At 42.2% G+C, this 51,734-nt stretch overlaps 2 protein-coding genes across 2 annotated transcripts in view; both read left to right on the plus strand.

Annotated features, from left to right (window-relative positions):
• Positions 1–1,700, plus strand: part of LOC114245604 (protein takeout) — a 10,107-nt gene extending 8,407 nt beyond the window's left edge. The window contains exon 5 of the mRNA XM_028177836.2: positions 54–1,700. Coding sequence (XP_028033637.2) covers positions 54–220 — 167 coding nt within the window. The 3' untranslated portion in view covers positions 221–1,700. The remainder of the gene's footprint in view (positions 1–53) is intronic.
• Positions 1,701–25,775: 24,075 nt separating this feature from the next.
• LOC114245599 (circadian clock-controlled protein daywake) lies at positions 25,776–45,032 on the plus strand. Its single transcript, XM_028177828.2, has 5 exons — positions 25,776–25,960; positions 33,548–33,767; positions 39,372–39,502; positions 40,594–40,749; positions 44,828–45,032. Exons 1-5 carry the CDS (start codon positions 25,879–25,881, stop codon positions 44,989–44,991), a joined length of 753 nt encoding a protein of 250 aa, XP_028033629.2. The 5' UTR covers positions 25,776–25,878; the 3' UTR covers positions 44,992–45,032.
• The last annotated feature ends 6,702 nt before the right edge of the window (positions 45,033–51,734 follow it).

Here is a 51,734-nt window from a genome sequence, read left to right on the forward strand (position 1 = left end):
GAAGAAGGACATGTCATAGCGCTACGCTAAATAAAATATATATGTTTTCACAGGTAATACGGTACTCCAATTCCTGAACGAAAACTGGCGGGTGGTCACGGAAGAATTCGGCCAGCCGGTCGTGGATTACGCCCTGAACGTAACAGTAAATACGGCAAAGAAATTCTTCGATGCCGTTCCATACGACGAGCTATTGAACGTGCCTATCCCAAAATATTAATTGTGATATTCATAAATAGAAGGCTGAATATTTTGTAACGATTTTGCATTATTTTTGGGGCTTACTTAATCATAATAATTTTAGTATACTTTTAAGTGTAAGCTTTAAGCGGGCGTGAAGTGAAGCATAGGCCAGGAGAATGCGACGGCAACTAGACGCGATCACCATGAACGTTTTCCATCCCACCTATTAAATAATAATGATACAGATGAATTTCTTAAGTCTAAATTAGTGTCGTGCTTAGTATTGTCATTAGCGGGGACTTCTTATGAGTCCGCAAGGGTAGGTACCACCACGCTGCCTATTTCTGCCGTGAAGCAGAAATGCGTTTCGGCTTGAAGGGTGGGCCAGCCGTTGTAACTATATTAAGACCTTAGAACTCATATCTCAAGGTGGGTGGCGGCATTTACGTTTTAGATGTCTATGGGCTTCGGTAATCACTTAACATTAGGTGGTCTGTGAGCTCGTCCACCTATGTATGAAATTAAAAAAAAAAGTGTGCAATTCACACGTGGTAGAAGTGAAACCTTCCAAAATTAAAATACAATTATCCTAAACGTCTTAAGTATATGTAAAATTTTGTCATTAGTAAATAATTGTAAGGTAGCGCCCTCTGTGAATTGATATTTTAATTTCACGTATAATCCTAAATTAAAATTCACTACAAGAGCTTTCATACACACGTTAGTATTAAAAAATCTCACAGATGGCGCTGTATTAAATAGTATGTATATTTCTGTCTCATTCTTTGCTGGCTTTATCCTACACATTTTTGTATTTGTGTCTCTTACCTGTCGTTTTTTCCGTTGCATCCGGTTTGAAATCACAACGATTCTAAAGAAGTTTTCACTTCAAAACCATTCTAAAGTATATGTTTTATCAGAAAATTTATACCAGCTCGTGGGATTCGAAGACCGGCACAGTCGCATCGCTCAATGCAACGGGCGTCTTATCCTTTAGGCCATGACGACTTGATCTCACGAATCTGTCATGACCCACACCACATTTGGTTTGATGTAGACTACGCCATTTATTGAAAAAGGAAAATCATATTATAGTTCTATTGGTGAAAGAGTAAAAAATATCATTTAAAAAATAATCGAAACTAGCTCGAACAGAAAAGTAATTATTGTTGCTGAGAACGCAATCACGTTGTTATGCCCATTAAATCCTGTAACTAAGAAGAATGTATGTATATATATTTCCTTACCAAATCGAAAGAAGTAAGCTCAACACTCAGAACTCGAGAAGACATTAAGAGTAAACCATAACGTGATAATTACCAATCCATCTATGGCTATGTGACTGAAAATCCGGTTTCAAACATCAAAATGTATTTTCATAATATTATACTAGTGTTACAAATAAAATTTAATAAATTAGCAAGTCAAATCGATCCCATTTCAAAAATAAAAAACAACTTAATTTAATTACTCTTCACATAATTAGAGACTAACAATAAAATATTTTATAATTACCACTCGGTTTGTATTATTCTATACATCTTGACTTATAATAATTGTCGTTCGAAGTTTATTCTATTGTTTTAATTTTAATTATTATTTGAAACTATAAACAATAGCCATCAAATGTGTTTGTAATAAAATTAAGGTCTTCCGTTATATTATTAATTATAAGGTTCTAGATGCAAAAAAATTACCTTAATCTTTTTAATTTAAAGGTAGGAAGCCTACATACACGTTTACTAACAATTAAAAATATTGTTAAAGCAGTGTGAGGTGCGGCTCTTAACAGATATATAATGTAACCCCCTTAGCCCACCACTATGGGGAATATCTTTCCGACCTCGGTATAGAGGAGATAAGGACTGTTTTGGAACAGCATAAAAATAAAGCAAGCGAGGATGACGGAATTAGTACTGAATTGCTGAAGTCAAGTGGTACATCAGGTGTCAACCATTCCTGCACAATGTTCAACTGCGTCATCCAAAGTACGACTAAACCGGAAGCTTGGAATAAGGGTACTGTCATTTGGGTACTTTTCTTTATGAAGGGAGACCGTGCTCTTCTTAAGAACTACAGGCCTATTTCAATTTTTAGCCATAATTATAAGCTGTTCTCGAGGGTCCTTACTAATCGTTTAGCTTCTAGTTTTGAGGAGTTCCAGCCTCCATAACAGGCTGGCTTTCGCATTCTGAGATACGTTATTCAAAAGACTAAAGAATACAATGGTCTTCTGTGTCGCGCGTTTATGGATTGCAAAAAACCCAACGACTCCTCGAAACTTCGGCTGCTTTGGAATCCTTACAGTGATTCCTAGTCGATTATCGGTACGTATAAGTGTAAATGAGTTTATAATAATATGAAGGCGCTATAATGACAGTTCAGAACCAAGACCGGTAGACAAACCCAATTGAACTTCACAAAGGAATACGAAAGGGTGACGCTATATCGCTGAAACTGTTCACTGATGCTTTTGAGACTGATGATGAAAAACATCGAACAAAGACGTCGTCTTAAGCTTTGTCTGCAACTGAAGTTAGCATTGCAAATGTGAAGGAAATAATTACTAAAAATCCTCATTCAAGCTTGAGAGAGATAATTGCTGACCTTTCTGTATCTCACCAGTCGGTCCGTATCATCTTAAATTATCACTTGAGATTTATTCATTAGCGTAACATTTTTTTTAAACTCAATAAATACAATCAAGTGACCACCTTATTTATCAGATATGGCACCAAACGGCTTCTTTCTTTTTCTAAAACTCTAACTACTACTTTGTGGCAACCGTTTTCATTCGGCATAAGGCATAAAGGAGAATTTGAAGCGAGAACTGAGCTCATAAATGGGTAAATTATAACTGAAGACGTAATTCTTTCGGTTACCATAACTAATAATGTAATCATAATAGGTGTGATTATTAGAAACGAAATGACACGCTGTAGTTATTCAGGATGTATTATATATTTCATTAGTTGACCTCTTGAGGTCGAGTTGTTTCTAGCAATTATCATTTAAGCTCCGCTTAAAATAATCATTGTTTCCACTGTCAATACATAGGTATAATAAAACATTATAGTCCAGTGTCTATACATTGAAAAACACTGCTAAGAAACTATATCTACGTTTTCTAGAAGAATTTACGTAATTACTGTTGGTAGACCGTTTTGTGAGCCACCGACTACACCGATACTATCATCCTACGTATTTCTGTCATGAAGCAGTAATGCGATTAGTTGGGAGAGTGGGACAGCTATTGATGGCTTATACCTCATGTCTCAAGGTGGGTGGTAGAAAGTCGTCGTGGCCTAAAGGAAAGGAGAGAAGACGTTCGATGCATTCATATCTAGCGATGCAACGGTGTTCGAATTCCGCATGCGAGTACCAACTTTTCTAATGAAATACGTACCCATCAAATGTTCAAGATTGACTTCCACGGTGAAGAAATAACATCGTGTTATGAAAATCAAACCCGCAAAATTACATATTATTTGCGTAATTAATGGTGGTAGGACCTCTGGTGAGTCCGCGCGGGTGGGTACCACCACCCTGCCTATTTCTGCTGTGAAGCAGTAATGCGTTTCGGTTTGAAGGGTGGGGCAGCCGTTGTAACTATACTTGAGACCTTAGAACTTGTATCTCAAGGTGGGTGGCGTATTTACGTTGTGGATGTCTATGGGCTCCAGTAACCACTTAACACCAGGTGGGCTGTGAGCTCGTCCACCCATCTAAGCAATAAAAAATAAAAAATAAAAATGGCTTAAAGTAAACAATACGAACTTTTCTCCACTGACAGTATACTGTTGTCGGAGAATGCAAACGACGGCCTTTCTTCTTTAGTAAATTGAAGCACTTCCCGTCGATGATAGCCATTAGAATTCAAAACTCCTTCGAATTTACCTTATTATTTATGCATCGATTTAAAATTGATGTAACTAACGCACGAATGAACGAAACGGCAATTATATTCAGAGTCATCGCGTAGAATTGAGTGCAATCAATTCTCTGAAAGTACTAGTATTGCCCTTTAGACTTTTCGATTTTTACATATCGGTTTTTTTTCGCAAATAGAACGTAGCGATTCAATATTTCTAGGTTTTTTTTTTGGTCAAGAGGAAATCGCCGGACTTTCGCCCTCCCCTGGGGATGGAGGACGGGGCATGTCGGAGTCGAGCTAACTAAAACCTCCTGTCGCTTAATAACCCGCGTCCCAACCTCTCATGAGACAGAACTCATGAAAAGGCAAAGGGGGGAAAGCGAAGCGCTTAGTGAGGAGCACATCTCTCCCATCACCCTCATCGGGACGCTGGACCGGACTCTCGGTCGGCAAGCTATCCGAAGCCCGCGTAGATGGCGCCGGATAGAATGGGTTATTCTACGGAATACCCCGCTGGGTCAGAACCAGCGCGGGCCTAAGATAGCGGACCTTCCATCACCCGCATGCTCTTGCATAAAACGCGTGCAGAACAGCTTACACATTGTCTTCTTAGGTTCCCTTCGCCGGTCCCCAGACAGACATGTGAGGGGGGCCCGAAACAATTAGAGGGCCAGGGCTTAAGTGAGATCCGCCTCCCTTGGCCCCCGCTCGACGGCGACGGGCTTGTGCGTCTCTCTTGCGCCCCGCTTCCTCCTTCTGCGAGATGGGGCACTCGCAGAAGTCGAGCATCGCCTTCCACAACTCGTCACCGCTGAGCATCGATGCCACGACACTCGGCAACGACAAGTCGTTTTGCGACGTGGTCACGGCGCCACCCCTTCCATGCGGGGCAGACGACGAGCGTGTGCTCCACTCTGTCGAAGTTGCAACCACAATGGTGGCACTCTGTCATCGGCTCGGCTCCGATCCGGTGCAGGAACTCACCGAAGCAACCATGCCCAGTGAGCATCTGCGTGAGCCGGAAAATGAGGCGTCCTCTGTCACGATTCACCCAGTCCACAACGGCTGGGCAAATCGCCTCGACGGTCCTACGACCAGCCGTAGGATCGGCTAGCCGCCTGGACCATGACTCCAGCACGGACCGCAGAGATTGCGGCCTCAGTCAGCCTGTCACTGATAGTCAGCGTCGAGCGCCTTCGCCTCCAGGACCCAAGGCGGCTTCCCAGCCAGTACACACGCCGCCTCGAAAGAGCGATAGCCACGGATGATCCTGACCTCAATGGTGCATTGTGGCCGTTGCAGCAACTTCGCTCGGGCACCCCTCAGCACCCAGTCATACCCGATATTCCACAAAAGAGGGTCGAGCACCAACCCCTGTGGAACACCGCGCACGACTGGGAACCGGTGCACTATCCCACCATGTCCGGTACATAGGAACTAGAGCAAGGTGTTAAACGCATTGGCGATATCGAGTGACACTGCCAAGGCCACCCCGCCCCTGGAGACGGCCTCCTCCGTGCGGGCCCGCACGCGAAAGATTGCGTCTACGGTTGAGCGGCACTCTCGATAGCCATACTGCTCCGCCGACAGATCGGGTCCCACCCCGACCAGAAGCTGGATGATGTGAGCCGCCAGAATACGTTCCAGCAGCTTGCCCACCGCATCCAGCAACACGATGGGACGGAACCCGGCGGCGGGATCCGCCGGGCGATAAAATGTTTCTAGGTTAGCAATAAATTTAAACGGTGTTTCAAGTTTTCTTTTCGTTTTTCATTAATTAACTATACACTTTAGTGCAATAATAAGCTACATCGAACTGATTATTAATAAATACAAAAATAACATAAAAATAAACAACGCCGCGGTGGCGTTCCCAAGCTTCTCTACACGGGAGCTCTCTTCCTCGATGTCGCAAAATCGTTCGACAAAGTCTGGCACAACAGTTTGATTTTCAAACTATTCAATATGGGCGTGCCGGATAGTCTCGTGCTCATCACACGGGACTTCTTGTCGAACCGCTCTTTTCGATATCGAGTTGAAGAAGCCCTCTTCTCCCCGCCACCTGTCACGCCTGGAGTCCCGCAAGGCTCTGTCCTCTCGCCCCTCCTATTTAGTTTATTCGTCAATGATATTCCCCGGTGTCCGCCGACCCAGTTAGCTTTATTCACCGACGACACGACTGTTTACTGTTCGAGTAAAAACAAGTCCCTAATCGCAAGGAAACTTCAGAGCGCAGTCGTAGCCCTTGGACAGTGATTCCAAAAATGGCGCATAAACATCAACCCTGCGAAAAGTACTGCGTTGTTATTTCAAAGGGGAAACTCCGCACGGACTTCCTCCCGGATTAGGAGGAGTGATCTCACAGCCCCGGGTGATCGGGCCAACTCATACCCTGGGTCAGGAAGGTCATGTACCTGGGTGTCACCCTACATGCATCGATGACATTCCAACCACACATTAAATCAGTCCGCATTTATTCTCGGCCAACTTTATCCTTTGATCTATAAGCGGAGTAAAATGTCCCTTCGGAACAAGGTGACACTTTACAAAACTTGCATAAGGCCCGTCATTCCGTACGAGTGTGGTGTTCGGTCACGTGGTTCGAACATACATAGACATCATCCAAACTCTACAATCCCGCTTTTGCAGGTTAGTCGTCGGAGCTCCGTGGTTCGTGAGGAACGTTGACTTACACGTTGACCTGGACTTCGAATCGATCTGGAAATACATTAAGTCAGAGTCGGAACGGTACTTCGATAAGGCTATGCGTTATGATAACCGCCTTATCGTTGCCTCCGCTGACTACTCTTCGAGCTCTGATCACGCAGGAGCCATTCAGCGTCGACGTCCTAGACATGTTCTTACAAATCCATCAGATCCAATAACCTTTGCATTAGACGCCTTCCACTCTAACACTAGGAGCAGGCTTAGGGAACCCGGTAACCGTATTCGTCGAATTCGATAAAGAGTTCGACGTGTAACCTAACCCATACATCATGTTATGTACGCCTGACGGCACGTACAAAAGAAAATCAAACTACAAAGATACAATTGTATATTACAAAAAAAAATGAATAAATTTTCTCAAAAAAAAACTTATTAATTTAATTAGAAAAAAAAAACACTATTGATGACTACTCGCGGGGAGTGGATTCACGGCATAGGGTAGTTTTCTGGTCTTTAAAAAAACCTGTGTGCTCAGGGAACTTGACCGTTCGATCCGTGACGCGTGGGGGTCTTCACAGAGGAAGGTTCCACTGCCTGATGGGGAACTCGGAGACGGTGCGTGATGGTTCACGATCCGTACTTAGACGTGCAGCCCTTACTTTGTTATCCGTACGGTGGACCCCCAGTTTCCAAGGGGGTTGAAAAATAATGCAATTTGCTTTTAATTTTCCTGTTTATATTTGTGTAGGACTGATTGTACTACTTTTAAAATGAGAACAAATAATCGCAAATATGGATCACTTATAATCGTCGTGCGAACTCTCCGGCGTCGAAATTACCTCCTTTTCCTCCTGCACAAATTCGTTTTTATGTTTGTATCGGAACGCCCTACTTTTTCCCTGTGGCGACAATGCGCACTGACCGGACTTCTAGATCTTTCGTATGAGACGAGTTAGAAATATGGAAAGAACGGCTCAACCGAAGCAAGTCACGCCCCAAACTATTGTCCATATTCCAGAACACACCTGTGGTACTGAGATAGCAATAGTCAAATCGAACTAAATGGAATCATTCACAAGCAGTCGACCCGTTGTTCGCTATTGTATTTTGTTTTCGAAATTACTAGTCACCTACGTTGTGGGCGTTTGTTATGGGATGTTCCAGAAAGAATTATGGTTATTATGAAGTTATAGTCATGATAGTAAGAATGAAAACCGCGCTCTTTAATTAGTGAGTTAAAGAGCGCGGTTTTCATTCATTGTAACAACTAGGTATTTTGTTTGTTTGTGTGTTATTACTTTTTGTATTAATTTTATATTTTAGAATTTTGTTAAGATGTAACAATCAGTCCGCTGAGTTTCTCACCGGATCTTCTTAGCAAGTCGCGATTCCGATCCAGTAGTAGTTGCGTTCGCAAAGCGGCTGCTCTTGAATTGATAGGTCTCCTTCGGAGGCGCTCGGGCAGCTGTTAGCATACTCCTCCCCTCTCGGCTGACCCTTTGCTCCCCCATCTGTCCTATTGAAACTGGAAATTTCTTCAGGGCCAGCACTAATCCTTCAATCATAAAAAAAGGTTCTATCCCGTGTGGACTGCGTTGACGAAATCTTTTGTTTTGCTGTCGTACGACAAATTAGTTTTATTATTGCATGTTTACAAAATTCCCGAATATATCAGTTTGGTGTTTTATCTTTGCGAGCTAGATACTTGTTGATACAGTACACATATTTTGTTGTTATTAATGTTTTAAAATAAAAATGCAAGTATATGTTTTCAAATATTTTTAACTACATATTCATTAATATTCATTTTTGACGAGGACATTTCCGCCATCGTAAAGGAAAATCATTTAGGCCGTTTCGACAGAACTCTAGGGATTTGAACTTCACTAGTATTAAGTACATGAAGACATGTTATGTGTTTTGTAATGAAACAAAGAACCAAGTTGTTGCTCGCCAAAGAGTTTATTATTATTATTTTATTAACTTATTTCTACACTTACAATTATTATAATTATTTTCGAACCTGCAAAGAGAAACAACATTGAAAGCTATTGCTTCAATATGTAGACTTTTTTTAAATCTGCAGGTTTTTTTAATCTATTAAGAAAGCACGTTATATTTTTGAATGTCCAACGCCAGAGAGCAAATCCAATTATAGAATGAACATAGCTTCCACCATAGATAATACTATTATGATGCCGAAGCTAATGCGCGGGAAATTTAAATGTAATTAATGAAGGGCCAAGAGAGCTTCATTTACAGACATTTAACACGAACTTTGAGTTTTGCAGTGACTTCTTCTTGTCCCTAACGCACATGTGAGTTCGGCGCGACACGTCCTCTTTTTTCCATCTCTATCAATATCAAGCTGCTTAGGGAATTAGAATGCGTTTTACGACCAACACCAACCTGACGTCAACCCTCCTTGGAAATGTTGTCCTTGGCAGATGATAGATAATAGAAGAAGTTTTTTGGTCGCCTTTTGTGACACCCACGGAACACTATGGATCAGTCCATTCTAAGCCCTGAATTGCATGCTTTCTTGCGATATCATAAAACAATAATGGCGGAGATTAACGAGTTAGAGTTGTTGTTCATTCTGAGTTTCGTCATCGGTGTCTTTTCTATGAATGAGGTTCGTCTAACGACGCTTTTCTAGAATACGATCTAAGCTTAGTCGCTGTATAATATTTGTATAGAATCCTGTATCTATTTACAAAAAGGGCAAAGTTCATCTTCATAAAACAAAGAAAATATTAAGTACGTTCTCTGCATTTCAGTTAGTTTATTTTCTTTCCATTCTTTTATTTTCGTCAAAGACAGTGTACGCTTTACGTTTAGTTGTTCACTCATCTTTTTTTTTTTTTTTTTATTGCTTAGATGGTTGGACGAGCTCACAGCCCACCTGGTGTTAAGTGGTTACTGGAGCCCATAGACGTCCACAACGTAAATGCGCCACCCACATTGAGATATAAGTTCTAAGGTCACAAGTATAGTTACAACGGCTGCCCCACCCTTCAATGCCAAAAGAGGAAATTCAAGTCTCAACTAAACTAACTTAAACAAAGCTATTTCTACAATAAAATAATTAAAGTCCGATTCTGCGGTGTCATCTACCATTTTTTACGAAGCCAGATAGAAAATAAATATATTTGGTGGGTTTTTTTTTCCAGAGCTTACCTTGAGAAGAACGTTTTCAAAATAGAAGTTCGCTGCAACATTACCATCAAGGGGAAATATACAGCAGTAGGAAGACTATTGTTATTCCCTATTAACGGCGAGGGTGACTCTAAGATTAAAATAGGTAGATAAAGTTTTTATTTAATTAATTTTTATATCAATAAACAAATCCATTGCTAATGTGTATTTTTTGTTCTAGAACGTTAATTTTTTATCAGAACCATGGAGGTAGCTGTCCAACGTACAATGTAAATGTCGCATGCATCCTACTTATAACACATTGTAAATTATGTTCTTTTTTAAATTTACAAATTTTAGTAATTTAACAAATAAAGAACTGAACCTTCTACATTCAACGCATTAGAATTTTCGATCTAGACATTTCTCACGTGCAGACCAGAGAGAACAAAAAAAGCAAATATACTTCAATTTGGAATACTATTATAAATATATGTCATGAAGTTACTGACCCCGACGAGAATCGAGCCCGAAGCCTGTGGCACAATACTCTTTGTTACTAACCAACGAAGCCGTCAATTTACATGATAACTAGACGCGACCTGCGGTTTCGTCCGCATTAAATTTGTAATTCGGAGATAATGAATCACGTTGCATTTCCCAAGGACAAAGTCACTTGCGTCAATCTGTGCTCCAAAAAGTACCAGTCAATCTGTGGGTCCGTTAGTATGTCAAATAACGAAGCAGAAAAACACTGTCGTATTTAATAAAGCAGATATACCCGGAATTATCCGGATCATATCTTTCTTACAATTCTACTATGATTCATAGCAGTAGTTCTATTTATTTTAATGTTTTAATTTATAACCTTTTTGTAAATATTAAATCAATAATTTCAGTTATTTTTGTTCACTCACTCATGCGTTGTATTAAGGGTGGAAGCTTGTTTGATTTTTGTTTACCTATCCTTATACCTTCAATATCCTATGTGGATATATTGAATTATTCATTTCCCAAATAAATAAACAAAAAGTAGAGTAGAGAGAGTAAAGACTGTAAATTAAATATGCGTAAGCCTGCTTTGTCATTTTTGCGTGAGTGATTTTTTTTTTTTAAATGAGGGATGCCTTTTGGCCTTTCGGCCACTCCAGTTTCACCAGGACAGGTCGGCGAATAAAGACTCAGCCAGAAGGGGTGGGATTTGTTGACAGCTGCCCGAGTGCCTCCAAAAGTGACCTAAAACTCAAGGGCAGCTAGCTGCTTTGCGAATGAATCTACTAGCGGATCGGAATCGCGACCCGCTGAGAAGATCAGAGGAACCCAAGATTTGAAGAAACTCAGCGGGCTGATGCATGTGTTGTGTGTGAATAACAGGCATATTTTCATATTTATAATTTTGGTTTTATAACGATTTTATTCGTTTGTTTTATTTTATCCCCGTCTAAATTGTCTAATATGATGATGAGTTCGATGCGCGAACTAGCCCATAGACACAACCCATTGAGTTTCTCGCTGGATCTTTTCAGTGGGTCACGATTCCGATCCGGTGGGAGATTCCTCGAAGCATTGCTCTTGCTTGGGCCAGTCATAGCAAACTCTCTCAGGCTGAGCTCCGTGAGCTCGTTTACTAACAAGAGCGTAGCCGGAATAGATTGGAAAATAAAATGTTGCTTAATATACTCCGTCCCACATACCTACGATAAACAATATTATCTTCCCCGCTATTAATTTCCTATTCTTTTCCTCTACTAATTGTACAAATATGATATTATTTTATATAATTATTATATTTTTAATAGAATAGATAATAATCAGAATATTAATCAAAAGAATACAATTTTTTTTTTTAATATTATTTTCGTATTAAATTTTTTTCAAAAATTTTATAATTAGTATGAAAATACAAAATTCAAAATTTACATAATATTTATTTGAAATAGGTAATAATAATAAATTCAAGACCGAAAAAGTTGTTAATAAAATATCTGTGGCGTAATCAGTATCTAAGTTACTCGTAAAACGATTTGCAATAGTAAAACGGAATCCTGCAAAGGAACGAATTTTAAACTCAAACGCGCTTAGTCTCATTGTTTCGTATTTCGTAGAGCGGGGTGCCCAGGGCTATTTTAAATAGCGTTACGTCATTTAGTACCGAGCCTAGCATGATCGTTAACATGCTGAAGAGAAAATTTTAAATGATGAGTTTACTTCAACTAAACTTTTTTCATTGCAAAAACTGAAGCTAAATATACTATATACTTTTGCGTCAGAACCATTATTTTCTGTATGTTTTAATTTTCCATAGAAAGCCTTTTAATAGTTCACGTACAACACGTTAGACAGATTTGTCTCTGAACCACACATAATGAAGCCATAAACTAATAAGTCACAGTTTTAAGTGTCCGAAATTAAACTTTTATTGCTGCGTGACAAAATCATTAGGTATATATTTTTAATTCACCATGATGGAGTAAATTCTGAGTTTTAGAACAACGTTTACATAAAAGAGACTAAAAATACAAGGAGCTCAGATATAATTTAAATATCAACAGACATGCGACTGGGATGTTCAAAATATTTTCTTTGTTCAACGAAACAAAACAATTGTTTCCATTTCCAACTCGTCACCGTATCTCTTACGTGCTACGCTAAATAAAATATTTATGTTACCACGGGTAATACGGTACTCCAATTCCTGAACGAAAACTGGCGGGTAGTCACGGAAGAATTCGGTCAGCCGGTTGTGGATTACGCCCTGAACGTAACAGTAAATACGGTAAAGAAATTCTTCGATACCGTTCCTTTACCAAGAGCTATTTATTGAACGTGCCTATCTCAAAATATTAGTTGTGATATTCATAAATAGAAGGCTGAATATTTTGTAAAAAATTTGCATTAATTTTGAGACTTACTTAATCATAATTATTTTAGTATACTTTTTACTGGTGGTAGGACCTCTTACGAGTCCGCGCGGGTGGGTACCACCGCCCTGCCTGTTTCTGCCGTGAGGCAGTAATGCGTTTCGGTTGGAAGGGTGGGGCAGCCGTTGTAACTATACCGAGATCTTAGAACTTATATCTCAAGGTGGGTGGCGCATTTACGCTGTAGATGTCTATGGGCTCCAGTAACCACTTAACACCAGGTGGACTGTGAGCTCGTCCACCCATCTTAGCATAAAAAATTTAAAAAAAAACTTTTAAGTGTAAGCTCTAAGTTGGCGTGAGGTGATGCATAGGAAGAAGAAGAAGAAGAAGGGTCGTCGTACCCCCTTTCGGGGGCACGGAACGGGCCTCGGGGCAAACCCCACTGCCCGGAACGAAGCTCCCTGCCACACAGGGCAGGGGTGAAGTGTTGCAAGACGGGATTAGGGGGGCTGTTCGTATGCGCGTTCGGCGCACTCCACATCGACAAAAATATATACATAAACATAATACGATGGGCTTGAACTTAAGCGACGGCTTGATGCCCGCGGAGGAGTCACCCCGGCGCCGGCTGCTGTCCTTTGCTTGATTTTTTTTTTTTTTTTTTTTTTTTTTCTCTATGACTAACTAACTAACTAAAACTAAACTACTATACTAACTATTAACTAAACTATTTACATTATGTACAAAGCGGGACAACAGTCAGCACCGTGGGGCCCGCCACCGGCCCCATGCCGCGGCCCCACCTCTACAAGTCAGAGGGGGAGCCGCGACACTAGTTTGGCGCTCACCCGCTAAGGGCTCCCCAGAAGGGGAAGACCGTCGCGGGGAGGGACCGACGTAAATCACTCCCCTTAAGGGGGAGTGGTCCACCCAAACGGGCGGTAGAAATGGGTCCCCATAAGGGGGCACCCCAACAGTGTGGGGGGAGATGAAGTGTGTGGACAGCTCAGTCCCATGGGGGCACTCATTATGAGCACTCCCATATCACTCCGGTTAAGCCGACTATCTTACCATAGCCGGGGGTTCCAGTAGCTCCCTTGGTAGCGCCTGACCATCAGGTGGTCTGGCGTGCAAGGGAGCTATATTGTGGAGATGCTCGTGGGGTCCACCGTCAGCCCGCTCGTACATATTACGAGCTAGCCTCCGGATGAACTCCTCGAGCGACTCCACATCTAGATCCCGGGCGATTACGTCATTTCTGACGTAACGCCCTGCTCCGACTATCGTGCGAAGAGCCAGATTCTGCTGGGCCTGTAACTTCACCCGCATGATCTGCGGGATGAGGTGATACCAGGCCGCAGCTGCGTACGTGATACGGGAACGAACATACGTCTTGTAAATGCCGAGTCTAGTCCTGGTCGGCAACCTGGAGGCCAACACCGGCCGGAGGAGAAACCTCGCATAGCGGGCGGCCGCCAACGCCGACTTGGCGTGGGCGGTCATCCTCAAACTCCGGTCGATATTGACTCCCAGGTATCGGACACTGGGCCTAAACTCGACATTGACTCCACGGAGACTGAGCTGTCCTGGGACGGCTCTTGTGCGGACCGGACCGAAGAGGATAGCCGCGGTCTTCCCCACGTTGACCGCGACCCTCCATCGGTCCAGCCACTGGGGCAGTAGGTCCAACAGCCTCTGCATCCTCGAGATGGCCGCAGAGGGGAAATTAGAGGACGAGAAGTAGGCGCTGTCGTCGGCAAACAGCGCCAACTTCACGTCGGCTTCCCACGCTTGGAGGTTGCCCTCAAGCGTGGGAATGTCGTTGGTGTAGAGAGCGTAGAGGACTGGTGCCAGGACGCTTCCCTGGGGAACTCCGGCCGTGACTGGGCGCACCGACGACTTTGCGCCCTCGACCGCGACAAGGAAGGATCTTCCCTCCAGGTACGACCCCAGCAGTCGCACATAGGCGTGCTGGAGGTCCGTGTTCTGCAACAGCTTGTAGATCAGTCCCGCATGCCAGACACGGTCGAAGGCCTTCTCGATATCGAGAAAGACTGCGGCCGTGTACTGGCGCGCGTTGGACCGATCCGCCAAGTGGTGCATAACGCGGACCAATTGCAGCGTTGTCGAGTGACCGCTGCGAAACCCGAATTGCTCGGGTCTGAGAAGGATGTGCGGCGACACCCTTCTCAGCAGCAGCCGCTCGAACAACTTGCCCATATGCGACAGCAGAGTGATCGGACGATAACTGGAGGGATTTCTCCTATCCTTGCCGGGTTTGGGCAGGGCAATAACCTTGCCCAATTTCCAAGTTCCCGGGAAGTGTCCTGTGGACAGAATGGAATTGAACAGTCGTGTCATGAATGACACGACCGTTTCGGGGAAGTGGAAAAATGCGAGGGAGGGAATACCGTCCTCGCCCGGCGCCTTGCGCCTCTTCATCCGCTTGATGGAGAGGCGCAATTCACTGGGAGTGATGAAATCACCATCTCCCAACGGTGGCACCGGGGAGGAGAGTAGGCTTGCTACGCTCTCTTCCACCGATTGGTGGAATGCGGCCTCTGAGGGTGCAGAGTTATTTGGAGCGAACTGCCGCTCCAGCATTACGGCCAGGACATCGGCGCGGGCCTGAGCCGAGAAGCATCGGTTGCCCCTCTCGTCCACGAGTGGACAAGTCGGGGCAGGCCGATTTGAGAGCTGGCGGCAAAGTCGGTGGAGGGACACGGACGAGGGGTCCTCACGGGCCTCCTCGATCCGATCCTCCCACGCATAGCCCCGATAGGAGCTAATCTTCGCCGCCAACTCCGCTTCCAGCTCATTAAGCTCGCGCTTGATCCTGGGACAACGAGTTGTCGCCCAGAGCCTCCTCAGGCCCCTCTTCCGGCGAATAATCGCTTTCAGATGGGCCGGGAGTATACCTCTGGGCCCGCCGCTGGGCACAAGAGTCGTCGCCTGGTCGATCGCTCCCCTGATGGAGTCGACAAGGCGGACTGCCGCGTCGTCGACCCCCTCAGGGGTGTTGGGGTCCTGAATTACGGGAAGGTCGACTAGGAGTCTCTTAAAGAGCTCCCAGTCGACCTTCGGTCGTAGGGGCGAGGTCGCAACCCGGGTAAGCCCCATTCCCAGTGTGACCAGGATAGGGAGATGGGGGGTACCCAGGTCGTACAGTGCCTCAATAGTTAAGGGGCACCGTAGCCCCTTATGAACGCACACATCCAACACGTCGGGCTGGAGTTGCGCGGCGGTCGGAATGTGCGTGGGTTCGTCGGGGCCGACCACAGAGTAGTCGCCCCTATCGGCATCTTCTAACAGCCGCCTGCCCACTGCTGAGTTCAGTCGGGAGCCCCACGCGACGTGCTTCGCGTTGAGGTCCCCGACCAGCAGAGCTGGGCGGCTGTCGCAATTCAGGACCCGTCTTATGTCCCCGGGGTGGAAATCAGGCCCCGGGGGTCTATACGCGGCATAAACCCGCATATCTCCCCCCGAGGTGTGGATCCTCACACCGATCGACCTTGTCGATGTGAAGGCCAGCAAATCCAACTGATCATGCACCACGTCTCGCCTGACGAGCGCCGCAGTGCCCCTGAACGGCGTCCCGGCAGGACTCACCTCGTCACGTCGGTACATGAAGTAGTTTGGAATCCTGAACACATCCCGAGGACGTAGCTTGGTCTCGCCCAGGAGCACAACCTCAGGGTTGTACTCCCGGGCGAGAACCAAGAGCTCGTTCTTGCGGGGTTTTACCCCGCCGGGGTTCCAATAAATGATGCGCAGTTCCTGGCTAGCCATTGAACTGCGCAATCATTCGGTAGAACCCCGACAGGAGAGCCCCGAAAGGGCTAGCTCCTGAGGCGATCTCGCGGATAATTCCGGAGATCACCTCAGATAATTTCTCCCAGAGCGCGAGGAGCCATGCAGCAAAGCCGGCAGGTTGTGAGGCCTGCCGACCGCTGCGCTGCTCGCGCTGAGGGCGGGGGGGAAGAGGAGGCTGACTAGTGTAAGGTGGCGCGCTTTGATGGGCCTCGGATAATACCGGGCCTTCATTAGTCGAAGGTTGGTCGATGTGTGAGGCCTCAGTAGTAGACATTGCCTCAGCTTGGGTGGTTTGAAGGTCCGGCACAACTGGCTCGGTCGTAATGGGTGGGTTGTTAGTATTTGCCTCTTTTTCTTTTATTTTTCTTAATTTTCTGTTTAGCTTTTTCTTCCTATTTTTCTCCCTCTTTCTGTTGACTGTGGACGTGCTCTGGATGTTCTGAGTGAGAGGCGCTGGCTTGCTTACTGTTGTGGTAGTAGAGGAAGCTCGACCACGAGGAGTAGGGACAGGCTTGTTTGTTCGCCTCGGCGGGTTTGCCTGTGCCATCAGCGTGGCCGCTGACGGCATAGCCTCCACTACCGAGGCAGACTGAAGGGTACTAGGAGGGAGAGGGGCTGGGGTTTGGGAGGATTTCCCTTTCCCCTTCCCCTTCCCCTTGGGGATGGGTGCGGACACAGGAGCAGCTACTGGAGCCGGGACATTCCTGGGCCGAGGCACCGGAGGAACAGGAGGGGGGATGGTTACTCCCATCATCCTGGCCCTCTTGCGGTATACCACACACCGCCGATCGGTGGCGGCGTGGTCCTTCCCGCAATTAGCGCAGGATAATGGGCCATCCCTTGGCCTCGGGCAGTCCGCCACAATGTGCTCGCCGGCACATCGAACGCAGCGGACCGCACGGTGACAGTTCGTGGACGCGTGCCCAAAGGCCTGGCAGCGGTGACACTGCGCAGGCCCCCGGGTTGGACGCCATCCCTCGACCGTCACCCCCGGCAGGTATAACAGTTCGTTAACTGAATACAGCCGGGCGAGGTCACCCTTGGAGAGGTGGTCCAGAGCCACGAAAAATACGCAGCCCTGTCTCCCCCTCTTAGCCTGGATGCACCGGGCATATCGGGCAGGAAAGCCCAGCTCCTTGAGGGCGTTTGTTACTTCCGCCGCATCGGTGTCAGCAGGGAGACCCCGGACAGCCACCTTCGAGGGTATTTCCTCCGACAGCGCATAACAAAACCATTTAATGGCTTTGTCTGCGTCGGAGGCCTTCGAAAGGTAGTCCTGAATCACCCTATACTCCTCCGCCGATGACGGCAGGAAGCGGAAACCGGCGCCGTGGGGTCTGGCAGAAGGAGCCCTACCGAGGCGCTCCCTAATGGCCGCCATATGGCGAGACCAGTTCGGGAGAGCCTCCACCATGATAGGTGGATGACGGCGGAGCTCCTCCTGGGCCCGACCCCTCGGCCTCGGGGGTGGGGGAACTTGCGGTTGGGTAGGCTTGGGGCGTGCACCTACTGGGGGTTGTGATGCGGCTATGGTCGCGTAGGACGTAGAGGGGATGGGTTGTTGGGCTTTGGTGGACTCGAGGTCCATATATCTGGTAGAGTCCAGATTGCCCGCCGTGCCGCTTAGGGCGGGGGCACCTCGAGTCGAATCCACCGGGATAGGGGAAATGGTAGGGGAGGGGGATCGGGGAGGGGATCTAAGTAGGCGTGGGGCTACCCCTGTCCTGACGGGGGCCCTCGGTTTGGGAACAGGTTTGGCTGCTGGGATGGGACTCCCAGTAGTGGATGAGGATCTTGAAGAGTCTGGAGTGGAAGATTGGGAGGAGGAGGGGGAGGAGGACGTGGCCTCGCTATCCTCTCCTTCCGATTTAGAGGAGGGACCTAGTCGCGGTCGTTTGTCGTGGTCCTCCGATGAGCCTCGGTCGGACTCAGACCTGGCCTTCTTTCTCGGCCGAGGAGTCCCAGGGTGATCGGTTGACAAGGGAAGGGAACCTTCCCCCGGTCCGATCCCCTGGGAGACCCGGGCCGAGACCGAAGGTCCGGCCGAATCGTCCTTACCGGGGTCCATCGGGACCGGTCGGGTTCGTGGGATTGGGCGACGGGCGTATAGTTCGTCCATTGCTTGACGTCCCTTCCGGGACGGGCCGGGTGTGCTGACGATGGGGGGAGAAGCCCCACCAGACATGATTTGGCTATCCTAGGTCGGTCGCGCGGACATCAAGAGCACTCTCACTAGCAAGTCAAACAAAACTGTCTAACAAGGTTCTTTACCGGTTGACAGGTAAACTATTGCTGACCCTATCAGTTACTGCCAAGTTATTAAAAAGGTACTATATTACTATAGTATCTAATATCTATAGTTATCGATAAGAGCTATGTTCAACTTAAATTAGCTAGAAAAATAATCAAAATAATCAAAATCTAAATCAAAATTAACAATTAACAACTGGACAATAAGAAAAAGGAATTAGGAGAACAAAATTAGAATTAATATAATTAATAACTAAAAATTTAGTGTTTATATACGCTAACGAATAATCATATACGGATAATGTTACAACACGACAACAAACTACAATACGGAGGCGGCTGCGGCCATCAGCGCCTACCACTGGTATTAATTAATAATTACTAACTAAATCATTAAAGAAAGTTAAGTTTAAATGAAAGAATTTATATTGATATCTAATGAAGGACAATCACATAAAAATAATAAAATAAAATAAAAGATAAAAGATGAATTCAATACTATTTATATCCTTTAATAGTAGTAGTAAGGGTGCAACCAAGACGGCAAGGTCGCAGGGCCGGATCGCACCGGGTTTGAAAATCCAGAAACACAAGTTCTGGATCTGGAAGCCCAGGGTTCAACGGCCGAGCGATCCACAACCGCCAGGTACGAACTCCCCTTCCCACTCAGTACTACACCAAACACTACTAGGTTCTTAAAATAATATAATGAATGGAAAAATAATAAGTAATAAAGTTAAAAGTTTCAATCAAGTGACACAAAATGCTATTTAACAGGGCAACACGACCGAAAACCGCAGCCAACAACCGTGCACCATATAAACGATGCGTATGCGATGAATATCGACAGGGACAGCTTAGTACTGCCGATCGGTATGCCAGATTTTAAATTACGGTGTGAAACTGTTTATTTGGATGGATTGAAAATATTAATATATAAGAGGGTAGAATTGAAAAAGATATGAATTGAATGTGCAGTCTGTATATAATTGCAACTCGTTGTTATTCGCTTAGAGCGAGACGGCACTACAAACTACTTGAATGATTGATTAATTAAAATCTTAACTACTTAACTATTTACGATTATGGATAAGGAATCTGAACTGAATTAAAGCTAGTAATGAATTAATTATAAAGGGAAAACAATTATATACAATCTACACTAAACTTAAGCTAAGACCTACCTGTAAGGGCTCCGACGCCGCAGACCTGTGGAGGATTGGCCTTCGGGTGTTGGTAACAGCCCCTCCTAACCCCGAAGGGTAGGGGAGGACTGGGAACAGACACGGGCGGCCAGACTCGATGGCGCTCACGAAAACCAGTTTTATTACCAAATAAAACGGCTTCGCAGCTTTCACAGGCTGATCGACACCTACCCGCTATTAACCAATGTTAAGAATAGAATAGTGTCAATCAACTCACCTGTTCCCGGGTCCCTCGTTTGTGCTGCTCGGAACGTTACCGCGCCGAAACAGCTGACGCCAGATGAAACACTCTCGCGTAGGATCACTTCTGCACAGCACACGACACACAAGGATATCCTGAACGCACTGGTGTCCCGGGGGTGATGCATAGGTGAGGAGAGAATGCGATGACAACTCGATGCGATCACTGTGAACGTTTTCCACCCCACCTATTAAATAATAATGATGCAGGTGAATTTCTGAAGCCTAATATAGTATCATGTTTAGTGTTGTCATTAGAAATGCGGGGTTAACCTTTGCATTAGACGCCTTCAGCTCTAACACTAGGAGCAGGCTTAGGGACCCCGGTAACCGTACTCGTCGAACTCGACAAAGAGTTCCACCAGTAATCCTACAATCATAAAAAAAAAATGCGGTGTGTCATTAGAACTTTATCGAAAGGCCGAAAGAAGAATAAACTACAACTGCCCCATGTTTATTATTACTAACAATTTTTTTACGTGAAAATCAAATATATCTGTTTTTTTTATTCTGCTCTGTCGTTTTTAGTAAATAAGGCAATTTGAGCGACAAGGCCGCCAATCGTTGCATTGATAATAAATTTTCTATCGACCGGTGCCTCCATATGTTTATGTAGTTCTGTAGAATCAGATGAGGGCATGGTGTATGGGTATAAATCCCACCTTTTGAATTTCTTTACGTCTCTACCCGTTCATAAGCTATGAACAATTGATAGTTATTTTCGACGCTATAAATTTGAACCGGCAAAGATGATAGTATAATCGTTTTATTTTGAAATCAAGTAATAGAATCGAATAAATAATATTAAAATAAAAAATGGATTTGGTAAAGAAGTTCTATTAATTATATATTACTGTCACATTTTTTTCAGTTCGGTCGCGCAGCAACTATCCCTATCTCCTCCAAGCCTGCCGTAAGGAATTTCGTTCCAAAAATGTTACCAGTTTGTAGGATTCGAAGACCAGCACAATCGCATCGCTCGATGCACTGGGCGTCTTATCCTTTAGGCCAAGACGACTTCATCTCACACCACAGAAAAGTAACAATTATTACAGACACCACAATCACGTTGACGGGTCCATAAGATCCGAAGAAAAAAAAAAAAATGCTCATCACTCAGTACTCGAGAAGACATTAACTGTAAGCCTTCACGTGATAATTAGCTATCTTATCTACGGCTATGTGACTGAAAATCTGATTCAAAATATCAAAATGTATTTTCACACTATACTTTCAAATAAAGTTTAATAAATTAGAAACTAAAATCGACCCCATTCAAAAATAAAACCAACTTAATTTAATAATTCTTCACATAATTAGGGATTAACAAAAACATCTTTTATAATTCCTATTCTGCGTGTTTTGTTCTATGTGTCTTGTTTATACGGATACTAATTCTCATTCGAAGTTTTTTGTCTTGTTTTAATTTTAAAATAATTATTTGAAAATATAAACCATAATCATCAAATGTGTTTGTAAAAAATATAGGTCTTCCGTTGTATTAATTACAAGGTTCTTGATGCAAAAAAATGACCTTAAACTTTTTAATTTAAAGGTAGCTACATACACGTTTTCCTAACAATTAAAAATATTGCTAAAGTAGTGTGAGGTAGTAGTAAAGGGCTTAACAGATATGTTATGTAACTGATAACAGACACGGCTCCAAATCCATTGCCCACCCAGAGAATGATCACCGAGTCCCCTTAGTCCGCCACTATAGTGAAGACATATACAGCATCAGTATAGAGGAAATAAGGACTGCTTTGGAACAGCTTAAAAACAAGAAAGCCGCCGGAGATGATGGAATCAGTATCGAGTTGTTAAAGGCAAGTGGTACACCAGCTCTCAACCACTTGGGCACAACGTTCAACTCCATCATCCAAAAAACGACTACACTGGAAGCTTAGAGCAAGGGTACTGTCATTACTTTAAGATGGGACCGTACTCTCCTTGAGAACTACAGGCCTATTTCATTTCTTAAACATAATTAAAAGCTATTCCCCAAGCTTACGCTTGGCCTTTAAACTTGACGAGTTCCAGCTTCCGCAAGACCGGGCAGCCGTTGTACTGTAAAAATTGGGACCTTAGAACTATTATCTCAAGGTAGGTGGCGACATTTACGTTGCAGATGTTTATGGGCTCCGGTAACCACTTAACATCAAGTGGGCCGTGAGCTCGATTTAAGGAATAAAAAAAAACACCACATCCACACGCTGACACAGGTTATTCAAAAGACTAACGTACGCTAACGACTAACGTCTTCCGTGCCGCGCGTTTCTGCATTAGAAAATGAAAATGGATTAGAAAATGAAAATGAAAATGAATTGAGCTCAATTCCTGAAAAAAGCGCTAAAAAATACTTTGATTATTGAATTATTCGTTGGCGTATGTGTTCGTTATAAATTTTGATGAATAACTAACACTTGGTGTATTATTAATCTTTTCCCGATACTTTCTTGACAGAGTTTGTCGAACACAATGTTTTAACTCATATTAGTTTAAACAAATAGTGTGCTATTTCTAATGGCACTCTTTTACAATTTTGCTAAAACTATCAACAACAATTCTATGACGACGCTTGCAGCTGAAAGTAAGTATTGTACTTTTTGACGAAGCATGTTGCTGATAACTTTATTTCTGTAATCTGACGAAGCATGTTGCGGATAATAACATGTACTTTTAGGTTAGGAATATTGTGTTCTTTTTTTTTATTACTTGAATTATGTGATTTATCTATCATTAAATTAATTTGATTTGGTATCGACATACAATACATATTCTACAGAGTATCATTTGAGTCAGATATGCACAAAACACAAAAATAGAAAAAAAGGCAATAAAAATGCCCATGTAAATATTTCGGGGACTATTTGACTGACATGAAACGAACGTTCTTTGATAAATGAAACTGAAACAGTACAATAGATTTGCCAATGTTCGACTATGTGTTATAATATAGTGTTCACTTTGTTGAGTTCGTATTTGCTTCTGCAACCATTAACTCCAGATAAGCCTTGGAATTGGACACCGATTTAGAGTAACAAATAACATACAAAAGGAACGATTTCCCGTTTAAATGATGGATAGTCGTTATTGCGTCAATCGCAAATTTCTTCAAGTGTCAACGTCAGCTATATAGCATTGAGAGCTATTTATAAAATCTTAAACACAACCATCACTGATTGTACTGGGGTGTCACCATAGAAAGTATAAAATAGTTACACGCTACTGAGCACGTGTAGCAATGCTCAATCAAAGGATTCAATCCCGGCGGCCCATCCTGGAAATTCGAGGAGATTTAACTAGTCGTAAAGATCAAGCCGACACCTAGTGTACTATTATTATCGAGGAGCATAATTACGTCAGAATACAAATAAAACAGTCACCGATTTTTCTAACTAATATGCATCTGGTAAGTGTTCACGATTGCCTACCATAATATTGTGTATAATAGAAGGAATTTACCAAAATGCTTATTTTATGGTTTGAAAAATAGGACTGTCGTTGTATAATACATAAACATCAACCTCATCATACATCAAAGCGGTTACTTATTCACGTTTCGATGTCTTAAGGCAATAGTTTAATTACCATTTTGCACCAGCTGGGTCGTGAACTTCTCCTTCCATCTAAAGGAAAAAACATATTCGCCTGGTTTTGGAACCGAATGGGGAGACTGGGTAAATTATGACCGAAAACGTAGTTCTTTCGGTTACCATAACTAATAATGTAATCATAATTATTATTTTATTGGTCAGGAGGAAATCGCCGGACTTCCACCCTCCAGTGGGGATCGCGGGCGGAGCATGTCGGAGTTGAACAGACTAAAACCTCCTATCGCTCAACAACCAACGTCCAAACCTCCCATGAGACAGAACTCATGAAAAGGTAAAGGGGGGAGAGTGAAGCGTTTAGTGCGCAGCACATCTATCCCATCACCCTCCCCCCCTCGAGACGCCGGACCGGCGGTCGTCGGCGCCACGACCACCAGCGCTCTCGGTCGGCAGGCTATCCGAAGCCCGCCTAGATGACGCCGGTTAAAGTGAGTTATTCTACGGTGGGTCAGAACCAGCGTGGGTCGAGGATAGCCGGCCTTACATCACCCGGATAATGCAATCATAATAGGTGTGCATATTCGAAACGAAATGACACGCTGTAATGATTCAAGATGTATTATTTCATTAATTGACAGCATCCTCTAGAGGTCGATATGTCACTAGCAATTATCATTTAGGCTCCGGTTAAAATAATCAATGTTTCCACTATCAATACATAGGTATAATAAATCAGTATAGTCCGGTGTCTGTACATTGAAAAACACTGCCAAAAATCTATACTTTCTAGAAGAATTTGCTTAATTAGTGATGGTAGACCGTTTTGTGAGCCCGCGATACATCGACTACCGATACTATCCTGCGTATTTCTGCCATGAAGCAGTAATGCGATCAGTTGGAAGACTGGGACAGCTGCTGAAGGCTTAGACCTCATGTCTCAAGTAGAGTGATATAAATGACGTTTTAATATGTATATAGGTTCCGGTAACCACTAAAAATCAGGTTTGCGCTGAGCTCGTTCGCATTTAAATGGAATGAAAAGCAAACAAAAGGAAGGGGTAACGAAAGTAGATCTATGCAAGACAAATAAAAATAACAATATTTTCTGTACGTTTGTTTTTTTGCGTGCGTCTATGGAACTACAATTATACAAATTATAGATTTATTTAGAACAAATCTGTTTAATTAAAAACTATGAAATTTATTTTTTTAAATATGCCATAGGGAGTGAGACTTAGAGATCTAGTATAATATATATTTTTAGAAACATCATTGAATAGCAGTCCTCGGTCAACACGAAGACTGTGAAAATAGTCGAAAAGAAATATTGACAATTAAAAACACGAGATTAAGCCGTAAAAGTAGTTTTAATTTTATTTTTAAGCTACATAGTTGTATAGCGAATAATTTTATTCCTACGCAAGTACCTCTATTTGTCCCTACGTTTTAACAGAACTGAAATATAAGGAAATAGTTTAAACTATGGGGAAAGATAATATTTTAAGCTACTGTTCGTTCAACTGCTGGGCACGCGGCTCTGACCACACGATATTTTTTTTCTTTTATTGCCCTTGTAGGCAAACGAGCATACGGCCCACCTGATGATGAGTGGTTACCATCGCTCATGGACGTCAGCTTGCCAGGGGCAGAGCGAAGCTGCTGCCTTCCGCTTAACTCTCCACAAGGCTCGTTTGAAGAAGGAGATGTCATGTTCTCGCAAGCGAAGCTACGGGCCTAAAGCTAGCTCCACTTAATTAATATCTGGTGGTCAATGACCATATCATCACAAACTTTTTAGTATTTTAAAGTTTACGTCGAAAATATTCGAAATTCGACAACGGTCAATGGAAACCAGCAAGCGAAAATGCACTTTTTGCTTTTAGCTTTAGACGTATTTTTGTAAGAGCAACAAACATCCATAAGACATGCTTAGATCGACCTACAAACTCGCCGAGAGCTGAAGGTCTATGATCAATATTTTTGTATTTAGTCAATATATAGCAGTCGATGTCGCCGCTGCATCCAGTTCTGATTCCGGCTTTATTTGTAGAACTTTGATTTCGAATTATTATTTTTAATCAACATTTGAAATGAATTTCCACATGTCTGTTTATGGTATTACGTTAAGTATTCTTCTACTTTTTTTCCGCAGCGGCTCAACAAAATTAGCACGTAAGTGTTTTTAATTATCTATCTTTTTATATTTTCTTTTATTCGTGAGATATTATGTACCCAAAAAGCGTGTTTTTAATTTACAAATAACTGATGCTTCTGGTCATGATCGACGCAATTATCCACTACACAGTTTAGACACTGACTTATTAATTGTTGAAGCTATCTAATCCAACGGAACAAGTTGTTTTAATTTTTTTTATCATTCGATTTGGTTTATCAATATTAACGTCACCGCGTTGTTAAACTCCCATTCCCGCGCTTTTTTAATTGACTTTGTAGGCAAACGAGGTGAGCCGTATCCACCTGATGGTAAGTGGTTACCGTCGCGATGCAATGCCAGGGTACAGCCAAGTCGCTGCCTACCATACCATTACACCATACCATACCATGCTTACCATTTCTGTGAAGAATCTAATCGGTTACTATCACTGTAGGGAGCCTAAATTTTATATACCTATGTTAAATAAATAATATTCAATACGTTTATAGATTTAAATTATAACAAAACAAACAAAAAAAGTCCAATAGTCTTTGATTGATATTTGAATGAATAAATAAATCAATAGATACATACAACAACAAATAGATACATACAAAAATAGGTATAAGTATTAAATTGTTGAAATGGCTTTTTGAAAATAAATATTCGGGTTTATTTATACATAGTTTCGTTCTTAGTAAGCCTATATATAAACATAAGAAAACCAAGGAAACCATTTTAAACAATGACTTGCTTGAGGCCAATGTTAATGGTTGTTATAAAACTTTAATAACCAGTACAATCAATTAGCATTATGACACTAAGCTTTTTATGAACCCGACAATCGCCTTCGTAATATTTACGTTCATCAGTAATAATGATATAATAAAATTTTATACTTTTTTTTTTATTTATATTGAGGTCAGTGAATATTAAGCCAAGGCTAAATAGAATTAAGTAATTTTATCGCTTCGAATAATTTATGCGAGATTCGTTTGCGATTTATCATTGAACGTGCAAATTTTTGTACACCACATAATTACGAAAAATTATACAAACATTCAATATGAAAATAATAAACGTTCTTTTAAATGAACAAGAGGCTCGAAAATTAATTTGCGTTTAATTATTTTCAATTGCATTATCCAAATGTTTCCTCCACAAAATATATTTACCTAACGATAATACTTAAAAAAAAGTTTAATATCTCAGTTACCAACTGCTCTAAGCTATTCGATTAAAAACACTAAAATTTTGATCTTATTTACGCTTAATACAGTTTTCGATACATACATCAGATAAAAAAGTGGAGCCTGTGTAAAGCCTTAGATGTTTTTACAACAAGAACCACTCTGCGGCATATACGATGAATAATTAAACCCAACAAATGTTTTTTGAAATAATTATCCCTCTGTGCGCTTGTATATAAAGGCACTCCGTGGTTGCAAAGGTATTGGATTTGTAATTAATTATATATTTCCGCACGGCGGTTATACTTTTTACATTGTTGCGTGAACGAAGAACGAGCATTTTAAAAATATAGTTTTAATAAAAATCAAAATTTGTACTAATGTATCTATACATTATGTCCTTTATGCGTTCTTAAACTATTCATCCTATTCATTCACGAAGTAGTTGCTCTTGAGTTGGTAGGTCTCCTTCGGAGGCGCTCGGCCGGCTGTTAGCAAATCCCACCCCTCCTGGCTGAGCCTTTGCTCGCCCACCTGTCCTGGTGAAACTGGAAAGATCTCCGGGCCACCAGTGATCCTTCAATAATCTATATATAAAAATGAATTGCTGTTCGTTAGTCTCGCTAAAACTCGAGAACGGCTGGACCGAAATGGCTAATTTTGGTCTTGAATTATTTGTGGAAATCCAGGGAAGGTTCAAAAGATAAATAAATATAAAAATGCTCGGAATAAAAAAAAAATGACAATTTTGTTTTTCCTTCGATGTGTCCCCCGTCGGACGGATTCCTTTTGTTTGTTTTAAGTATATTTTATACAAAAGTTTAGGTCTTTTCTTTATCGATTGAGGCACTACGAAGTCTGCCGGATCAGCTAGTAAATAAATAAAAAATAAAATATTCACCCTATTATGATAAAGTTTGGTACAGCAGTTGACATTCCAAGGAAGGCTTCTGACAGAGAACTATCCAAAATACCATGCGTGTATGTATGTGGTGTGCGAATATGGTGCGCGAGTAATTTAAATTTATCAATGTTTTTCACACAATTAACGACAGCCACCGCGGATCCTGATAGTATTTAATTGTTATAATACTAATTATTCGCCTCGTTGGTTTAGTTTTGACTCTAACTACTACATCAGGCTTGATTCTCGGTTGGAGCTATTAGATATGTGGTTTTGTTATAATTGATGTTATCGGGTCCCATAGGATATTACAATGATAAAGCCTGATATTACAATGATTAGCGGTAGGCAGCGGCTTGGCTCTGCCCTTGGCATTGCTGAAGTCCATGGGCGACGGTAACCACTCACCATCAGGTGGGCCGTATGCTCGTCTGCCTACAAAGGCAATAAAAAAATTTAAAAAAAAGCCGCCGCCTATTTAAAGACATGAGTTTGAAATCACAATTGCACATATTGTATTATACCTATATATATTAAATAACTGGCTGTTTTACTTATATATCAAATTAGAAAGCTTGACTGCTTCGCTGTAGAAAGGCCAAATGGTAGTTAGTACCTTTTTTAATGATTGAAGGATTACTGGCGGCCCTGAGGCCTTTTCCAGTTTCACCAGGAACCTGTGCTGGTGAAACTGGACTAATATAGTACTACCAGACTCCAGTAATGATCATCGGTAAACATATTACCGAACAGATACCGCTCTGGGCAGAACTAAAAGAGTGCCACGCGCCGAGTTTCGAAACATAAATAGTTAATGTTCAACTCTTAACTGCTCGTAATTCAACCTGTTTTTTAGGTAAAGGTAACCCGCAAAATTATAATTTGCGTAATTACTGATGGTAAGACCTCTTGTGAGTCCACACGGGAAGCTACTACCACTCTGCCTGTTTCTGCCGTGAAGCAGTAATGCGTTTCGGTTTGAAGGGTAGGGCAGCCGTTGTGTCTATACTGAGAGCTTAGAACTTATATCTCGAGGTGGGTGTCGCATTTACGTTGTAGATGTCTATGGGCTCCAGTAACTACTTGACATCAGAAGGGCTGTGAGCCCGTCCATCCATCAAAGCAATAAAATTAAAAAAAAAAACTTCAGATAATCTGTATTCTGTCAAATATTTTTTATATCCAAAATTCTGCCTAACAAAGAAAGCATTATTTAAATTGGTGCATAATCATGATACAATCGTGAATTTAGCACTTAATCGCACGAATCACAGTACTTCCCAGGGGAAATTACGCGAAAAGAATGTCGTTCAATGTCTGTCTACATCATAAAATTATTAGAAGCACCAAATACGCGATTAAGCAATAATGTCTAAAATATTAATTTGATTTTAAAATATATTGTCTCTAGAGACATGCACCAAATACGCGATTAAGCAATAATGTCTAAAATATTAAATTGATTTTAAAATAATAATATATTGTCTCTAGAGACATGCACCAAATACGCGATTAAGCAATAATGTCTAAAATATTAAATTGATTTTAAAATATATTGTCTCTAGAGACATGCACCAAATACGCGATTAAGCAATAATGTCTAAAATATTAAATTGATTTTAAAATAATAATATATTGTCTCTAGAGACATGCACCAAATACGCGATCAAGAAATATTGGTCTAGACATTATTGCTTAATCGCGTATTTGGTGCATGTCTCTAGAGACAATATATTTTAAAATCAATTTAATATTTAAAATAATCAAATCAATAGAGGAATTTAGTTTACAAAAATCTAAGTTTTTCCGAGACTGTGTCGTACAGGCAGAACATCAAAGTTATCATCCGAGACTCTCCGGCTAATGGAAGAAAGGCGAGAAAACACACAGGCCACACAATCAGAGAAGGTGGCTCTTAATAAGAAAATCAGGACGCTGATACGACGCGATCTCCGACGGTACAATACTCAGCGGATCAATGACGCAATCGAGCAAAACCGAGGAGCCAAGGTGTTCATGCAGCGTCTTGGTAAAAGCCACCTTACAAAACTGACCAAAAAGGATGGCCAAATTCTCACCTCCAAACCGGAGATTCTCAAGGAACTTGAGGACTTCTACGGAGGCCTCTATACTTCCAAAGCAACTAAGCCTGTCTCCGACCCAGCAGATATCCGAGCCACACTGTCCCGCCACTACACCGACAAGCTGCCACAGATTAGTGTAGACGAGATCGGAATGGCTCTTGAAAATCTTAAAAACGGAAAGGCCCCGGGGGAAGATGGTGTTACTTCTGAGCTCTTGAAAGCAGGAGGTCTTCCTGTTATTAGGGAGCTCCAGAAGCTCTTCAACACTGTCCTCTTTACTGGTAAAACTCCAAGGGCGTGGAGCAGGAGCATAGTTGTCTTTTTCTTTAAGAAAGGAGATAAAACACTTTTGAAGAATTATCGCCCCATCTCGCTCCTGAGCCACGTCTACAAATTGTTTTCAAGAGTCATAACAAATCGTCTTGCTCAGAGACTTGACGACTTCCAGCCTCCGGAACAGGCAGGATTCCGAAGAGGATTTGGTACTGTGGACCACACTCACACAGTTCGGCAGATTATACAGAAGACTGAAGAGTATAATCTGCCACTATGTCTGGCGTTTGTGGACTACGAGAAAGCCTTTGACTCGATCGAGACCTGGGCTGTTCTGGAATCTTTGCAGCGGTGTCAAGGTGACTGGCGATACATCGATGCACTAAGATGCCTGTACGATGCCGCTACAATGACCGTCCAAGTACAGAAAGACCAGACGAGACCAATCCAGTTGCGCAGAGGTGTAAGACAGGGAGATATTATATCCCCGAAACTGCTTACAAACGCACTGGAGGACGTCTTCAAGACTCTGGACTGGAACGGACGCGGCATCAACATAAACGGCGAGTACATCTCACATCTTCGCTTTGCCGATGATATCGTCATCATGGCGGAATCGCTGCAGGATTTACAAGAAATGGTGCACAGCCTTAACGCATCATAACGGGTTGGCCTCGGAATGAACTTGGATAAAACCAAGGTAATGTTTAACGGAAACGTCATTCCGAGACCAATCGATGTTGGCGGTACACCTCTCGAAGTTGTTCAAGAGTATGTCTACCTGGGACAGACCCTACAACTAGGTAGAAACAACTTTGAAAAGGAAGTGACCAGAAGGATTCAGTTAGGCTGGGCAGCGTTCGGGAAGCTTCGTCAGGTCTTTTCGTCGCTCATACCACAATGTCTGAAGACAAAGGTCTATAATCAGTGCGTCCTACCCGTGCTTACCTACGGAGCCGAAACGTGGACACTGACTGTGCGACTAGTCCACCAATTAAAAGTTACTCAGCGAGCTATGGAGCGAGCTATACTCGGTTTGTCATTGCGAGACCGAATACGCAATGAGGTCATTCGGGCAAAAACCAAAGTGATCGATATAGCTCGCAAAGCTAGTAAGCTGAAGTGGCAGTGGGCTGGTCACATATGTCGCAGAACCGATAACCGTTGGGGTAGACGTGTTCTGGAGTGGAGACCGCGAACCGGCAAACGTAGTGTAGGACACCCTCCTGCTAGATGGAGCGACGACCTGCGCAGGGCAGCTGGCAGTAACTGGATGCGTGGAACCGAAGATCGAGTTCAGTGGCGAGCTTTGGGGGAGGCCTATGTCCAGCAGTGGACTGCCGCAGGCTGATGATGAAGTTTTTCCGAGTAACATTCTAGACATTGTTATTAATGGAACCCACAGTAAATGATTCTACCCATCTAAGCAATAAAAAAAAAAAAAAAAAAATTGGATATAGATTTATTGATTTGATTTGAAAAATAGAAGTAGATCTACTTGTGCATCCAAGCCTGTGATCTAAATATGATTTAGCTTAGCATTTATTCTAAGTACTTCAGTGATGGTTTTTAAATCAGTGCTATCGAATTAGAAGAGGTATTTTCACGTGTTGCTTAAACATGCAAATATCATTTCTGTTTGTTTTGTTTTCGTATTTCATAATACTTCAAACCGTGCTCATCATAGTGGAACATCGCAGCGATATATTACCTTAATCTAATCTTTAAAATTAGTTTCATAACTAACGCAATTTGACGAAATGCATTTTCAACAAATGCTTGTATTTTTTTGTTGCCTTTGTGGGCAGATCACCATAGTGACCCCTAACCATACGCATCAGCAATACCAAGGCCACAGTCAAATCAGTGCCTGAAGTGTTTCGTATATTTGAAAACTCAGCGGAGCGTGGCAGGCTTCGACTTTAATAATTGTTGCTTTTAATGTAGTATCTTTATACTTTAGATCACATTATTCAAAGGTTTCTTGTGGTAGGTTGTTGCCGCTGGTAGGACATCTTGCGAGAAACGACGGTTAGGTACCATCACCATATCTATTTTGGCTGTAAAACAGTAATGCATTTTGGTTGGAAGGGCCAGACATTGTACTATAGAAGTGAGAGTTAAAACTCATTTTTCAATTGGGGCATTTGGGCTGTTGATGTCTATGGGCTCCGGTAATTACTTAACGCTAAGCGGTTCGTACGCTCGTTCATCCATTTTGACAATAAAAAAATCAGAATTTCCACATTTAATATGTTCTCGATATTTCGGCACTTTTGCAAACGTTATGATCAAGATGAAACGAATATATTGAAGATTGCGGGGGTAAAATTTTGGGAGTCAAAAAATCGGTCTACCTTGGTTTTAGACCCTAATGGTATAGACTAATAGTATCGACATTTTTTTCCAAACACTTATCTCTGTACTTTGTGACTACATAAGCATATTGGTTAGTAACCATATAATCATTATTTTTATGTATTGGTATTGAAAACCAACCAATATGAATAAAAAGGCCACTAATATTCTTCAGGCATAAGTGTAAATCTGAAGGACTTAAAGCCTTTAAACTCAAACGAGTGATTGCAGTTTTACATACAGAGGTAGTGTTATCATATCCTCCCAGCCGTGTTAGATCGCTAGTGATGGAAACTAGAACCTTCTGAAGCCCTTATTAGTCTGTATATTTTAATTTATAGCTAGCTAAACAAATTTCTGTAGATCTTCTAAGTGTAATAGTAATCCATATATATAAAAGAAAGTCGTGTTAGTTACACTATTTATAACTCAAGAACGGCTGAACTGATTTGGATGAAAATTGGTGGGGAGGTAGCTTAGAACCAGGAGAAAGACATAAGATACTTTTTATCACGTTCCCATGGGACGTGACATAAAACGTGGTATAACAAAACGCAACTGATATGGAATAACAAAACGCAACTGACAGCTAAACGTAAAATTTTCTATGGTTAATTATAGTAGAATTTTGAAGTTGACCGGTTGATGTGTTTGAAACAAACCGTGTGGCGCAACAAAGTTCGCCGGGTCCACTAGTTATTAGAAATAATATTTCATAGTGCAATGGTATTGATAGAAATTTGATGAAAGTCCTAACATTAACATGTATTTATTCATTTCATTTATTAATTTCAGCTGACTACATACATCCATGTAACGACACGTCCAGCGAATGCTTAGTGAAGGCAACACAGGACGCGGTTCCGCATTTCGTAAGGGGTATTCCCGAACTTGACATTCCGACATTAGACCCGTTCGTGATCGAGGAGCTGTCCATACCGTTGAGCGGTGTCAAAGTCACCTTCCTTCAAGGAAAAGTATCTGGATTTAAAAACTGCATAGTCGATAATGTTATGTAAGTTGTTTTGCTTAACTCCAAAGATTTTGGTGAAACGTGGCAGGTAGCGTACTAATTCGCCTCTTAGTCAGTATGCGGTAATTGTGATAAAGAGAAACCTGGGCATAGAACACAACTTTCTCAGATCTTACTTCGTGGTAGGGGTATCTCAGTCAACTGAGAGGGCCGTCGGGTTAGGGTCAAAGGGAAACAATCTGATCTAGTGTTATGCCTCCCCCTCTCATCCCATTTCCAAGCTATGTATCGCTGAAAATTGGACCTTAAATTGCAAACGCGTCTGGGGGATCGTTTAGTAGGTTTGTCTTTCCACACACCGCAGCCCCAACACGTTGAATGATGGTCTGTTTTAACTTTTTATTCTGTAGGCGTACACTTTAGAATGCACTTTCTTCTCTATTGCCCTAGTCTACTGATTTCTATTTTGATTAAAGTACAAATCGACATATTGATTACCATGCAGTTATTACTGTAGTTATTATCATTCGTTTACAATTAAAAGCGTTTTGTCCATATTTTGCCCTAATTCCTTGGGCACGTATAAGTGGATAATTCGATTGCCACGTAACGTCATTCAAGCCGTAATCTAAGCATAATGAAACAAATGAACCAACATGTAGCATTAGAGACACTTTCGCTTGAAAATCGAAAAATTCTAAACCACAATTGCTCTTCTTCAACAAAGTTCAACAAGACATCGTGCTGTTTTAAAATTTTCTTTTCATTCTTAAGGCGGGCCTGTCTTAAAAATGAAAACATTTCTATTATTTTGTAACTTAACCGCATAACATACCGCACAACAGCAGTTGAAGCGTGAGCTATATTTCACGTACTCCATTAAAAAAACAAAAGCGGTGGCCTTAAATTAATCCTCACAGTTCTTGTGCTGATTTGTCGCATTGTAATCTGCCCTTGTTAACATAAGAACACCTCACGCTCATGCAACATTTTCGTCATGTATATTCTATGAAGGTAATAAAGACAAATCGAGACTAAAGTTCACTTAGTTGGGTCAAGGAAGACTTGAATACGAAACACGTTTTGAAAATGCCGTGAATCTAAAAGGTAAATAAGATCCTTATATTTGTCGATTCAATTATGTTAAGTAAAATGAAATTTGTTTTTTATGAATAAATTTGAAAGTTGTTAACATCGATCGCATGGGTTTACGAAAGATTGAAAAATGAAATACCCGTGAGTAGAAAATAGGGTTGTGTGGGAAAATAATAAAATCTTCAAAGTAATAAGTCCACATTAAATTATAGCCGCTTTCCCGATATCAATATTTTAAAAATCTCTGATGTATTGTATTGTGCACACTTTGTCTGTGGAAACAGTCTATTGTGTTGAATTTATGTGTCTATATTTTGCATTATCAACAGCTTCATTAATTCCTCAGTTATCTAATTTATGATATATACCTTGATCAGAACTCACAATAATATTAGATATAATTAATTTGTGACACTCTATTCTTCCAAACTTGTGAAATTCGTTTTTGTAAAATAGTGAAAAGTCATAGTTGTTTCTTAAGAGATAAAACTCCTGGTTTACTCATATCCAGTATTCGAATCATGCATACAGACTAATAGTATTCTAAGGAAGTGTATCCTTAACAGCTACTCACTAGGTACTTTCCCGATGAAGGAACAGCAACGTATCATAAAAAGAATTACATTCTCAAAATTTATGAATACTAATTTTGGACCGTATTGTGATTATATGCGGATAGCAGGACAGCAAAAGCCAGGATGCAGGGACAATCATTATATAATACGCTTGAGACTTTTGATATAAAAGACTTTGACCTCACGCCTTAAGGTGGGCGACGGCTTTCATGTCATAATATCTACCGACTCCGACAACGACTTAACACCAGGTGGACCTGGTGGCAGTGGTGAACTCATTCACAAATTAATGCAATAAAATACAAATCAACAAATTCAATACAAATCAAATCTTTTTTTTATTGCTTCGATGGGTAGACGAGCTCACAGCCCACCTGGTATTAAGTGGTTACTGGAGCCCATAGACATCTACAACGTAAATGCGCCACTCATTTTGAGATATAAGTTCTAAGGTCTCAGTATAGTTACAACGGCTGCCCCACCCTTCAAACCGAAACGCATTACTGCTTCACGGCAGAAATAGGCAGGGTTTTTGTTATCTTGTTTGTACAGTTGATAATAATTATCTAAATCTTAATTATCTTTAGGTTAGGAATATTATGTTCTTTTTTTTTATAATAAATAAAGTTTGATTATTTAAAAAAGTAAACAATACAAATTATCTAAATTGTATTATAAATATGAATCTTTATGGATTTTAAATTGATCACATAACAATAATTAAATTACATTTAAAAGACTGAGATAATGAAATTAAAAATTTTATGACACGAACGTTTATCTGTGTGATTATTGGCTATTGACTATACGAGGTATAAGATGACAAAGGTAATTAATAACGTTAATTGTAGCAGTTACTAAACAAACTGAGATAATAGATGTCTAATCAAATTTTGTTATGAAATGAAAAATCGAACTAATAACAAGTACGGAAAAAATGTAGTATTATAAAAAAAAATATGTTTACAATCTTACATCTTACTACACTAAGTAAATAGAAACTCGAACTCGTAAATTTATCGTATGAAATTTTGGTATTTATAGCAAGCACTAAAGGATTTTATAAATTTCACCCATAAATGGATAAAATAAAGGATGACGGATTTGATTTTAATACGCCGGGTAGTTTCTCGATTTGGAAAGAAGTAACATCAAATCCGATATTGAACATACTATAAAATAAGGAGTTGATAACATAATTAACTTCGAGGACTTTCGAAGTTGTCCGCGATCACCAATCTAAGCAATAAAAAAAAACGATCACAGAAACTGATATGTCATGTATTTGAAATATAAAATTATTAAAATCGCGAGATCAAAACATTCAAGTATATAGTTATAATACCTATGCTACGAATACTGTATGAAATAACAAAATAAAATAAGTCGAACTTAAATTTTATTAATAACTTGTAAAGTACTGGTGGTAGGGCCACTTGTGAGTCCGCGCGGGTAGATACCACCACCCCGCCTATTTTCGCCGTGAAGCAGTAATGCGTTTCGGTTTCAAGGGTGGGGTAGCCGTTGTAACTATAGTTGAGACCTTAGAACTTATATCTCAAGGTGGGTGGCGCATTTACGTTGTAGATGTCTATGGGCTTCACCACTTAACACCAGGTGGGCTGTGAGCTCGTCCATCAGTCTAAGCAATAAAAAAAAGAAAAGAAAGTATGTCAAATCTCTTAAACGACAGTGTGTGCCATACAATAATTCTATCTTTCTTTCGCTAGCATCTAACTACTACTACTGCGACTCCTAATCATTATTCATGCCAGGAACATCACCAGTTAGCCACCTACCGCTAAGTTCTTTCAAACTACTTTTAAACTAGGAACTAGGAATGTCATAGCGGACGGGAATCATGTAAATACTCGAACACTATTCTTATCGCTCATAAACACTAGTAGTTTTATGGACATAGCCAATCAGCTTAAGCCTAGCCTAGCCAACGCCCTCAAGGCGAGCTCTCGGCCCGTCGACCGAGGGAACCGGCGGTCGTGTCGTCGACGGCTGCCGTTACGACGTCTGGAGGACGGCGGGATGGATTGTTTGGATAACTATTTTCTCTGCGTCAACCCTGTCCCACTGTCTCAGTGGCCCCACTGGGCTCCGACCCGGTCCGGGGTAGGGCGCCGGCTGTGAGAGGCAGGACTTTTTAGTGAGGTTCAACTCCCACATATTCCCACCCGCGCAGCGAGCTCCCAACTCGCCGATAATTTTCTCTTGTAAAACCTTGTTGCACTGTACATGCGGTCATACGGTCATACTTTACGGTAGGCAGCGGCTTGGCTCTGCCCCTTGCATTGCTGAAGTCCATGGGCGACGGTAACCACTCACCATCAGGTGGGCCGTATGCCCGTCTGCCTACAAAGGCAATAAAAAAAAAAAAAAAAAAAAAATCATAGCATTAGGTGAGGAGCACTGGAGCACGTTTCGACAAAAAACATTACTCCCCTTCTGGGGCACTCGACTAAAAATCTTCCGTTGAATGCTCGCAGTGTACAAGCTTAATAATCCATAAACATTAACAGCACGAGCTCTTGAGTTGCGTAACACGGCAAACTGGTTTACAAGGCAAAAACAATTTGATGCTTAATTTTAGTTTATATTTTGCATTTTTTGTAACTAATCTTTAATGGTATCTTTGCATGTATCATTCATTCTGAAACGGTTCAGTTCACATCAATTCTGAAGGTCGTGTCTTGTTTGAGCACTGCTATTTGATAATTTGTTGCAAATTCTTCTCCACGTGTTTCTATATCTTTGGCAGTCATTAATGCTTCAGTTATGGGCATACCGGTGAGTGATGCGATCAGTTTTGACCAAGAGGTTAGCGATCGACACGTAGTCTTTTCCCATCGATATCACCATCATCTCAGCCTGTACACTGTCCACTGCTAAACATAGGCCTCCCCAACTGATGTCCAGTGTGTCCAGTCTGTTGCCACCTGCATCCAACGTGACCCAGCGATTTTCACTAGGTTCTTGGTCCATCTGGTATTCCCATCGATATGGCCCTCTTTTATTAGCTTTTCGTGGTTGTCAGTAATTTGTCCGAAATAGTTAAATATGCGCTGGGAATAGACTAGACATTCTAATTGTCATACGAAGCTCTTTGATAATGGACGAGTTTGTTCGGCGACAAGCAGGTATTAATATCTAGACAAAAAATTAGCTAGATATACAAACCGGTGCTCATAAATGATATATTTCCATCATTAGATATGAAGTTAAGGGCTTAGTTGCATCAAAATAAGCTTTATGGGTTATAAATCTACATAAAGACTTGAGGAATAGGAAATTGGCATGATGAATAAAAGTAACCCTCAAAACGTGTCTTAGTCGATACACAGGCATCAGTTGAAGGGTCACTCATTTTTAAAGTAACATAATAATTACATCATACAGTATTTAATGATTATGGTATGTTATAATGCTATGTCGATACTGAAATGCGAGACAAAAGTAATGATTTTAAATTTTATTTGCTAACTGTTATGTTATAATGCAATGTAATGTAACTGTTATACTTCTGGGTACGATTTTCGGTCGGTTTTTTTAACAATACTTTTTGTTGGTATTTTTTTGATCCGTAAAACAATTGAAAATAGGCTTGGACTATTTCTGTGTAAATATAAATTTCTTCATTGTATTAAAATTATTCAACATTTTATTAATAGTAACCATGTTTAATTTGGATTGAATACCGAAGATGAAATTGCAAAAAAAAAATCGTAGTAACAACATTATGTGCATATAAAAAAATGTTAAATGTAAATATATTAAAGTTGTTTTTTTTACATGTTACAAATAATTCTACTCTGTATTATTGAAATAAGATAAAATACCATGAAATATTTATCTGGTAAAACACAAATAATATATCATCATGAATCATACTAATCAAAGCCATTCTGTGGAATCTGGAAGTGTAAATCTACATTGAAATCAAATTAACTGGTTTCTTTATTTTCAGATCGGAATTAGATAAACGACATTTCGTGCTCCAATTTCACACTAATTTAACGATCAAAGGACAATATACAGCTGTGGGAAGACTGTTATTATTCCCTATAAACGGAGAGGGTGATGCCACGATAAAATTAAGTAAGTGTCTTGCACAAAATTCAATGAACACAGCACAGCACAGTAATAGCGCACAGTAAAACATTGATTTAAATGTTACGAGTAATGTGAATTAAAAAAAGTGTAGAGTAGGGGTGAATAAAATTAAATTATCAATTAAATATTTTTAACTCAATACTAAATTTATAAAAATATTTAGATTTCAAAATTCTGCGGCAAATTTACATTATTTGGAATTGCGATGTGTCAGTTTGAGTTAACAACAAAAATAAGTACAAAATAATATTAAATATTTGCTAAAAAAATCGTAGAAACTTTGCCGTATTGCTTAACAAATTTAATAAACATTATTTTAATCAGATTACACAGTATCGTAATGAATGCATAGTTTTTATATTAATGAGGCTTTGTTTTGTAGTTGATTTTACGGCATATAAGGCCTTGAAACAAGGCTACTTGCTTGTGGGCGTATGTCTAAAAATGTACACACAATTATTAAATGTAAAAATAGATAAGTTAATTTGCTATGTAGGTACACTGCTAATTTTATACAATTACAATAGTTGGAGTATTTTTTTTTAACTTCAAATAAACTTTATTAACAATAATCATTGACCCGATTTGATTACTTATTAATATGTTCAGTCCTTGTTTTTTTGCATTCGTCCGAACTGTGATAGTGTAAAAGTCCTTAAGCTTACTGCACAATAAGCTCTAACGATGTTATTAATTTGTTGTTCTACTAAATGTTCGTATCACATGGGCTCACAACAATTTTTTGTTGAACTGATTCAGATCTTATGCTGCATTAATTGCAAAGGTTCTTAAATGTTGGGAATCATCGGTTAATGCTACCAGTCTTCATTTTCGGTAGTTTCTGTGATTGTCAAGAAAAATTCGGGTTCATTTAATGCCAAAAAACAAATCAGGTCTTCTCCTAATTAAAATACATTGTTTTTTTTAATGATTGAGAATTGAATAGGTCTTCTCAATAAGCCTATTCTCAGAGTGCTTATAGAAACTAAAAAATTAAATTTATTTTAGTTAACTTATTTAACTAAAAAATTCCGAACTATTATAAAAAATAATAATACATTTAAATATGTTTTTAGCTAACCTGAGGATGAAAGTAGACATCAACACCAAATATATAAAAGGCAAAAACGGACTTCATCACTTCGGATTGAGAAACTACAAATACACCTTCGATTACGGTGACCGGGTTTCCTTTGATTTGCAGAACATATTCAAAGAGAGCAAACAACTTAGTAAGTATATTATTTAACGTACGTTACGTATTAGATGGTTACGTCGATCGCTTTACGTTGCGTATTAGATCTTACATATAATAGTAATATTATTATAATCTATAGTATTATAATCTATATATTTAGACGAAGGCAAAACAGTTTAGAACAACTCTTCTTTGATCTCTTCTGTTTGTCAACCAACTTTTTTCCTGCTTAGTATAAATTGACTTTTTTTTTTTTTTTTTTTTTCCACAGGAGAAAATCGCCGGATCCCCACCCGCACGGCAGGTGGGGTATGTGGGAGTCGAACCTCACTAAAAACTCCTGCCGCTCACAGCCGGCGCCCTACCCCGGACCGGGTGGGAACCCAGTCGGAGTTATTGAGACGGCGGGACAGGGTTTACGCAGAGCACATTACATCCATACCGCCGTCCCCCAGACGCCGGACCGGCGGCCGCCAGCAACATGACCGCCGGTTCCCTCGGTCGACGGGCCAAGAGCCCGATTGATAGCGCCGCGCTACACCTTCCCCCGGAGCGGTCGGGGGAACGCGACCTACCACGCCGCCCCACGCCTAAGCTCCTCCCCGCAAAAAACGGGTGGAGCCCGAAGCTCTTAGGGGGCCGGGTTACGGACGAGACCCCGGTCCCGACCCCCTGCTCGGCGGCGGCGGGTTTCTGCGTAGTGAGGAGAGCTTTGCCTCACTCGCCCCGCCGCCTCCTTCTGCGAGATGGTGCACTCGCAGAAGTCGAGCATAGCCTTCCAGGACTCGTCACCGCCAAGCATCGACGCCACGACGCCAGGCAGCGACAAGTCCGGTCCTATCTTTGCGACCAGGACACGGCGCTGCACCTCCCAAGCGGGGCAGACAGCGAGCGTATGCTCCGCCGTGTCCAGGTCGTGTCCACAATGGTGGCACCTCGTCGTCGGCTCAGCTCCTATCCGGTGCAGATACTTTCCGAAGCATCCGTGTCCAGTCAGCACCTGCACCAGACGGAAGGTGAGGCGTCCTCGGCCACGATTCACCCAGTCATCAAAGACTGGGTAAACCGCCTCAACGGTCCGTAGACCCCACGTGGGGTTGGCCAACCGCCTCGACCACGATTCGAGCACGGACCGCCGAGAATGGGCCTTCCGCGCCCGCAGCTCACTTTTGGAGGGACGCACCACGCCCAGAGCACGAAGCTCGCTGCGCCACCGATAGTCGGCAGCGAGCGACTCCGCCTCCAGCTCCCATGGCGGCGTCCCCGCCAACACACACGCCGCCTCGAAGGAGACGGTGCGATATCCACGGATGACCCTGATAGCAACGGTGCGCTGCGGCCGGCGCAGGAACCGAGCCATAGCGGCCCGGTTGCGTGGCTCAGCCCATACAGGCGCACCGTACAGGGCCATCGATCGCACCACCCCTGCGTAGAGGCGGCGCACAGCCTGATCCGGCCCCCCGATATTCGGGAGCAGTCGGCTCAAAGAACCGGCTGTCCTCATCAATCGGGGGACCAGCTCCGCAAAGTGAGCACGAAAAGCCCACCGGCTGTCCAACACGAGGCCGAGGTACCTCAACTGCACCCCGACCCCTATTCGGACGCCTCCAACCACGATGTGGGCGTCGACAGGTGGCGCTCTCCGTGGCCCGTGAAACCACAAGGCCTCGGATTTACTGAGCGCCACGTCGAGGCCCAGTCTCCTTATCCTCCCGACAACGAGGGCCACCCCCGCTGTGGCGAGACGGGCAGACTCTCTATAATCATCCCCCCGGGCCACGACCAACGTGTCGTCCGCGTAACAAATAACGCGGAGGCCCGGGAGGAGGGCACCCCTCAGCACCCAGTCGTACCCGATGTTCCACAAGAGGGGTCCGAGAACCGACCCCTGCGGAACACCCCGCACGACCGGAAAACGGTGAAGGGTCCCACCGTACCCGGTACATTCGACCGACCTGGCCTCCAAATAGGAGCCAACCAGCCGGCGGAGGTAGAGGGGCACTCCATGCCTCTCCAGTGCCCCCCCTATCACGGACCAGGGCAGGGTGTTAAATGCGTTGGCGATGTCAAGAGACACCGCCAGCGCCACCCCACCCCGTGAGACAGCCTCGTCCGAGAGGGCCCGCACCCGAAGTATTGCATCCACGGTCGAACGGCCCTCCCGGAAGCCGAACTGCTCCGCCGACAGGTCAGGTCCAACCCCGACCAGGTGCTGAACGATGCGGGCAGCCAGAATACGCTCCAGCAATTTTCCCACCTCGTCCAGCAGTACGATAGGACGATACCCGGCGGCTGTATCCACCGGGCGCCCCTCCTTCCGCAACAACACAAGTCTGCCCGTCCGCCAGAGCAACGGGAACCGTCCCGACTCCAGGCAACTATTAAATAGCTCCAGGAGCCGGTCCCCTAGGGCATCGAGGGCCAAGGCCAGCACCCGGCCATGGACTCCGTCCGGGCCGGGGGCCGTGTCCTTTGCAGTCATCCTTACAACCGCCACACGGAGCTCTGCCCCAGTAATACGGGGCACCTCAGCAGGGGCTTCACCGTCGATGGCGTCCGACGGCTCACCCATAGCGGGGGGAACAAAACCCTCCCGCTCCTGCGGGAACAACGCCGAAACGATGTCCCGCAGCTGTTGAGGCTGGAGTCGCTCAGTCATAGGGGGGGCCCACGGGCGCAGCTTGTCGCGCACCAACCTGTACGGGCTCCCCCATGGATCCGCTTCGAGCGCCTCCAAGAGTCTCTCCATGTTCTGCTCCTTGGCCCGCCTGATGGCCAGCCGCAGGGCGTCCTTCGCAGCGCGATATTCGCCGTGCAGCCGGGTTTCCTCCTCCGCAAACGCGACGGGGTCGTCGCGCCGCAGGTGGCGGCGACGGCGGTGTCTAGCGCATTGGCGGCTCGCCCGAATGGAGACCGCGCGCAGTCTCGCAATTTCAGGCGACCACCAGGGAGACTGCCGCCGTCCGCAATGCCGAGAGCCGACCCGGGGCATTGAGGCATCGCATATGCGGTGCATCGCGCCGCGGAACCATTCGGCCTCGGCCTCCACGTCGAAAGGGTGTGGGCGCGTGGGCGTCCACGCCGCCACCATAGGCCTCCACCAGGAGCTCCTTCTTCAGGAGCTTCAATGCCCACCTAGGGAATGACCGGGATGCACTCCGCGGGGGGTTAACCCCGCGAGCGCCTGCGGCCGGTGTTGGCGTGGGAGCGGAAAGATCGAACCGGATATACCGGTGATCTGACAACGATTCCGCCCCCACCACCACGCCCCAGCCGAGGATGCGTTGTGCGACGGACGAGCTCGCGAACGTCAAGTCCACAATAGACTCTCCTGTCCACCGCACGCATGTCGCGACTGAGCCCCTGTTAACGATACAGAGATCGGCCGCGACCGCCCACTCCTCCAACAGCCTACCACGAGCGTCCGTAGATGGGGAACCCCAAGCGACAGACTTCGCATTGAAGTCCCCCGCCAGTATCACGGAACGGGGAGAGAGGTGACGAGCGATCACCTCTAGCCCGTCCAGGAACCGCTCGAACTCGACGGTAGGCCGATTCGGAGAGAAGTACACCCCGATCACGACGGTATTTTCTAATTGTACCGCGACGATCCCGGGACCCCTGGTCACCATCGCCAGGGGGGGAAGTATAAATTGACTAGCTTCATTTTGATAATTATAAATGTTAAATAAATTCGAAAATACCTTATTTTACAAAGTTTCAATAACAATAGAGAATATTGAATAAGCAACATCCAAATATTTAAGTATCAGAGATTACGGTCTATTTTAGGCATACTCTCGCATCTCAAGAACTTTACCATTGTATTCTGTTTGTCAGAAGCTGTAAAATAATTTAGACTAAGTAACAATAAATAAAATAAAGCTTATGATATTCCATGGCACACTACTTGTTAAGTCACACCGCACATCATATTTGATTAAATAATTAACAACAAATTTTAATAAAGAAAAATATAGTGTCTCCTACACGTTAATTGGTCTTAATAGGGCTCTTCGAGCGGGATCGCATGACTGGTTCCCACTAGAAGTAGGTAGGAGTTAGTACGCTTTACTACCGTTAAACTTCATATGTTACCATTTGTTTTTCAGGTGACACTGTATTAAGTTTCCTGAATGAAAACTGGAAAACCGTTGCGGAAGAGTTTGGGAAGCCTATCGTGGACTACGCCGTAGAACTGGCTATCAATACCATTAAAAAATTCTTCCTGGCTGTCCCCTACGAAGAACTTATCAACGTTCCGATACCTTTATAACATAAGAATACTATTTAAAATAAAATATTTTTTTACGTTTTCTCAAACGTTTAATTTCTTAGAAGTTAGTACCTACCTATGCATGTAATAGCATAGTTAAAAAATTTGTATTTATTATATCCCTTCCTGCATTTTTAATCGCTGTCTATTTTGGCTCTCCACAAATTACATTAAAACGTGGGATTAAATAAATATACAGCTCTTATGATCGATATAATTAAAAAAAGATAAAAAACACATCTGATCATATCTTAAGAAATAAGGATTGATTTAATATTATGACACAATTAAGACAAGACTGAAGCTTTTTTGTCAATATTCTTATCATTCTATGTCCTATTCTTCTACTGATTAACCGGCAAACGAGGCAGGTAAGGTACGAGGCAGTTCTCTAAATGTAAATGTGTATATGTTTACCAGAAATGAAATAAATAACGTAGAGGCCTAGAGTAGCATCATCTGTTCCTGTTGGTGTTATAAAATACGCTATGCGATTGCTATGAGCTCCGGCAATCAATTTACACCGGCTGGACCGTGAGTTTGTTTTTCCCATTTCAGCCATAAAAATAACGAAATATAGTACAGTTTAACTTTAAGTGATTAATTATAATCTATGGTAACTTATTGTTATTCCTTCACCATGGAAGTCAATCGTGAACATTTGATGAGTACGTATTTCATTAGAAAAATTGGTACCCGCCTGCTAGATTCGAACACCGGTGCATCGCTCAACAGGAATGCACCGAACGTCTTATCCTTTAGGCCACGAGGACTTCATTTCAATTCAACACTGTGTACGGTATTACTTTACTAAAATTCAATAAAATCTTTAAAAAAGAAATACTCATAGGCACGAGCTTCCACAACTTTGACCTCTTAAATAATAATTACGGTGTAATTCGCAAAACTATTTCATTTGATAAGTATTTTTGGTTAAAATATGGCGCGAACGGATACATTGCTTGTGACTTTTTAACAAGTGTAAACAAGGTTTGTATTGTTTATTAGTATTATTGTATAGTAGTACAATAATGACTGCATTTGCCCTTCAACATGAGGAAGCTTAATGTTTGACTACAATAAACCTTCAGTTAAAGTGACTGAGCAGTTAAAATAAACACCATGTTAAATGTATCTTGTTGATTTCTTAGCGATACATTTGCTATCGTATTCAATGACTAGCATGTTTAATTATTACATGCTTTCTGTTAACCTTACAATCGTACGTTTACTTATTATTCCCGGCAGACTCTACTTTGACCTCATGATCTGTAAACGGAGTAAAATGTCCCGTCATGACTTACACGAGTGTCATGTTCGCTCATGCGGCCCGCACACATATAGACACTCTCTAATCCTTATGAACCCGCTTTTGCAGGTTAGCCGTCGGAGCTCCGTGGTTCGTGAACGGTGCTTCGATAAGGCAACCGTTATGATAACCTTATCTTTGCCGCTGCTGACTACTTCCCGAATCCTTTTTATTCTATACAGTAAGCTGTCGTAAGACATTCAACCGTAGTTTTGATAAAAACAATTTCGGCGGTGCATGCACATGTCCATTGACATGTCCATATCAATTAATCTACTTAATCTACAGTAGATCTAGTAGATCTTGAGGCACTCTTCTTCTGAGTCTTCTTGTAGTCATTTGGTTGTCCATTAAATGCTTAGCAAGGTTATTCGGATGGGCTTCCAATCTTACACAATAGGCTTTAGCTCGATAGATTACTTCATCTTTGACTTTTCTTATGGCAAGATCATAATGGATTCTTTCATTTGTAACATACCATGGTGCGTTCACTATCATCCTGAGCGTTTTTTATTGAAATCTTTGAAGGATTTCAATATTTGAGTTTGACGCAGTACCCCACAATTGGATGCCATATGACCAAATGGGTTTAATAATAGATTTGTATAGTAAAAGCTTGTTTTCAACTGACAGTTGAGACTTTCTATTAAGAAGCCAATACAATTTACGTATTTGCTGACCCACCGCAAAACGCTTGATGAATATATGTTTTCTCCAAGTCAGTCTCCTATCCAGGTACATACCTAAGTACTTTGCATTTTCAGATTGTGGGATCTCTATATTATTCAAGGTGACTGCAGGACAAGTTTGTCTTCGAGTGGTGAAAGTAACTTGTACAGACTTAGATTCATTCGCTTTGATGCGCCATTTTTTTAGCCAAGTATTGATATTATTAAGGCTGTTCTGAAGTTTATAAGAAGCTTCGTTTGGATCATCGTCCATGGTCATTATTGCGGTGTCATCAGCAAAAGTTCCCATTATCGTACCATCAGTTTCGGGCAAATCAGCTGTATACAATAGATATAAAGTGGGGCCAATGACACTGCCTTGGGGAACACCGGCATTAATTGAATGGAGAGGCGATATTTCATCGCCGTGTTTAACAAAATAATATCGGCTACTCAAATAAGATTCAATGAAAAAATAGAAGTTGGAAGGAATCTTCTTTTTAATTTTGAGTAAAAGTCCTTCATGCCAAACTCTATCGAAGGCCTGAGATATATCCAGGAAGGCAGCCGTGCAGTATTTTTTTCCCTCAAAAGCTCTATTAATATGTTCAACAAGTCTGTGAATTTGTTCGATTGTACTATGTTTCCGTCTAAAGCCAAACTGATGATCTGGGATTAGTTTTTTCGTTTCAATAATAGGATTCAATCTTGCGAGAAACAGAATCTTCATGACCTTGGAGGGTACGGGGAGCAAACTGATAGGACGATACGATTTCACGTCCTCGCCACTTTTTCCAGGTTTAGGTATCATCTTAATTTGAGCTACCTTCCATAAGTGAAGCACAAACTTAAGTCTGAAAATAGCATTGTATAATTTGGTCAAGAAAGTAATTCCATCTTGAGGTAACTCTTTTAAAATAGTTGCTGTTATTAGATCATATCCTGGTGATTTATTAGGGTCAAGATTATTTATGACAGATCTTGTTTCGGATTTACTAATTTTTTTGAAAGGAACCTCAATAACATGCTCATTCAATTCCGATTCATTGGGAGGCATAGCCGAATTATCCATCGCATTTGGTGTAAATACATTATCCAGGTGTTCAGCGAAGGCCTTAGCTTTGTCTAGATCGCTAGTGGCCCATGTTCCATCAGATTTCCGTAGAGGAGGTTGGTGGTTTATAGGACGTTTAAGGTATTTGGTAGCCTTCCATAGCGAATAGTCTGTTTTCGATGTGGCATCCAGCTCCTGCATATATGTATTTGTTTTTTCGTTTCTCTCACGAGCCAAATGTATTTTCAATGTTGTAATACTGTAATTAAATATTTTTTTGTCATCAGGATGCCTCGTAGTTTGCCATCGTTTTCTTAATCGCCTTTTTTCTGATAACAACGTTTTGATTGAAAGAGAACATTGCGATGGTTTTACAATTGGTGGGGCGGGTGTCGCCTGCCAAGCAGAATGTTGTACAACAAAGTTAAAATTTTTAACACCGTCCGCAATGTCATCCTCTGTTTTTAGAGGTAGATTGATGTCCAAAGAGCCAGATACCAATATACGAAAGTAATCCCAATCGGTCCTGCAAGAATGCAGTCTACATGTTTTCATTTTCCTGGCTATATTTCGACTGAGCGTTATTATGACTGGGGAGTGATCAGATGAGAGATCAAAACTGGATGTACACTCTATACATGCATTATTGATGCCTTTTGTGATACAAAAATCTAACAAGTCTGGTACCTTCCTTTTGTCACTCGGCCAATATGTTGGCTCGCCAGTTGAACAAACATTTAATCTTAGTCGTTCAATGCAAGAAAGTAACTGTCTTCCCTTCGTTGTCACAGTTCGAGACCCCCAGCTTGTATGCTTAGCATTATAATCTCCACCAGCCATAAATCTATGTCCTAAGGAATTAAAAAACCTTTCATAATCTTCATTCTTAATGTTATGTTTTGGAGGGCTGTGAAGTGCCGATATGATGGTGGGTCCCACCCAGTCTTGAACAACGATGTTTGTTGCTTGTATTATATCAGTACAGTAATGAGGCCCTTCATAGTGCTTGATGTTACTTCTGATTATAATTGCACTTCCTCCGTGGGCGGAGACATCTGGGTGCATTGTGTAATACACATTATAATTTGGTATATTGAAGTAACTCATCTTGGTGAAGTGTGTTTCTGAGATCAGAAATATGTCTATTTTGTTTACTTCAATGTATTTTTTAACCTCTAAGGTGTGTTGTGACAGGCCATTGGCGTTCCATATAACTATTTTGATGGAATCGAATTTGGTATAAGTTTTGTTGTTAGAGATATAATTAGATTAGTCATTGTTGTTAGTTGTGTCATTATCTGTTTCATCATATCCATTAACTCCCGTATGTCATTACTATTATTGTAGGTTTCATTATATTTATTATTATTTCCATTTGTATTATGATTGATTGTATTATGATTATAATTATTATTATTAGATGTAGGCATATTTTCTGATAAGTGAGCTGTTATTGGGTAGCCAGCTAACACTTCACTATATGTAGGGTTTCGCTGGCTGAGTTGGGGATTAGATTGTTGTTTAGACATTTTGTATGCAATCTGTGTCTTTTTCTTTTCATATTGTGATGGAAACCTGATTTTCTCTAACTCCCTATAGATGCTACATCCCTTGTAGTTTGCAGGATGATTTCCACCACAAAGAACGCATTTAACATCATCAGATCTAGTTTTCCGACTACATTTGGCTGATAGGTGGTCTCCTGCACATTTTATGCATTTTGGACTCCTTCTACAATAGGTTTTAGTGTGACCATATTGTTGGAAATTTCCACACTGTGGTATTTCTCGTTTAGGTCTTGGAGGCTCAAATATTACTCTGCAGTGAAGGAGGGATTTTATGTCGTAGATAGATTTGTTATTTTCTTTCTGTTTGAGTTCCACCGTAAACATAGGTAAAGGTTCCTTAGTGATCCTGTGTTTAACATTCCAGATATTTGTACATTCATGCTCAAGGTGCGACAGAGCTTCTTTTATGTCCTCTGGATCAGTAGATGGATGCATATTTTTTAGCATCACTTTGAAGTTTCTGTCTTCCTTTGGTTTGTATGTATAAAATTCAGTTTTTTTGTTCCCAAGTTCTTTGACTATTTTTATGTAAATATCAGGAGCTTTTGGTTGAATTTTAACACGTTCGTTTGGTAACACTTTAAGTTCATAACTATCATCTCCAACATTGTTTAAAAGTGTTATAAGAGGCTTTATATTGCTCACTCTGTCTACAAATATTGGGGGTGGTTTAGGTAACTTCACCTCAGTATCGGTTTTATCCGTGGGTTCACCGGGGCTATCAACCTCAAGATTAGCAAATCTGTTTGATGTAGAAAATGGATTTGAGAGCCAATATGTATCAAGTTTTTTTTGCTTTAAAACTCCATGACTGTCCGGACTAGACCGTAATCTTTTGCTTCTAAGTACGTCGTTCCAGTCTTCTGTCTGTTTACTAGTTGACGTAGGTTGTGGTTTATTATTAAACATTCCTTGATTGAATATTTGCTGTGATAAATTTTTTGTTTTGTTCCTATCTTCATGGGATTGCAAAATTTTGCCCCCCCCAGAATCCGTGGGGCAGCCTGAGTTTCGCACTGGGCTCTGCTCAGAGAGGGATTCCCCAGCCTTGATACAAGAGCTGGAACCCTCCTGGGGTAGTTTGTTCTTAAATCTTGCTTCCATATTTAATTTTATTTATGCCTACAATCGGACAGACGACCTAGCCTTTGGTGAGCCAACACCTATGTACAAGGCAGCACTTGGTTTGTTATTCGGAGTACCGTCTCCTAGACCAACAGCCAACCAAGGCTTTCGAGGATGGTCTCCCCGGGTCCGAGCTTTGATTAGAGTGGCGGCTCCTACTCGCCACTGACGTCCAAATGTCATTGGGCTTTGCACCGCTTTATAGAGACTTCCCCGCCACGAGAAATCCCGGTGCCCCTCGAAATGGACCGCTCAATTGTCCGGGACTGCGCATGGCAGCTAGCATCCATATCTGGAAGCCGTTTCACTATCCGCAACCTGCGACGCGCGTGGTGGCACAGAGCATGTGCCATCTGGGAATGGTGCCCAGACCACGGATTCTGATCACGCAAGATCCCGAATCCTGATCACGCAAGAGCCAGTTACCGTCAACGTCCTAGACACGTCCTTACGTCAGATCCAATAATCTTCGCATTAGACGCCTTCCGCTCTAACACTAGGAGTAAGCTTAGGGAGCCCGATAACCGTACTCGTTGAATTCGACAAAGAGTTCGACGTGCAACCTAACCCATACATCATTCCGCTGAGTTTCTCGCCGAATCTTCTCGCGATGCCGATCCGGCTTAACATTCATTCGCGAAGCAGTTGCTCTTGAGTTGTTAGGTCTCCTGTGGAGACGCTCGGATAGCTGTTAGCAAATCCCATCCCTCCTGGCCGAGAATTTGCTCGCCCACTTGTCCTGGTGAAATTAGAAAGGCCCCGGGCCATCAGTAATCCCTCGTTCATGAAAAAATGATATAATTAGATACATGTATTTCACAATAAAGCCAAAATATGTAAAGGTACTAATTTCCATTTCATTCCATTCCAAAATTCATAACAAATAGTATTTCTGGAATACTAAGCAATGTTATTATAGTAATGCGTTCGAAGCGCAAGTCCTGTACTCATTCGTCTTAGTTACGCGTAGATCCAGACACGCCCCTCTCGCGTTTCTGTCGCTGTAACACGATCGCGGC

The sequence above is a fragment of the Bombyx mandarina genome, chromosome 23, assembly GCF_030267445.1.
Source record: "Bombyx mandarina strain Sakado chromosome 23, ASM3026744v2".
In the NCBI taxonomy this organism is placed as follows: domain Eukaryota; kingdom Metazoa; phylum Arthropoda; class Insecta; order Lepidoptera; family Bombycidae; genus Bombyx; species Bombyx mandarina.

Excerpts from the sequence above, each read along its gene's own strand:
- LOC114245599 (XM_028177828.2), top strand. The coding sequence starts at position 25,879 with ATGAATTTCCACATGTCTGTTTATGGTATTACGTTAAGTATTCTTCTA. Across the intron at positions 25,961-33,547 it reads CGGCTCAACAAAATTAGCAC|CTGACTACATACATCCATGT; the intron begins GTAAGTGTTTTT and ends TATTAATTTCAG. Across the intron at positions 33,768-39,371 it reads TGCATAGTCGATAATGTTAT|ATCGGAATTAGATAAACGAC; the intron begins GTAAGTTGTTTT and ends CTTTATTTTCAG.